Source organism: Haemaphysalis longicornis, unplaced genomic scaffold (genome assembly GCF_048455015.1).
Source record: "Haemaphysalis longicornis isolate Haplotype H1 unplaced genomic scaffold, Haemaphysalis longicornis Haplotype H1 scaffold_16, whole genome shotgun sequence".
NCBI lineage: Eukaryota > Metazoa > Arthropoda > Arachnida > Ixodida > Ixodidae > Haemaphysalis > Haemaphysalis longicornis.
This window is the reverse complement of record NW_027526266.1, coordinates 12,000,881-12,072,969: the sequence shown is the minus strand read 5'-3', so window position 1 is coordinate 12,072,969 and position 72,089 is coordinate 12,000,881. Positions and strand designations below refer to the sequence as shown.

The window sequence follows — 72,089 nt, the reverse complement described above, 5'->3', positions numbered from 1 at the left end:
CTTAGAACACCATCCCGAGTAGAATAGGATTTGTTCTTTGCGCCTGGAATGGTTGGAAAACAATAAAGACCTGCCTAGAAATATTCATCGGTTTCTATACTTGTGTTATTTGCAGGTATACTATTTATTGCGTTAGTTAGCGAGTATATAATGCCTTCAACGCCGTAATCATGTAATCATTGTTCGGGTTGAGAATCAGTTCGTTATGATCACAATGGTTACGATAGAAATTCGGGGCACAAAAGCCGCCTTCGAGTAATGTGGACAACGTTGTTTGGGGCGCGATCACGGTGGCACAGCACAAACCTCCTCATTGTATTTCCATGTGAATAAACAAAGCACGCTGCGGATATGCACATTCTTGCACGCAGCCGTAGTGAAAGCCAATTTGTAAAAAAGGGAATGTATGCCATACAACCTAAGGAAAATATCCACAGTATCTTTGTGAGACTCCCAAACACCCCCAAACCTCCTAATAAGACGTTTGGGATGGTGCAGAAAAACTAATGCGTCGGGCACAAAAAAAGAACGAGATACATTCATGTGATACAAGAAGACAACAACAAAAGAAATAGAAGACAGCCTTTTTATTTCCTGCTGTACGTGCGATGCGCGTGTAGGGGTCCGCGCTGCTTGGTACGCAGCATTAGACTGTTGGGTCTTCATAAGAGCACCTCAAAAATTCTGCAGGGAAGCCTTCACATTTTGAATACTTATCGAGGAGCTCTCAGCGTTGATCCTCGCGAATAAGCTAGAAAGGACGAGTTACACGCGATCTTCTGACCGATGCTCTGAAGAAAGTTGTTCTCTATCTCCTCGTGTGTTGCAAACTTGTGGGGGATACAGCTTCGAATTATTCAGATGCGTCAGAAGCTGGCAAAATAACCGAAGCACTATAAATGCGCTTTTTAATGCACTACAGCAACAAAGCGGGAGATTTCTAGCACAGACACTGCTGCCCCTCACAAGCGGAGTGTAGCAGACGACAGCGGCGCGAGTTCCTAAGCTGACGTCAGAGCCAGGGGGCGCCACTCAAACATCTCACCGCCAATAGAGAAAACGCTACTGAAAAACCTGTGCAGCCTTTTATTCGTTCCACGCTCGAAAAAACCCCTTGCTAGGCAGCTAGGCGATGTTGTATTCTACTTCATTGCTGCGTTTAAATCCTACGTATAAACACGGCGGACGTTTCAGAGACACTAATTCGGGTGGTTACCATTACATATGTAACTATAGCGGCAGGATCTGACCACTCGCAGTTTGGGAATATATCTAAGCGGTCACACAATTTAAGAAACGCGCAAACAAAATGTAATTTGAGAGAAATCCAGATTCACCGTTTAGCTCTTGTTTAAGACATACTTGAATTTGAACTTGAGATGAATTTGCATGCCTGAATTACTTGAACTTGAGATGAATTTGTAGGCATTACAGTGGTATGGATTGGGGGAAATCAACACTCTCGTTCCCCCACGTGAATTGAAGCGTCGCGCCGCGCATGCGGAAAACCTAAGGCATCTGTGGTGTTTAGGGTTGGCGTTGGATGAGCAGGCTAAGGGGGTAAATTTTGTACGGCCAAGAACTGGGCGAAGGAGAAGCTTCCGTCGATTACACAACCTCTTCGACTCCGCGCAAAGATGACCGAAATAAAACCAGCTGGATTCTTCTTGATTAACCCCGCGGGCAACGATGAGAACTTAGCTGAATCCGAAGATGCGACGTGTGGTGCAGAGAAATGAAGAATGCTGAAAACCACCAAGTGTTTTCTGAATGCACAAACGTACTGCGCGTGCTCATGCTGTGCGTCCACACGGCGCCCTCCGACTGTACCATGTCCTGATGGCTCGCAGCACAGTTCTCGCTATTATCTTTTTTATTCCGCTGTGGTGGGCGTTTGATTTCTCGGATAAGTCTATCAAAACCACCGCCAGACACGTCCACATCACGTTAACCATGCACGGTTGCTTGAGCAAAGCAAGCCGGGTTCTCGGTGATCAAGCTGGTGTAACATGGGCTACATCAAAAGCCATTTCAGCTCTTTGCAAAACCTCCCAAAAATTTCAAAATTTGCATAACCCTGATTCTCTTGATATGGCAAAGATGGCCACAAAAATCTGGTCTGTGTGAAGCATGCAAACATAAAAGGTTTCTATACTTCTACCAAGTGAAACAGAAATATATACTTAAACTTTTTTGGTGAAGTCACAGCGGTGCATAAATGCATCAACATGCACAACGTTTGCATACCCTGAAATATTTATTTGAAATAATAAAACAAAGCAAAGGCAAAATAATGTACAATTATGCAAAAGCCAAGCTTAGTTAGGGGAAGATTTAACAGCTGAACTAGCTCTTAGAAATTCTACAAGTTCACAATCCCACAACACAAAAATGAATCGTTAGCCTCATGCTACCACTTTCAGCAATCATTCCTATACTGGCGTTAAATTGTGCAACAATGCACACAAAATTCCTGCCACTTTTGCTCTAATACGTATTTTGTTTTCTTCAGGTCCTTAAGGCCAACATAAATTGGGCCTCTTGTGAATATTTGCCCCTTAACCCAGCCTAAAGTCTTGATTTTATAAATTGAGGCCGACCGTTATGCTATAAACTTTGACATTGGAAAGCGTGCGAATTGACATTAGGCGTTTAGGCTTTCTATTATGCTATAAACAATTTCTTTGGAAAACGTGTAATTTGACATCAGCCCTGGGGCCACATATTGGAAGCGTAGATAACATTTGAGCTCTGCACTAGAACATAGTTGGCTGTTAGGAGGTACTGAGATTGTTTTAGAACAACGTCCGCATTTTCCCATCTGTCTGAATCTCAGCCGCACTCGACACAACCACTCTTGGACGAACGAGCCACTTTAGCATAAGCTCTGCTTGGAGAGGCGGTTTGGCTGACAATTTCTTCTAGCCTTTGGGTCGAACATTTCCACGTGGCATGAATTTGGCTCCAACTGGGATGTTCAAAGCGTTACGTGACAGCGGCTGTCCGCCTCGGTCACTGCACGCATCAAGAGCGACTACAGATCATCGATGCATCCACTCTTCCTACCCCAAGCACTTGTACATATCAAAATTTGTGAAAAATAAAAACCTTATTGCTCTTCTTCTGCTTCTTTTTTTTCTTCTCTCCTCTCGTTGTTTCTTTTGCGCTCCTTCTGCATGACACCCTGTTCTACATACCTGGCTTAGCGCTTCCTTTAAACAGGCATAGTGGAATTTTCTTTTAACTTACATGATACGAAAGACACGCGAGCCTGAATTAGCGTGAAAATGTTTCGTACTAACCTACGTGAGCCATAGAACTCACCAACCGGGGCAAAAAAGAGAGTGAAGGACACAACGACAGTATATAAATAAGGCTTGGGAAAACCTCTAGTAGACGCAGAAAGAAACAACCTAAAACTGATGACCAGATGGGAAAGAAAATACACGTATTGAGGATACAATAGGTGACCAAGATGGTTAGCGTTTAGAGATTTCGCTAAACAATCGCTGAGCTTCATTTTTCTTATCTTGTGCTTCTTCAGCAAAGTTTTCTGGGGATGCAAAAATATGAGCTCCAATGTTATATTCAAATATTAGATTTCGCAAAAAAGATGCCGCACTTTTAAAGCCTAGCTCTTAAGCGCCCGCTACTATGGTTTCGCGTAGTCCCTCGACGTCAGCCTTTCGTAACCGAGAGACTGAACGGGACACCCAAGATAGAGCAAGCAGAAAAGCAGAAAAGAAAAGTATCACAAAAGTGTGAGGGGCAGGGTGGTATTTTGACACTTCGTGAGACACGAAGCTCCGTGGCCGAGCTACTAAAGGACGTCAGAGTAGCACGCGCCGCCGTACACTCACTGGTGATGCGATCACTTCTTCAGACAAAGGAAATGCCGCCCTAGCACCGGCTCAACGCTTCAGACGCCAAAACTTCAAGGTGCAATCTGCCGACGCAGCAGCTATGCGCCGTCACCGAGGAGACTGTACTGTTTGCGCTACAGTAAAATTTCGCATTTGGCAGTGTCTTAATCGTCGAACTTTTTTTTTGTTCTCTTTGTTTCACGCCTTTTACCACAATCAAGATCTGCGAGGACCTCTGGCCAGCACTGCAGTTTGTGGGTGTTAAACTGTCGATCTTTTATGGCTTCTCACGTCAGTGTTAAATATTTGGCGAGAAACTCGATTCGCGGAAAAGGCCCACAGCGCTAGTGCTGACATTTCGTGCCGTTGCTTCGCACTGGGTTCATATAAGCACCCAGAGAAGTCACCGCGACGTCTCAAAGCAATTTTTTCCGAATCGAAATGGCGGCTGTGAAACGTTTTTATGTTGATTGCATTTAATTTGCATTTTGCAAGTGTTTTGAGTACCTTATTTGCAACTTTTAGTATAATAGGTGTACTGTGAATTCTAGCTGTACTCGAGCTTTGGACGAGCAACGCAACAGGTTGTACGAGATTGCATTCCAATGCTGGCTCACGTAAACCTCAGGCCTCCTGCGTATCTCACTTACAAGGTAAGGCAATACCAAACTCAGTTTTTTTTAATCATCACCGTAATATTTATAAAAATAGCCGGAGTAGCCGTGCCAATGATGTCCAGGAAAAATGCTGGAGAGGCTAGATATGCGCGACGCCACCCATACTGTATGGGGCTAGCACAATGCTTGCATACTTTAAAAAAGCGCAAGTGTGCGTGGTAAGTACGTAAGGACAGTGGCATGAAGGCGCCAGATACGCCAATTCTGCACTTTGGTTGAGAGCAAAATACGTGTGCCCCTGGGGTATTGAAAGCGAATACGGGCATGCTGTTCATGCATTCATGCTCAGGACATGCTGCTAGAGTTCGCACAGATTTAAGATTTGTTTACGTTGCGCAAGAGACGTAGCTCAGACTATTTGCTCTATGAGGACACAATCACGAAAGGTTTGAAGAATACAGTGGACGTTTTGGCAGTCCTAGTAGTACACGTCACTACCGAGGTCTTGCACCAGATTAGTGAATAAAAAAATTAGGCCGATAACGCAAAACAAAAGCATCCCGAAGTCCGCGCACTGTAAGGCATTCCTATTGATAGAGTTGAATACTGAGCCGTGTACCAAGAGAAATTGCTTGTCAAAGGCATGCTAGAAAAGCATTACAAACTCACTAGCATTTCGCCGAACATTCTCTATTCTTTGCAACAAAAAAGGCAGGGAAAACGAACCCCGGTAGAGGCAAGATATTTCAGTTGAAAAGCCATAAATAACCTAATAAAGAGAGGTGGAAGCCCAAAAGTATTTCTGGGCTTCCGCTGTTCTTTACTCATTTATCCGATATTTTTCCGGAGTTTCCCTGAAACAACTGAAACTCAGTTGACGAAATCACAAAGACCCATGTGGGCGTTCAGCCTACCTTAGGCTAGCAAGGGAAACCCGAACTACCTTGCACGCTAGTACTCGCTGTCAGAAAACAGCCGTCAACAATCGCGCAAAAAGCACGTCATCAGATCTTGCTTTGCAATATTTAGGTCGCGTGGCACATTTTAGGTGTGATCATGTTGAAACCATTACGTACTCGCCAGGCCAAAAGCCTGGCATCGCCATGATCAATAAATGTTCCTGAAAATTAGCGTTGAGATCAAAGAACAAAAGGAGATCAAAGAATAAAAAGCTGAAAAACGGCTTCGGGGGTACACAAAATTTTTCTGCAAAAACTTTCATGAAGAGGTCACCCGTCGAGCCTAAAATAAAACTGGTAAGTGTTTTCCTCGTAATTATTTCCGCGCATTTGAACGTGGAGACAATCGTGCGTCCCCAACACCTCAATGGAGCATTGGCTGAAGATAAATAAGTGTGTGCCTATTGAATGCGTTCCCGATTTAGTGAAATGCTCTAACATGAAACAGGTGACATTCAGCAACCCCTCCATGAGTAATATAAGCATACTATTTAAAGTACCGTTCAGGTGAGTCGGAAAAAACGTTTTCGTTCCAAACGCATGCATGTGGCTAAAAATGCCGATTACGCATTTCCGTAATTGATCGCAAGCGAGAAAACCTAAGGAGAGGGGATGAAAATAAGAATAAGATAAATTGGAGGAAAGATTCCGAACAGTGGCCACGCGTTGCTAAGCAGTACACAGTAAGTCTTGCCTGTAAAGATAGGATGATATCTGTGTACATTAAGCGAGTGCGATTCCTTCCATGCAGCAATGGTTGTGGAGCATTTTCGTTGTTGTATCTCAGGTGACACTACGAGCTGTCGGCCCCAATAGGTGTGAAATGTAATCGCCAAGTATTCGAAGATATTCCATGTTTTCCAAGATATTTGTAAGTGTTGAAAGATTCTAACAGAGCATTATTCAGATAATAAGAGGGAAATAAACGGTTAGTTCTAGATACGCGAAGAAACTAGAATTTGCTGGTGTTAAAGTTCCATTGCTCACGTTATGCACCACACAATAGTAGCGTTAAGCTCTCATTGTAAGGTTGTAAGGTCATTGTCAATATATATCTCACGAAAGAGGACGCAATCATCGGCAAACAAGTGAATATGAGAAGTAACGGATAAAGGTTGGTCATTAATGTAGATAAGAAAAGCAGGGCAGCCAGAACAGATCCTTGGGGGACGCCAGAAGAGATGTTCGTTCGTAGTGAGACGTTATCATTAGCTGAAACAAACTGAGAACGGTTAAAAGGAAAACATTCAAGCCGAAATAAAAGTTTTGAGTCAAGATTAAGATCATGTAGTTTGTGAAGTAACCGCTTGTGACATACTTTATTGAACGCTTTTGAAAAGTCTAAGAAAATGCAATAAGCAATAGATGAACGATCAAGAATGGAGTTTATTCTGTGTGTGAATGATACAAGTTTAGTTTTGCACGAATGATTTTTTCTAAAGTCATGTTGGCAACTTTAAAAAAGAGTTAGATTAAAAAAACCTGCTAGTTTAAAACATAATACCTGTTCTGATATCTTACAAGGTACGCTGGTTACCGAGATGGGCCGGTAGTAAAAAGGTGAATGTTTATTACCCGTTTTAAACAGTGCAGTTTCCTATTCAATCTTAAAGTCGATGGGGAAACAACCTTCATAAAGCAGCTGTTCGAATGTCTTTGTTAGTATGATAAAAAAATAAGAGCTTGTATCTTTCAGAAATTATGAACTGATGGCATCACACCCAAAGCATGAGGAAGAGTTTGAAGACTTGATTACGCTATCTACACCAACGTAGTCAATATTAATGGGAACGGGGCAGTGAGGTAGTAATAACGATGGGTAGTCGGAACAGGGACATCGGTAGTTACTGAAAAATTTCTGGAGGAAGCATCATTAAGGGCTCCTGCACACAAATGAGGGTATGGCATTGCCAGCATTGTCAACAAGGGTTAACATTTCGAGAGCTTTGGGGTTAATAATGCGCCATAATTTCAAATTGTCAGTTAGTAACATAGTCGGTAGCGCGGTGCTAAAATAGCAATATTTAGCATAACAGGGTGGCAAGTTGGGTGAGTTGGTGCTGATTCATCTCGAAAACAGGCGCGGAAAGACGTAGACTAAGAAGAAAAAGACACAGGACAAAGCGCGTCGTCCTGTGTATTTCTCTTCTTAGTCTAAGTCTTTCCCCTCCTGTTTTCGAGATGAACATTTAGCATTTTTTTATTGCTTCCGTGTAATCCTGCGAGGCCTTTTTGTAGTCGTTCCATCAAGTGTTGGTTGAGGGCTTTGCGGCCCGGTAAGTACGATGCTTTTTGTTTAAAACACTCTGAATCTGCGCATTGAACCAAGGTGCTATACGGTTAGGTATTATAGTGCGAACAGGAGTGTTTTTCTTTGTTAGTTGTTTCACTCAGTGTTTCACACGTTCCTCTGAAACAGGAACGAAAGCTCGTTCCTCGTTCCTCCCAAATTTTGAAACGAGTTCCCATTACAAGTTACTTTATTACGAAAGGAACGCGTTCCAGCTGCACTTCACACACTGGAACGTGTCGTTACATTAACGTTAGATTACATTACAAAACCCACGGATTTGTGCACAACGAATCACGTGATCCACCTTCTTACACTCACTCAAACTGACAGGTACTCATCAAAGAATAAGTATAACACAGGTTGAAATCGACAAACCAAAGCAACTCCGAATGCTGGCTGCCGACCTTCGGGTGGATTCTCTCAGGTATTGTCCATACGGTGCGCAACGACATTATCGCCAACAATGACGAAATTCCTGTCCCTTGTCAACACGGCGTGTGCGATACAAAAGAACCTGGCACTGCGGTCGACCCATTCCCGCCAGATAGGCGACAGACCGCGCCGTGATGAACTGCGCGCGTGCTCAGTAACTCCAGGACAACATCCCGAGACCCTTCGAATGACCTCACAGCCAGCGCAACTCCCCCGACAACAACGCACTCGCTACTAACGCGCGCTAATGCGGTAATTACCCCTGATAATGTATAGATACCGTGGTTTCACAAGGGACCACGCAGCGTTGCTCGGACTTCGACAACCTTTCCCGACAGGGAACAATTTTATCGTAGCCTCAGTAAATAAGCTGCTCTTTATTTAGTCCCTTTTTTTAGTGAGGCTATTCTATCGAACAGACGCGCATCCCCAGACAAACAATAAAGGGTGAAAAGCACCCTTAAAAAGCACACCGACCATAAACTTTTCGATGGAAGAGTCGGATAATAGCCCGTACTATCTCTAGATCTGCCGGAACGTGAGCACACTGGGACGGTAGAGTTTGGGCTGAGTTTGGGCTGACGGTAGGGCTGACCGATCCCAGTTGGTATTATTTCACCGTCATTCCTATTCTTTCTATTTTTGCCCGCCGCACCCGCTGCGGACTGTTTTCTACAATGTGTACAGGTGGTTGCGGGAGCTGGAGTAGGCTGCCTAGCGGCCACTAAATAACAAGTCTCTATTGCAACGTATGTAATGTTTCAAAGACAGCTTTTTCAACACGCTCTCTCCACTCAGTCACTTCGTGCTCTTCTCTCATTCGCTTTGCTGACAGTGCGACGCAAAACTTCTTAAATGGTGTTTATTAAGGGACGGCTAAGTTAATTTGTCAAGCTCCTGTTGTTACTTGCACTGCGTATATTGGCTTAAATAAACACAGTTTTCATCGTTTATCAGATCGATAAGGCGGTATTTATTTTATAAAGCCTTAAAGAAGAAAAACTGCCATGCTTGGTTTGCGGCAGCCGCACCAACAGCAGTGACGTAAATTAAAAGTCCTACGTCATTGGGAGATGTCAAAGATCAGATTTCGAACAAGGCTTCAGTTTCATTTCTGTGAAAAAAACATGCTTGGAATCTGACGTTATGGTTGGATGCGCATTCCCGATATCTCAGAATGCGGCATACCGCACTCCTGTCATCTTGTCGGCTGTAAAATGCGCCACGTAAGCCTACCAGCGCGGCTTGGAATAGTACCAATCACTAGCCGAGGCATACAGAGTAGATGAACGCCCTCCACGTCACTGGAGACGCTCAATTACTATGCGCTTTACCCCATCTTTGGAGATTTCCAGTCTCATGCCTGTATTAAAAAAAAACAATGTTCGCGTATCTGCTTCGCTCGTTAGTCGACTGGCGCCCCTGCCAAGAAAATGCCTCCCTTGTCTTTCCGCCGACCTTTCATGCTGTTCCGCTCCCTCCTAGGTTCTCCCAAGTTAACACGCTAAAGGTTTGCTCAAGCCAATTTAAATTAATCGCATTCCACTGATCCAAGTCGGGTGCTTCGGTGCTAGCGCTGTCATGCGGCGTAGGCGCGCGTGAATCGACGCACCCTACTACAACGTTTACAGAACCACGTTGCCCAACTCTACGAGCGTTTCAAGCAGAGCGTGGAACCTCTGTAGTGTAACGTTTCGTTGCTGTTGCCGTTTGATTTCTTAAATGCCACGAGGAGCCATAGTAGAGCGGGCAACAGCAGACAGTTCTGCAGTTGATGTAGTATTTCATTTCATATCGCTAAAGCCGGGCATATAATTTTTTAAATAAAAGAACACTGCAAATATCCCTTATGTATTGATTTTTTGCCTTATATTTGCATGATATCTTGTTCTTCTTCAACAATGTTGACAAGAATGAACATTGACACCGAACTCAACCCTTAGATGTGGCTGTGGGTATATAAGACAATTGCACAGCTTCGGTTTCACTTTGACCGGGTGGGGTGGCTGAATAAAGTCACAGACATACAGACGGACATACAGACAGACCAAAATTTATGCATTTAAATAGACCAAGAAAAATTATCGTTTTTTTAAGCATGTTCGCTGCTGAGCACTAGGTCGCAGGTTCCATTGCCGGCCGTGGCGGCCGCTATTCTAATAGGGGCCACAAGCAAAAACGCCTGTGTGTGCGAGACTTCGGCGCACGTTAAAGATCCACAGGTTGTAAAAACTGATCCTGAGCCCTAGACTACGGCGCGCCTCACCGTCTGCATTGCGTGGGGGCGTTAAACCCTATAATCGATCGAATCAAAAAGCATGTTCGCACCACGCCAAAGGTCGGATGATTCGTGACTGCGCCCATTCCCCGCAAACAGTCGGTGCTTATGGCAACAGCATGCCAACGAAAACTGGGTAGCGCGTCAGCGTCAGACCGCACGCTTTCCGCGAACTAACTAGTAGATCAATGAAAGTTACGAACCAAAAAATGGTGAATTGAGTATAGAGAACACTGGCCAAAAACACGCACTCTCGGGGATTCAAATTTGCTACTTGCAAAAGACCATACCTAGTGCTCCAGACCATCTGGCCAAGACCAGCGGTGGCCGGAGCTGGCAAATATATCCCTATAAAATGAAGTGCCCGACTCACTGACTGAGTGACTGAATGACTGACTGACTCATCAATGCCCACCGAAAACTGCTACATCTAGAGACTTGAAATTTCGGGAGAACATTTCGACATTGAGTAGAGGCTCACTAAGGCAACGCCGCCTGCATAATCCTTGCCTCAGGCGTGAGCGACAAATAGCCAAACAGCCACTCTGCTGTTGCTCTCTCCTGCCCTTTTCCGCTCCGTAGCCTTCTTACGTGCCTTCGTGTTCGCCAGCCAGCGCCGCTTCTAAGAAACTATGTAAAATAGTGTACCGTTTGTCTAGCGTTACCTAGGCGGCGCTCCAATGCCTTCGAGGAAAGCTGCCAAACACACCGGAGACACGGCAAGACACGCTGTAGCAGTGGGTGCAGTACCCGCCGCGGTGGCTCAGTGGCTAAGGCGTTGCGCAGCTGAGCACGAGGTCGCGGGTTCACTTCCCAGCCACGGCGGCAGCTTTTCTGATTGAGGCGAAAAGCAAAAACGCCCGTGTGCACGTCATTGCTGCGCACGTTAAAGATCTCCAGGTGGTCAAAATTATTCCGGAGCCCTATATAACGGCTCGCCTCATTGCCTCCGTTGCGTCGGCGCGTTAAATCCTACAATCAGAAATGGGTGCAGGGTTCACGACTCGGGAGCAATAACGTAAGCCTCCGGCTCGCGCCAAATACCGGATGAGTGCCTGAACTAAGCGTCCCTACTGCTCGAAATGGAAAGCAAGCGAAGCGTTAAGCAATTTTAACAGCCGTCGTTGACTAAGGGGGTACTTTTGGAAATTGTTCTCCTAACCGAGGTAAAGAGATAAGTTCTGTTTTCTTAAGTTCGTGGTTACCTCCCTCACCCGTTCTTCTTTTCAAGTGCTTTTTGCTGATATATGTAGCCCTTAAAAATATCAAAAAAATGCTTTTGGATTTCATCCTAACCAACACTGTCGCGGGGATTCCGTATTCCGGAACGAAATTGGTAGTCCTAAAGATTCTGAAATAAATCTTTCACCGATTCATTTATCCCGCTGAGTTTTGCTAGCATATGTTACTCATACAAATGCAGAAAACCATTTTCAAGGATTTCGCCCTGCGACACCGCTAAAGAGGCCAAATTGCTTTTTTACAATTGACACGGCTGATAAGCCAAAAAAGCCGACAGGTGATGTCCACGCCTAGCCAAAGTGCTCTTTCAAACAGCTTCAGATTTCATGAGCACATCGTGATTACGGTGGAGGTCAATATCTCTGAAACGTTTAAACATTCTACCATGCGGAGAGTGAAAAGGGGTGAAATGGTTTTCCATATATTAGTTTTTTTATCGCACGCCATTTGAGATATTGAAATGGTTGTTGTTGCAATAGGTAATTTACTCAGGTATCTAAACACTGTTTTACAGCATTTTTTTGACACCCACCCCATAGAGGCAAGCAGAATTTCGGGAAAACACTGTGTTTTTACACATTCGTCAATACCCAAACAGCCAGTTGATATATCCCATTTGTTTTTGCTTGCAAATGCTGCCTATCTAATTGCCCAAAAATCAACTTCAGGATTTTGTCCCAACATGGCGAAAAAATGGCAAGCGAGGTTTTTAACTTACACCCCTCTGGACGTGGAATTCAGATTAACTTTCCGGCGTTCGCGTGGCGCTGTCCTGTGTAGGTACTTTCTGCAATCGCGCGCCTCCCCTAGGAGCCCTGCCATTTATCATAAATCTAAAAGAGAAGACGGACCGGTAAAAAGCGCAAAGGTTAGCGCTCGCCATCTTTTGGGACTTCCTGCAACCCCGCGCCTCCCGTAGGGAGCCCATGTTACTTAAGGTAAAACTGTAGCGGTGAGCATCGTTCATATCTGCTGAGATAGCACTTCCCATGCGAAAGAATACCCCTCACCCAGTCGGCCTCCATCGTGTGTTCGCAGCACAATCTCTTGCCGAAATCCAGTTGTGGTTGTGTTTACGACCTGGCACCCTTCCTCATATCATATTAAGAGTGCAAGCAAAGCACCTTCCCCCTTGTTCTATCCGCTGTTTCTACCCATGAGCTGTGGGAGAACCTGGTGACTAACAGCGATCTGCATGTGCAGACAATTTTTCCTCCAGAGCAAAGGCTGTCGGCTAATCACATGGCTTTCTGAAATTCGGAACCTCTCCCACTTCACCGGATCTATAACGGGTTATCACTCTCTGACTCACTCGCTCGAACGCACCATCTTGGTGCAATTTGTTTAGCGAAGGTTGCAGTTAAACACAAGTGCCAGTCGGTTTACAATACCCCGATGTGCCTGTGGTTAAAGCCCATGTATTGACAGCAGTCAGGAGCTCCTGAGTGTGTACCACTTCACGAAGAACTAGCCAAATAGGACAACTCACAAATAATGAAACACGTGTCAAACCCATTAGTGTCATTATAATAATGGCCCACCCGGGCATCGCCGGGTTCTACCGCTAGTATATATAGTGTTCCAAGTTACATTTTCACGCAGTTTGGGCGTTTCAAGCAGCTTAAATGACTGTTTCTGGTATAGCGCTTGTTCACTGCGTCCCCCTAATTCCCCGAATATCTGATGTCTACCCACTGCATTTCTTAGACGTAAACGCGTTCGCAGATGTGTGGTCGTGCTGCGGACCTCTGTGATTGTTCACCCAGCCCCAAAAAACCTGCTTACTTAACCTCGGTTTGACGCCTTAAGATAAGAGTTACGGTGGATATTAATTGTTTAGCACCTACAATAAATTCGCTGAGTCTTCTCCCGCTTTCAATAGGAATTAGATTTTACTACTAGCGTACCAGTCAGCGAAGCGTCGCAAGTCCGCTTGTGCAGCGCTTTTGTGGAGCGACCTGAAATTAGAGATCACACAGTGTACAAACTAGCATAATAAATGCACACATTATCTTCACAAACGTCTAGTTGCATAGTTTCTACTGAGCGAACGGGTCGCGACGATCCGTCGGCAATTGGCGGACTAAACGCTGGATATACTAATTCTGTCGGTGGGTCGGCGAGCCTGCACTAGCGAGGTCAAGCCAAGCGAACTTTTTGGGATGTCGTACGAAACGCCAAAGAAAATGGGGGAGGATGCAGAGAGGAGACAGTATTTTGAAACTAATTTTTCTAGCGAATATAGTCGCGTAAACGGAGAGAGACCTGTGGTCGAAACGTTGCCTACAGGCTCCAGACTACGATTTACGCTCGTAATCCCGCAATGTTTAGAAATCACTTCAGTGTCCTTTAACACAAAGCATTGCCAACGCAAAATATTTAGCCTCGACTCCGCAGACATTCATTCGGCAAAGAATGCTGTCTTTCGGAAACTCTAACGGGATATCGGTGGGACTAGTGTAACTAGATAAGGCTTCAGATTACAGGCACTCTTTTCCCCTATTCTTCAATGCTGCCGCTTTCACCTTTGGTGTGCACGAATCACGTAACATTTGTTTATACTGTGACAGTTCATGGGCGCTGCCATTTTCTTGTTTATGCGTTTTGGTCATTGGACTCTGGCAGGCTTCGCTTGTCATATCTGCTCTATGGCTGCACGCGACTGAAGTCCTTCTGGACAAGAATCAAAGAAAACGTGTGTAGCAGCATTTCAGCAGCAGAAGTGTGCTTTAAGATACCGTTTTGCTGCATTTTCGGCACTTTTCTTAACAAACGACCCGGACGACGTCAGCGGCGAGCCCGTAGAAGCAGCAATCTTGCAGCACTAATAAACACCACACTGGCAGGGTTTGCTGACTTCCGTGCCTAAGTGGCGGAACTCTGACACCTTATTTAGTGATATTATGTGGCGCGTTGTTTTCACCGCCGAGATTGCAAGAAATGAGAAAAGCGCAGCGTATGCTATCCTCTGTGAATGTAAGCGCCGCTTTAGATGACAAAATTACAGGCAATGGTGTGCGACTAGGGCAGCAACGAAAAAAGGATTGAGCAGTGGTACCAAAACCGCGTGGTACGGTGATACCAATTGAGGACGGCTCAGCGAGAAATTGAATGAAAGGTAGGTTCAACATTACAGGACATGAAGAGAGCGGGGTAGATCAGGGAATAAACACTTGTTAAGGACATATTAGTAGAAATTAAGGAGAAGAAATGGACGTGGGCAGGGCATGTATTGTGAAGGAAAGATAACAACGTTGGTCATTAGGGGAACAGAGTGGATCCCTAGAGAAGGCAAGCGTGGCAGGAGGCGGCAGAAAATTAAATGGGCCGATGAGATCAAGAATTTTGTGGCGATAAATTGGTCGCAGTTAGCACAGCACCGGGATAATTGAAGATCTATGAGAGAGGCTTTTGCTCCGAAGTGGGCGTAGATGGGTTGTTGTTGATGATGATAATTATGATGATGATGACCACTACCGCGAGTAGGGATCTCCAGCGAAACTGTTGAATATCACTGCAACCGCTCAAGTGTAGAGATGTTTATTGCTCTACAGAAGTGGTTGTGACAATCGCGTTGCTACTATCGCGGTACAGCAGGATGGGTTCTTAGATGACTTAGACATTATACCAAAAAGAAAAATGATTTACGCCGTGCGGTTGATTGATTAGAGTAGTTGTAGGTTACAGTTGCCCTTTATAAAAGCCGAGAACCATGTTTTCTTGTCGAATTTAGCCATCTATACTGTGTAACTATCCTCAAAAAGCGCGGGCGTGACATCTCGCGTTACCAATTTGGACTGATCATGTTGCAAGTGCGCATTAGAAGTTTTATATGACTTTGTTGGCCAGGACATGTGAGTTTTGCGATACGCCCGCAGCGAGAAAGCTGTGGTTAGGCGTTAGCCAATGTACCCTCAAGGGCAAAAGCTTGTGGGCCACAAAAGTAGCAATTTTAGGTTATTTCTGTGCCGCAAAGCACTCCGGTGTATTAGTTCGGCATTTTCGCAACACTTTAATAATTATGCGACTTTTAACATCCAGTTTGGGGATGCTACTGAAAGAGAAATAAACTAAAATCGTCATTTTTGGGGTCCGTGAACTTTTGCTCACGACTGTAAATCTTCAATCTTCCTATATGTGTTGCTCAGAGGCTACCTCTCACTTGGTGAGTCTTTATATAACATAGAATCTAAAATGGCCGGGTCTGGTTCGCCACCCCATGGTGCTATAATTACTGCACAAAAGTGACGTGCACCAGCGTTTGGTAAAGAAATTGTGTGTTTGAATCTCGTTCTTTCGTTCTAACATAACGTAACTTAACCAAGCCTAACCTAACCTAAGGAACGTAAATAAATCATTTAAACACCAAACACGTACCTAAGCTACGACATTTGTAGGATAAAATAAGGAAGGAAGGAACGAACATTTGTTAAAAAACGGTCATTGCTGTCCTTGTCCGCTTCCTCAGTCTAAGAAGCCGTAGTCTGCAGCTGCTCGCGCCGCCCGGGTTGTTAGCCAGGTTTAGACAGCAGGGCCTGCCAGGGAGGTTGACGTATTGTTAGTGGCCACGGCGCTGGTCTGGACGTGTTGGGACAGTCCAACACCATGTGTTGCAGCGCATTAGGTTCGTCTTCGCAGTACCGGCATTGACGCTGGTTGAGTCCCGGGTGTATCGCTTGAAGTAAAGTTCTGTGTTGGTAGGTGCTGGTTTGTAAGCGGCGCCAGGTGGTAGATTGTTCGCGGTCGAGCTTTTGATGTGAAGCTGGGTATTTCTCTTGTTCTTTCCGGTAGTGTTCGAGGAGGTATCGATATGTCCTAGGTATTGTCTGTGTGCCTTGAGTTGCTGGGACTGGAAAGGCGGTGGCAGAAGTTCCCGGTGTCTGTGTCCGCGGGCTGCGGCGCGGGCCGCTTGATTCCCCTGTACCGCCGCATGTCCTGGCGTCCACGCGATGTGGGTATCTTGCAGCGGCCGGTGATGTGAAATGAGGACATGCAGTGCTGCGCTGCTGATGATCTGTTTTTATAATTGAGGCACGCATGTTGCGAGTCTGTTACTATTGTCAGTGGTTTAGCAGCAGTCGTCATGGCTGTTGCTGTAGCCAGCTCCTCCGCCGCCGTGGAGTTATGATCACGGGTAGATGCTGCTGTGACCTCTTCACAACGGGAATTAATCACACTGATGGCGTAGCTGTTGTGCTGTGGATATTTCACAGCGTCCCTGTAAAGTGCGCCTCTGGAGTGTGGTATTGTTAGTTGTTGCTGATGGTCGTTGCGGCGTCGTTCTTTGTTGTATTCTGGGTGCATGTTGCGTGGGATGCTGAATACGTCGATATGTTTTTTTCTGATGTGGGGTGAGAGGCGCCTCGGTTGCTGTGAAGCATCTTCTAGGGGGTAGCCACGTCGGATGAGAAGCGCTCTTCCGGTGGGTGTTAGTTGTAGACAGTTCATCGGGCTGGCTTGCTGCGCCACAACTAGCTCTTCCTAGGTGTTGCGATTTCCAAGTTTGAGACGTTTGTAATTTGATGCGGTTATGGGAAGCCCTAGCATCAATTTATATGCCTTGCGGGTGAGAATATGTAATTTTTGCTTTTCTGAATTTTTGATGCCTAAGTAGGGCTAAACATACGTTAGATGACTGTATATCAGTGATTGTATGTTTTTACGCTGTCCTCTTCTTTGAGCCCTCGCCGACGGTTTATAATTTTTGAATTAGAGGAATAACTTGAAGAATATACGTTTGTAAACAACGCAGTTAAGGTGCTCCTGCTCCATCTTTGGGAATTTGCAAGCCAAGAATTGGTAGTTTGGATACCGCTGGTACCGGTGTGCCGCAGTCTGTCACCTCGGGGTCAGAGTCCCCTTGCCGACGGCGCCCATGGGCCTGTCTTCGGAGAAATTATAACTAATTTTTCCAAGGCGCATGTTAAGCCAAGACGTTGAAGTTATGCCTCGATTGCATCGACAGTGGCTTGAAGTAAGTCTTTCTGCTCTCCAAGGGAACCGCCGGTGGTCAGTATTGTAATTGATTGATTGTGGGGTTTAACGCGCCGACGCAACGCAGGCGATGAGGCTCGCCGTAGTGGAGGGCTCCGGATTAATTTTGACCACCTGGGGATCTTTATCGTGCGCCGAAATCTCGTACACACGGGCGTTTTTGCTTTTCGCCTCCATCAGAAAAGCGGCCGCCGCGGCCGGGAATCGAACCCGCGACCTCGTGCTCAGCATGGTCAGTATTGTAATATCATCGGCATGCAGCGTATAATGTATGCCATCTATTTGAGCTGGCTTGCCTGGCAGAAAACTCATGGCTAGGTTAAATAGTTAAGAGATAAAAAACAATGAAGGCTACCCGACTGTAATATTTTACAACGAATTTTCTAACTTCACTTCTCCAAAGACTTAACTGTATTACTATTTTTAATTACGTGTTTTTGCCATGCGGCATATTACAAAAGTGTAAAACTCCCATCTGCTGCTAGCCATTCTGCTACTTTGACGATCCACTAGTTGTCATTTTGTAGCACTGCGTCATCAACCCAAGTCTAGTTCTTTTTCTTAGTCGGTGCTATATTATTTCTTAGCCAGTTGGTTCCCTGGAACGGAACGATCGCTTTTGTCACAGCATTTTGAACTTGTTTTCTGTGTGCCACGAACACTCCGTTGAGTTTTCAATTTATGCACCTTGTTCTTCGCTGACCAGCGCTGTATCGGTTTAATGGCTTCCGTCTTGTATGTCAAGGTTTCATTTTTATTTCACTGTCCTAGAAATCAACTCATAAAGCGCAGGAAAACATTTTATGGGGCTATGAATGACACGTGTAATGAATTTATTTTTCTAGTTTGCAGGTCACGTCGCCTTAGGTGCAATATTAAACGGCATGCCCTTCACCGGGCTGAGTGGACGTGCATGTACAGAGTTCGGGCTTTTACAAATTCTGTCAACCTCTGCTCCACTGTAAAATATACACGGACTGTTTACGGTGAATCATGAAGTTTGACAAATGAATGTGTGCCCATTTATGGGGCATACTCAGAGCAAAATATTCGCCCTTACAGCTTCTACATTGCTTTTTGAGCGGCTAGGAATTCGCTCCAAAATCTGCCTTAATCCGGCTTTTGCGAATACCTTATGTGAGCGTACTGCCTAGGTACTGAGTATGTCGCACTTCATTCGATACCAGATGCTATTCGCCAACACCAGTTTATTCGAACAACGTTAATAAGTTACTTAAAAGCCAGGACCAAGTAGCCCAGATACATTCGTGTCGGTCGTAAAAGGCTAGCGCGTACATTTGTGCCCTCTCCACTGAATAAATCAAGGGCATTTCGTGTGACCTGCTTTTGAGCATTGATTATTACCATTTGAATTCTTTCCAAAGGAACACCTCTTGTTTTTGTCCTTGGGGCGAGGGAGAACTGCTTTTAAATATCCCAGCTGCGGCAAAAGCAAACGTTCTAATACGAGAGAACAGGAGGGATGTTGAACGAGGTCGTTCTCTCGTGTCTGGGAAACCGGGGGGAATAAATCAAAACTGCAAGCACCAACACTGAAACATTAGAATATTAAAAACAAAATGAAAGTAATGTACACGCTGTTCCTTCACCTGCCTTTTTTAGCTTCACTTCTCTTCACGGTAGGAATTTATACAGTCCATATGTCAACCCGCGTGTTGGCTGGACACTGTCGAGGTAAAGAACGTAAATGTGTCGGATTTTTCGGTGATAATGTAGTCACTGGACTTTGGTGGAGCGAGCTGGTTGAGTTTGTAAAAAATGTTTCTACGGGTAGTTGTTATCGCTATCAGCATTACATCTCACAGTTTATCCTGCAAAGTGGACAAGCGCAAAGGTAATGTGTCTCGTACTTCACCAGCGGGCGTAGCCAGGAACACAGCACACAAGAGTGACCGTAACACCTTGTTTTAGACTGTAGGTACTCCATCAGTAAAGAATATTTATGCACTTTGCGTGTATTACAGTAGGTAATTCAACTTGAGGTGTTTAGGGGTACCTCATTAGCTAAACTGAATAGTTATTGTGACAATCGCGAATTCAGCTTTGTTCACCAATGAATATCCTTTAGAACTCCCCAAATGCAATCTAGCACGACATTACGTTGGGTGCGGGAATATTGTGTGCAGAATTGATGGGGACAAAACTCACAAACTTCCTTCCGTACTCATGCGGTAAGGGTCTTGTGTTAGGGTTTAGGCTGACGCTGTTTTACAACGTCAGCATTGATTCGGAGTGCCCCAGAACGTCAACTGCGTAACGCCCTGTAAAAAATAATTAAAATGTGGTGAAGAAAGTGTTGTATCAATAATACCTATTTGGGAAGTTAAAACGTAAGCAGGTGAAAAGGGTAAAAAAATGTCAAATAAAAAATTCTAAAATTCTCAAAAAGCATTTGTGTTTAGCGCTGCCCTCACACCACGAAAAAAGAATGGTTTTTGAGCAAAATCCGAAACACAGAAAAGATCGCGTAAAACCAACAACTGTACAGGGGCCAATATTTTCACAAAAAGGACAATTGAAGAAACGAATACACGGTGCAGCAGAAAAGAAATCAGCCGAAGTATTTCGTGCCAAAAAGGAACGAACGAAATTGAAGAGATGCAAGTACAATGTTGCAATAAATGAGTTTCGATAACTATAGCCATGCTTTGGCCTTCATAGTACGCATTAAGACTAAAATGCCATTCGGATCTTTTTTCCTACCACAACACTGATCTGCACGCATGTTCTCAAGTGTGGGACAAACACTGTTACTTTGTTCGTGTGTTTTTGGCACGTACTTTCTCTAGAGATTGCCTGGAATCAGCAGCTGTGAAGGACAAATGTGCCCCACACACAAGACTTCGAACTGTTAACGTATAATGTAGACGATAGTGCGTGCTGCGTGACTCGTGAAAGTAACGGCACGTGAGTAGAGCAGGTGGATGCAATCCCCCAGAACTGTGACTTTAGGGGAGATAAGGCATCAGGTGTGACCAGTATGATTGTTCAGATAACTCGCCCAGGCAGCACAGGACTGTTCGGCCTAAAACAGGCCGGTGTACTTTGGCCGGTGATTTTCTGTCCGGCCGTTTTCCGGCAGCCATGTTCGGCCCATGTCCAAATGTGGGCCTTTTGGCCGTATACGGCCGTACTTTGATGGCTGTCCAACGGCCAGTGTCCGTCGGCCAGTCGACCGGCTTACGGACATACGGCCAGATTCCAGCCGTAGGGCTCCGGCCATTCGAAAGCCACCGGTGTACGGCCGAAGTACGGCCGTCGGAGGACAGCCGAGATGCGGCCGTCGGACTCCAGCCGGACTAAAGCTACCGAAAATGCGGCCGTGCTATGGGCATTGGAGTTCAGCCACAGTACGTTAACTGTACTGAGGCCGGTCACTGCATGTTGCGCAAGCAGATGACTAATTCGCGCAGTGCAGAATCAGCACGAACGCAGCATTTTGGGTCCAATGCAGCCACATCAAAAGGAGCTCGCGCGCAACCACCAGCCGTCAAGCTTTCAGCGCAGCCTTGCTTAATTACCAGCCTCAGTTGACAGCAAAATTCATTTATTAAACAGTGCTCACAAATTGTCGTTCCTTTAATTGCTGTGCCTCTTTTACTGCCGAACACAGAAAATATTCAGTTCTTTGTAGAGCTTGAATAGATGTATTGTCCAGGTCCTGATATCCTCTGTGGGGCGGCTTACCTGTAATAAACGGGGAAAGGTGAGGGGGGGGGGGGGCGTCGGAGGGCGCATACTTTAGTGGGTTGAATTTCAGAGAGATAAATTTCGCCGCTTTTAGCCAATTTCTTTTACGGCAATATTCCGGAACACTTTTATGCTATGACTACAGAAACTATTTTTATAATAGTTGCTTGACCGATTTTGATGTATATAAAACCGGCGTGAATGCCTTTACGAAGCGTTTTGGTTCTCAAAAAACACTCAGGAGCATTTAATATAACTCCTTCACAAAAAAGTATGTCAAGTTTTTGCCCATTTTTCTTCCAAAGACATTTTCTACTCGATCAACTTTTCTGATGATCTTGCGCAAAGCTGATCCTAAGAACGAGCGAACAGGTACTTGTTTTCATGAGTATACGTCCACACCACTTAATAGTCCAAAAGAACTTAATTTTCTTTTAATGTCATACTACGTTCAAAAAATTCTAGACGCGTTGCGAATGACGCCCTGCTTCAGGTGGCTGCAGTTGTATCCCTCTGTGTTCACGCAAGGAAAGGCGTAAAATTAGAGTTACATAATTTGTTTCAAACAAATAACATAGCAATGGTAGCATGCATAAAGGAAACCTTGCATACTGCAACGAATAGGGCAATAAATATTTTATTGGTCAAGGTTGAATGCGTTGGGTTCTCAACCCGTCGGAGGCAAACTTGCGCCTCTGGAAGTTTTTTATTTATTTATTTATTTGTTTATTTATTTATTTTTATTCATTTATTTATTCATTGTTTTATTTATTTATTTCTTTGATGCCTGCATGCCTTTGCATGCATTACAGAAAGGAGATACATAACACTAAGCAATAAATGTGAGACAAAATAACAAAATAATTCTACAAAGCGCGCTGAAAATCGTCAATATAAACAGTTATTGCAATCATACGTGGAAGATAATTACACTGCAGTATTGATGTAAAATAAAATGAATCGCGCAAGGCGTCACCTTTAAAGGAAAGTTAATAATTTGCTTTAAGCTAGCGGTCCCACTTTGCGATATGTAGAATGGCGCTTGGACATACTTCTCCCCTTCTACAACAGTTTTCGAATGATAGATATTACGAAAAAAGTTAAACCTGTGGTTTCGTCTGTGATCTTTCACGTCCTGCCATTTCAGTTTACTTTTACTTTCTCGCATGCTAAGTTGAGCGTGCCAATTACCTAATACGAATCGCACTGACATATTCTGTATGTTTTCGAGCGTATCAACCACCTCTTTGGTGTAGGGATCCACGAAAACACATGCGTACTCTAAGATTGAGCGCACATGAGTGAAATACGGTTGTTCTTTTCAGTTAGATGGAGGTTCACGGAGGTTCCCAAGAGTAGCTAAGCTCACCTTCAAACATCGGAACTAAATTAACAGCTAGGCTTCGTCAGTGACAAGGCTCAGTTGTTATCGCAAATTTAAAATAATTTTTTTTCTAAATAGGCAGTCGTAAAATATCATGAAGTAACATAGTGCAGGGCATGAAGTTGATCCTACCAATGCACGAGCGAGTCTCTTCTACGTATATCACCAACAACATAGTGCAACATTGCTTGTCGCAGTTTAATTGTAAGCAGAATAACTTGCGCTTTTGCTCGCACTTGCCTTTCTTTGGTGGGGAGTCCTTGACATGGTGGCGGTTTAGCTCCTGCGTGGTGACCGCTTGTTCGACGCCCTTGAAGGCCAGTTATTTTGGTGAACCATCTCCATCTCGGATCGGACATCTCTGCCGGGTCTATGTCTCCCATGCTCTCCATTTCTTGAGGGGGCGAATAGCCTCGAGCTGATGCGTCGACGAAGCCGGCGGCAGAGGCGTGGTAGCGGCGATGACTGGCGAGGCTTAGCTCACCCGTCGGTGTGGCACAGTCTTCTTGTGGCAATAAACGACATTTCGATGGCCTAAAAGGTTCCCTGCTAATGTCCAGTGTGTCCTTGCACCTTGCCCGTTCACCGAGAACACTCATTACTGTTTGACAAACGATGTTCGTTCATTTAAAACGTAGAAACACGGAGGGGATGAAAAACGCGTCCCCGTCGTTCGGCTCCCTAACGGCTTTTTCTACCCCCAGAAAAAACCGGTCGGTCTCCTTCCAAACACGTCTGTGCATGAATTCTCGGCGCCCAGGCGCGTGCCGTTGTTCGGCTGTATGCCGTTTGCCGAAAAAATGGCGTATAACCAGATACCTTACGTAGGCCGGTCTCCTCTTGAGCACCGGTTGCCAAATATTCTCTGGCCATTCGCTTGCCGTAATTCGGCCGAGGACAGCTAACCGAATGAAAAACGTATATTCTGGGGCCGTACGTCGGCCGGTATCCTTCATAACACTGGTTGCCCGAAGAAAACGAATATTGTACCGGCGGACGCGCGGTTCACCGGTGAAACAACGAATGCACGGCAACCGCGCTCCGGCCGGCCTCCTTTCGAACACCAACTGCCGCACGAATACGCATATTCTGTGGCCGGTCGCTTGCCATGCTTCGGCCGATTACCGCTTCCTGAAGAAAAAAAGGATGCCCTAAGGCCGTACTTCGGCCGTCCTCTTTCTCAACATCGGCAGCCGTAAGAGAACTGAATATCTGGCAGCCGGTTAGCTGCCGTTGTGCGTCCGGACACGGGCGGACGGAAAAATACCGAAGCGCTGGTTGCCGAATGTTGGCCGTTCAACGCATGATCAGTGGCTGCCAGAACCTGGATGCTGGCCGGACATGCCAGAAAGCGGCCATAGACGGGCCGGTCTTGGGGCACACTTTCTGTGCCGCCTGGGTCGCGCCCAAAATCAAAGAATAAGAAGCAAAAAATCAAACCAAAAATCAAACGCAAACAACAAGTTGCAGTGAAGGACCCTGTTCAATTAAATCACGCCAAAGGACGGAGAAAGCAAAACTACAAAAATTCGCATAAACAATGCAGCATCATCAATTCATTGAAACGTAGGACCCGGACTTTGTCTCAAACAGGTTTTTATGCACCCACGAAGCCCTCATAACCACATCCAATTCATTGCACCATATTTATTTTACGTGACCTTCCTGTATGTTTTACCTATCGCCTTCAAAATGGTGCTCTTAGCCCTGTGTTGTCCTTGGGCTCCAAATACATTGCGCACACAAAAAGCCCCTGAGAAGGCTTAAGCATCCTGAGAATATTTTGTAGGTACTATGTAATTTTATTTATTGAGGTGAAGTTGTCCATGTCTTCAAAAAATATTAGCGATCCCAAACATAGGAATGAACGCAGCGCGAAAGTTTCATTGTCACATACATCGGTTCAAATGAACTTGCGTGTGCCTTTCTTGCCACTGTTAAAGTTTTTGGTGTTAGTGGGGATTCTTCAGAACAGTGAGTAGTAGTAAAAACGTCGATAAACACGACACGTAACAAGAAATGTTCTGTAGCTCAATCTTATTGGCGAAGACTACCAGCTTCATTGGCACCGAACGTCACACAGGCATTTTTATGAATACGAATCAAACACGCATAACTATGATCTTTCCCGGCCGGCCCCCTCGCCAGCCGCTCCCCCGCTCACCTCCTCTGCTGCCCAAAGGAAGCGGGATAAAAGCAAACACACACAGATCACAGATGGTGCTGTCCTCTAAACAAAAAAAAATACGTCCGAGAACACAGAAGCCCATCTTAAGGGTTGTGATTGCGACAGCATGAGTGTCCAGCATGACGCTTGTGACCCTTTCTGTTACTCGTACGCTGCTGCTGGTTTATGTTGATAAGTGGGGAGTTGACGACAAAGATGAACTTACCTGCTTCTTTCTTCCCTCCTTCATCGACGTTCTTCAGCTGTTTCTATATATTTGGCGTACTGGAGTGGATTGTGACTTCTCGCAATTGGCGAGCTCAGCCTCACGCTGTGGAACGCCTCGTGCATGTAGAACACTTCGCGGTGGGAAAGGCTTCCGAAGGAGCCGTTCTTGTGACTGAATCTCGGCGCGTGCTATATTGCCCGAGAGGCCTTTAGGGCATTTGCCTTAAAAGATCAAGGAAATGACACGCAGTGTCGTGACAGGCGGTGCACGAGCCGCGCGGGCACTTCAAAATGTAATTGAATTGACCAACACTTTATTGCCCTCATCAGGGGAAGAGGAGCAAAAACGGAGAAAGAGCGAGGGGTGGGAAGCGGAGAGATGATGGGATGGTACGTGTGCCAGGGAGGCGGAAGACTCACCTTTCTCTCATATTTGTAGCCAAGCAAACAGATATACGCCGACATTTTTATTGGTTGATTGTGAGGTTTAAAGTGTCGACGCTACACAGGCGATGATTCGCGCCGTAGCAGACGGCTCCGGAATTATTTTTACAACCTGGGGATATTTAACGTGCCGCCGAAATCTCGATCACACGGGCGTTTTCACTTTCTGCCTCCATCAGAACAGCGGAAGCCGCGGCCGGGAATTGAATCCGCGTCCTTGAGCTCAGCAGCACAACGCCGTAGCCACTCAGGCACTGCGGCGGGTGCCAAATTATTCATCTGCGTAAAACAAAGAATGGTAGACGGAGAGCAATATGGAAATCGCTTTTCTGTACCGAAAAAAGAAACGCCTCAACAATTCATAAACTGCGGCAATGGCAGGGTACACAAATGTAATAAAAACTGGGGTTCGAGGTGACACATAACAATATGCTGCAAGAATACCGGTTTGATCGCTACACAGTTCTGTACACTGGGTACATTAGAATCAATCTTTTTGTGGTTTAGGATCAGCGACTTCGCCGGTTCTGTTCTTAGGTCACTAAACGTGCGCGTGTGCACCAGTATTGGGGCCCACTCATGTAGCACTGCTACTATTTCAAGCGGCCTACAGAAAATCCCGAAAAGCCCAACAGCACTTGAAGGCGTTTCCCACCAGGCCACAGTTCAAGGATGCCCAATACTCATCGAGATGGCCCGCCGTCCGGCACTGTGCCTGCGGTGCTACAACACCGGGTACTACCACAAGAGCTTCAGAACGGCCTACTGCCGCGGGTACCACTGCGTCAGTCATGACCAGGCCGAGTGCACGATGTCATACGTGTCCAGGGCGAAGCAGCGAGCGCCCGCGCGGCCCCAGCTGGTGGAATTTATGGACGCGGACGACATGGCAGCCATGATGAACCCTACGGAATCGGAGGAAATCGCCTCAGCTGCAGGGTCATCTAACCCCCCCAGCCCGCCCGGACCACCTCCTCCTTCTCCACCACCTCCCGCAGTGGAGGACACCAGCGAAGCCCTGGAGGGAGAGGACAGCAGTGGGCAGGAGGAACAGCCAGCCCGGGAAAAACAGAAACAACCTTCCCCTCCCACAGTAGAGAAAACCAGCAAATCCCGGGAAGGAAAGGACAGCGGTGGCAAGGAGGACCAGCCAGCCAGGGAACAACAGAAACAACCTCCGGAAGACCCCTCTTCGAGCGTGGACCCGTCGGCACAGCTAAAATCCTCTCCCCACGGGGGCCCCGTAGCAAAGGACCCCCAGCCAGCCCCCCAGGAGCCTGAAAAGACCATGGAGACGCGCCGGCAGGCCCGGGGCAGAGTAGGGATTAACGCCGGACAAGGAGAAAAGAACCCCGATGGGCCCAGCCAAACGCAGCCAAGCTGAGCACCTTCCCCACAATGAGCCTCCCCCAACCCAGACTAACCAAAACAAGAAAGAGTACAACTCTTATTTACCAATAAAACTGCAGAGGAATCAAAAACAAACTCGGAGAGCTTCAACTCCACATCGGCAAGCTTGGCCCAAAACCTTCCGTCATTGCCCTTGAGGAAACTAACAGCAGACCTAAGTTGTCCGGGTACATTACGTACACAAACCCCACTGAAAAGAATACAGCACTCTTAGTCGGCAGCAATACTGCTGCGACACAACACGTCACTCCCCAACATGGTTGTGAACACGTTCTCGTCGAAATCCACAACCGCAGCATAGGCAGCGAGCAAAACATTTTTGTCTTCAACACCTACTGCCGCCCATCGAAAAAGGATCCCGATTTCGAGAACACATTCAATGACTGCCTACAAGCGGCGACGACGAGACCATTAATAATCTTAGGAGATTTTAATGCCCCTCACACACAATGGGCATACCGCTATCAATCCAAGAGAGGCAAACAACTCACTCAAGAAATAGAACAACACGGCATTACAATCCTCAACGAAACGGGCACCCCCACGCGCATGGGCACGAGTACGTCCAGGGACAGCCCCCCGGACCTCTCCCTGCTAAAAGGGCACCTGGACGTGGCATGGCAGAACATAGCCACAAACCTCGGGTCTGATCACGACATCATTAGTCTAACAAGAAGGGGGCCAAACGTCACAGAACAGGTGGGCCCGGCCCGAATAACAGACTAGGACCGGCTCCGCAATCACTACGGACAACGAGACTCCCGAGCCAACAACCGAAATGGCGCCAAGGACATATCAAGCCTGGGCCAAGGAGCACCTCGAGTTGGTCGACAAATATACCCAAAAGATAGCCACCACTGTCATAACCCCGTACGTTGACACTAAACTCGCACACATATGGGAGGCTCGACACGCGCTGAACAAACGATTGAAAAGACAAAGGCACAATAAGAAGCTCCGCAGGCGCATCCACAACCACAACAGACAGGCAAGGGAATATGCCTACCAACTCTGCAGGGACAAGTGGATGAAGCTCTGTGACGGCTTACAAGAAACCCTATCAACCAGAAAAACATGGAACCTCCTCCGGCATATGATCTATCCACTAAATGGCAAAAGTGCAAGCAACCGCAACTTCACGCGCACGCTCAACAACTGCATGGGGGTTAGTGACCAACTGATCCGTGACCTAAAAAACAAGTACCTACAAAGAGAAAAAAGCAACACGCCTCTCCCCGACTACGAGGAAACGTCGAACCAAGACCTTGACCGGCCGTTTTCAGACCAAGAGCTCATTGCAGCGATTGACGAATCGAACCGAGGCAGCGCACCCGGCAGCGACACCATGACCTACCGAATACTCAACAACCTCAGCCAAAAGAGCCGCTCAGAGCTCCTAGACCCCATCAACAACGCCTGGAAACAAGGGGTACTACTCAAAGAGTGGAAAGAAGACCAGGTCCGGTTCATACCCAAACCGGGAAAAACACCACACATCGACAACCTACGACCTATCTCACTCACCTCCTGCGTGGGAAAGGTCGTAGAACGAATGGTTCTCAGACACCTCCAACGACACTTCGACTCCACTGGACAGATGCCGATAACCATGTATGGTTTCCGCGAGCATCTAGCACCCACGACGTCCTCCTGCAACTTCACGATCTTGTCATCAAGAGAGCGAAAAACCAAACGCCAAGAGCCTTCCTGGCCCTCGATCTTAAAGGGGCTTTGACAACGTCACTCACGCCAGCATACTCCGCAACCTCAACAAGACGGGATACGGCGAGAAAATATTCAAATACACCAAAGACTTCCTTAAAAACCGCAAAGCAGTCATCAAGATCAGAGAGGAAACGTCGCAGCTGATCCAGCTGGGCGGCAGCGGCATGCCACAATGGTCCGTCCTTTCGCCCATGCTCTTTAAACTGGCCCTCCTCTCCCTTCCGGTCATCCTCGACACTTTAGAAGGAATAGACCACGCTCTCAACGCAGATGACGTCACAATATGAACCTCCAAGGCGGGACGGACGGATGGATGGAAGAGGCCCTTCAACAAGCAGCCAACATGGTCCAAGAATACACCCAATCATGTGGTCTCACCTGCTCTACCCAAAAACCTTAACTCCTCGTTATAATGCCAAGCAGAAAAAAGAGCGAAAGACCTTCTGTAACCCTCACCGTCGACGGCACCAACATCAAACCTACAAATCAAGTGCGGTACCTAGGTTTACTCATTCAAGAAAACGGCAAAGCCGGGGCGGCGATCGCCAAACTCAAAACGACATCGGATCAGACCATCCATATGATTGAGCGAGTAACCAATCGTCAAAGGGGACTCAAGGAGGAAGGCGTTCTTCGGCTGGTTCAAGCCTTTGTAATATCACCAATAGTATACTCCGCCCCATAACTCCAACTCCTCAAAAAAGGTATCGACCAACTAGATGCAATAATAAGAAAAGCTACCAAACTGGCCCTGGGCATCCCCGTCCACTCCTCCAGCGAAAACCTCCTGGGCATGGCCAAGCACAACACCGTCCGCAAACTAACAGAGGCCCATCTCTCCAACCAACAAATCCGACTCGGCCAGACCCCAGCGGGACGAGCCGTACTAGCCAAACTCGCATGGCAGGTAGCCTACAACCAAGACAAAGGACGCATACCCACTATCTGGACCACCATCACAGAAAGTAAACCAATCCCCAACAACATGAACTCCGATCGACACAAAGGTCGCCGAAAGGCCAGAGTGAAAGCCCTGGCCAAACTCCTGGAGAAAAACGACGGAATCCTCTACACAGAGCCTCACTTCCCATCGGCAATACATCGGCAACGATAGCCGTCACGACAATTGACAAGCCCATCTGCTGCGCTTCCCTCGTCACGCCCTCCCCCGAAGAGGCCGATGAAGTGGCCATAGCGGTAGCCATTACTCAACCCGGCTACAAGACCATCATCACGGACTCCAGACAGCATACAGGAACTACAGAAAAGGGTGGGTGTCTATCACAGCGACCCGCATTCTCCGAAAGACTGACCCTCCAAATACGAAAACTGAGCTTATATGTGTCCGAGCGCACTCCGAAGTCGAGGGCAATGAGTTCGCCCATCAGCAGGCCCGCGAAGCTACCATCCGGGCCGAGGAAACTGCACAACAACCCATCACTTGCTACCGCGAAATACTATGCCACTACAGGGAGGGTAGCGCGCGTTTCCCGCCCCCCCTCTCCCCACTCCCTTGCTCGACAAGAACAATGCATCTATCGGCAAATTCAAGCCGGGTCCTTTCACACCCTGTACTTCAAAACAAAATTTACCCCGTGCGGTACAAGGAATGCCCTTTCTGCCAACGACTCGGCACGCTCCGCCACGTAATTGGAGAGTGCGACATTTCCCACACCGCCAACATCGACTAGATACCAGGCCGTATGTCACGTGTTCACAACGGCACCTACGTCACGGGGTAGAGGCCCTCTTCATAGAAGGCCAGACTGAGAGGGAAGGGGAAGGGGTCAGAGGGGCTGAAGTCGGTGTTGACTGCAGTGATCTTAAGCGGCCGCGCAGCGCATTCCTGACGCGGGGTTGCCGCGGCCGGCGGGGCGACCTTTTGGGGGAAGCTTCTAAGAGCATTTTTCGCGCAGTAACTTGTGTCAGGAACTACTTTTTAAATTAAAAAAAAAAACAACGTGTTATGGTTGAGTTGTGCAACGTGTTGACTTATGTAAAGAAACTGCCACAAAGTTTACAAGTGGTGCACAACCTCAATCGTGCAAGGAATTTTTTTAACTATTTAGCGGGCTACTTCTATACGCGGAGACGTCATCCGGTGCTGGTCCGTTCGTGCAAGAGTTGCCAGTTCGTCCGGCGCCGGGCTGTGGTTGCTGCTACGATAGTTGTACGTTCCGATCCACACAGTCCGTTCCCTCGTTGCTTTGGCCACTGTTTAGTTACGAAGTCAGCATGCTGAGCGTGGATATGTGCATCAGCGCGTGTGCGACACTATGACTTTGTTGCGCATTTGTGCATAGAGCCTTTCTTCCTCGACTATGTGTGTGTGTGTGTGAACACGTGAGTGAGTCATGCCGAACAAGTGTTGTGTGCCTCGTTGTCGCGGGAACTACAAGAACGGTTCCAAAGTACGGATATTCCGATTCCCGATGGATGAAGAGTTGCGTCAAAAATGGATTCGCGCTATACTGCGGGAAAGCTTCCTACCAAAAGAGAACACGAGAATGAGTAGTTCTTCAGTTTTTTTTTGCATATTCCATTGAGGGCAAGAAGCGCTGCAGTTATTAGAGAGGCATTAACAATTTTTGAATAGGTATTTGCTAGGCACAAGCTCAGCAGTACTGCTAACGATTAAAATTTAAAGCAGAGTTGTAAAGGACTAGCCACAAAATGAGTTTAGTTACTCACGCAAAGACTATGTTTTTCCTCAGGTCTGTGAGCTTCACTTCCACCCGGAAGACATCACAACCGAAACATCGTATACAGACGACTCGACTGGGCAAACAGTCACTGCCCCCTTGCCGCATGCGCGCCTACTCCCAGGGGCAATTCCATCACGCTTACCCGACTGCCCCAAGTATCTGACCACACAGCGCAGCACGCGAGAAGCTCCCGAGGCAAAGCGATTGCGCCTGGAGTCAAGCGCACTGCGAAAAGCTCTTCAGCGATCGGCCGACACTTTCCAACATGAAGTTGAAGAGGACAGCATTCAGTCGCTCAAAGACCTGGCGGACTACGTGAGATGCAATTCGTCGGCTTTCTGGCACGCAATAGAAGCGAACGAAAGCCTCATCCTGCTGCACATTGTTGACGAGGATGCCCCGAACATTAAATATTCCTTCACGATCAAGCCGGATTAGAGCATAGTCTTTCATTATTTGAAGGCTCCCACTCAGAAGCTCGGATGTAACAACTGGATTCCCGATGTAGCGTCAGGGAAGAGAGAAGTTATTCCTTGAGGCTATTGAGAAATGGGACCGCGGCCTGATTTCGACAGCTACAACCTCGGAGAGAGATACTGTAGAAATTGTGCGTGCGCTGCATGCCAAGCTGTGTGAAAAGGAAGAACAGGACATTGTCCACACAGTCGAGTTTTTGATCGAGCTGCTCAACCTTCTGTCCGAGAAAAAGGTGCGAAGACGCTACTCGCCCGACGTCATGGTGTTCGCCTGCCTACTTTTTACCATTTCGCCTCACGCTTACCCGTACATCCGCAGCTCTGGACACATCATTCTTCCGCATCCTGTAACTATCCGATCAGTATGCTTGTCATACAAAATGAACCCTCAGCTTGAGCACCAGCGGTCTACCTTTCTGAGATACATGGCGAAGAGGATTTCGGACCTGGACGATCGCCAACGTGTTGTTACGCTAATGGTGGACGAAATCCACATGAAGCCTTTTTTTGAGTACAAAGGTGGAAACATCACTGGCATCGCTCACAACTCACCACAGGCGGCAAAAAGCGCTCTTGTTTTTATGATTCAGAGCCTCACGTCTAAATTCAAAGAGGTAGCCCAAATAGTGCATGTCCGCTCTGCAGACGGAAAGTTTCTGCACGAGGTGCTGAAAGAAGTCATTTTTAGTTTGGAGAAGATTGGCTACAAAGTTGTATGCGTTATAACATACAACAACAAAATCAACAGGAAAGCTATGGAGCATTTTGATCTGTCTCCTCCAACTTGCTCGTCTTTGGAGACTCGCTTTGTCTATGAGCATCCGTGTGATCCTACAAGGCCATTTTTTTTTGTGATAGACCCAGTTCATATTTTTAGGTGCATCCGAAACAACTGGCTGAAGCAAAGTAATGACCAGCGGTGCTTTTTTTTTCCCGAGATGAATTAAGAACACACAACCGAGCGGCGCATGTTGACGGCATCATTTCAAACCATCAGAAATGTGTACAACGCTGAGGTTGGTCAGCTACTCAGGCATGCTCACACGCTGACTCGGAAAGGGCTCTTTCCGACGGGCATTGAAAACAAAATGTAAAACTTGCGCTGCAGATATTCCACAACTCACTCCCTCCCGCCCTGCGAGCCCTTCAATCGAAGCACAACCTTCAGTTTGTTGAGGGAACCGCGGCTTTCATTGATATTGTGCTGACGCGGTGGAGGATTGTGAATGTCGAGACACCATGCAAGGGGAAAAGGCTGAGGTATGCGCTCCAAAGCCCGGTGTCTTCTCTAGATGACCCGCAAGTGGACTTCCTATAGAACCTTTTGGACTGGCTGGACGAGTGGAAGAATCGAACTGCGCAGTACGACAGCGGCGAGTTGACCAAGGAAACTCACGCTGCTCTCCACCAAACAACTCATAGACTCGTGGAAATTGCTAGGTACTGCCTCACCGAGCTCGACATGCTCTACGTCCTGTTTGGCCAGATCCAAACCGACAGTCTGGAAGACCGCTTTGGGAAATACAGGCAACTCGCAGCCTCGCAGTACCACGTGTACATACGACAAATCTACGCGGGCGAAAACAAGATGCGTTTGCAAAGCACGCTGCCGACTGTCAGTAAACCTTCCCAGCACGAGAGTCACAGGGACGAACAGTGGGAAGACCTTGACCGAGATGAGGGTGCAGCACGCGCTAACTACAATATGGTTGTCACGCGAGACACCTTGTCTAAGATGACTGACATCATTCCGGTATTGGTGTACGTGGCAGGATACTCCGTTTACTCCACCTTGAGAAAGCTGAAATGCGAGAAGTGCAGGGACATCTTAACCATTGACAAGGTAGTCACTGTCTCCGTGGAGGATCCCAACTATGACCTTGTGAAGGAGCTTGACCGAGGAGGACTCGTACATTCCTCAATATTTGCTGTCAACGCCGTTGCACACAGCTACGCAGTCGTTGAGGAATTGTCAAGACGAGACGACTTCTTAACCATTCCCAATCAGCATGAAATGGCGACAGATCTCACTGTGGATCTACTCACTGTGGATATACTTCGATGGATGTGATGGTGTACACACGAAGGAGATTGTCCTTAAGTACATTTTGTGGTGCAGTTCGAACATTTTGTTGAAAAACTTCTGCTCTAGAATGAATGATGACATTCTTGACGCCAGTGAAAAATCAAAGAAAAGGAAGCTTCAAACACTGAGTAAAAAGTAGAATGGGTGTGGTTTTCTCCCCCAGAATAAATCGTACTTGATAATCAAGATGTTGAAATCCTTCGTCTGATTCTCTCGATCGCCGTAGCGGTAAAGCTAGAACATCAAAACTTTCACAATCCGGATGCAGTACTTTGTTACTCCGTGGAGCAATGCTAGGATGCTCAGTAAGATTTTTTCCCAAAATCCTTTATTCGGTATAATTTAACCGCAGCAACTGCGAACGCGGGACCGTTGGTTCTGCTAAAACGTGCACGAAACACTGGCTTTCCGGCGCATTCGCCGGCTTAAGTGGGCCCCCACCCTCTGGCGTCACCGCGGCAGCCCTACGGCCTTGAAATCTAGTCGGTGTTGACACCGCAACCGCTTATCTCCCCCGACTAACAACACCTCACTTGAACGATGGGAGACTTTGCTGCTCAGCCCCGGCCTGGAGGAGCAGATCCCACTTATCGCCAGGGGCCTGGAGGCCCGTAAAGCATATGGAGCCCGTGAAGAGGGCCCCACTCCCTCTGGTGCCTAACGGCGACAGCATTGTTATCTAACTAAAGTCTTCTCTCTCTCTCTCTCTCTCTCTCTCTCTCGTAACAACTTTGACACTTTCAATTTTTCCTCTATTTTAGCGGTACTCTATGCAACAAGTCTTGGACGAGCAACGCAGTACGTTGTTCGGGAGTGCGTTCCCATGCTAGATGCTGTAAAACCAGCTCCTCCATCGGACCTCGCTTACAAGGTGAGACGCAATCATAAGCTGTGGTTTTCTCACGTGGGGCGCGCCATCTGCTTCGCATAAAACTGCGCTCTCGCTTGTAGGAACCTTTAAAGAATGCTGCTTATTTACGAGTGAATAAGGAGGCAGGTCGCAAAACGGAAGTAGTTTTTTTTCACAGTAACAAAATTTGCTCCAAGAGCGAGTACCACGGTAACATGCGACTGTATATAGTATCGTACTATACAGGGTGATCAAAAGTAGGTCGAGAAGTTTTTTAAACTAAGGCGCATATATTTACGTGAATGCCACCTCTAAAGAGAGATTATCCGCCCAGGGGAACACAGAATTAGTTGGTTATAATTGAGGTCAGTGGCTTAATTTACTAAAAATGGTTAATAACTTTTCAGGGGCTGCAGTAAGCAGGCATGTTTGTATTGAAAAGTTTGACGCCATCGTGTTTCTAGACAGTTTCATTTTACAGAATTCTTCTGTCGGACCTCTACTCTGCAATATAGGAATAAAAAATTTAATTGCTGTTCGCATAATTACGTATGCTAGACAGTAAAGATCGGGGCTCAAAGCTCCTCCCTTTTGTTGTGTTTCGATTGCTGTTCCGAGTATTTCAGATTGCGTTAACGTCAGCCACACTGAAAGAGGGCCAGTTTTCACATTAGGCTATGGCTCCAACCCGTTGTCAAACTAGACACCGTACACAGAAGTCACGCCAGTCAATAGAGGAGCTTTGCGCTGGTCGTCATGGTCTTGAATACGTAATCATGCGAACTGCAATTAAACTTGTCAGTTCGATATCTCAGAGTACTTCTGCACGCCTGAATCTGGAGTCCTTGATTATTCAGACAACTCCGCACACAATCAACAGGACGGACGGCTGCATGAATCCTGACTACGCCAAATCTCTTAAAAGATTACCGGGGGCTATATAATTCGGCGTCTTCCAGTGGCCGTTTTCGTTGTGAACAAGGGAGCCGTAGCGCTCCCGAAACGTCAATTTGTTGTTTTTGACTTGGTCAGTGACCTGTGTTTCTTGTTTTGAAGTATGCTACCTGACCAGACGGTATGCCGTCCAACCATTGACTTTATCTCAGAGTACGGATGCGCTAGAAGAATTCTGCCAAATGAAACTGCTTGAGAACACACTTGCGTCTAACTTTTCAATACAAACAGGCCTGCTTACTGCAGCCACTGAAAGATAATTATTACATTTTAGTTAAATATTTCACCGACATCAGTAGTTACTACCTCATTTCGGGTCCCCCTAGACACATAACCGTCTGTAGAGATGGTCTTTACGTACATCTAAGCGTGCAGGTGAAATAAAACCTGTCGACTTGACTTTGACCACCCTGTATATGAATTGCACAAGTGTAGACTGCTTTGTGTTTCGATTGTTCGAGATCGCAAGCACTGTTTAACAGAGCCTTCATAAGAACCGGTTATTTGTGCGGTATCATGTGCAAAACATTATCTTGACATTGCTTTTATCGGGGCTATCTGTGACGATTTTAGGGGATCAGGAGATGGCACACGCATTTCCAGGAGCTTCTACGTTGTTCCTACGCACCATTGACCTACAGGCGATGTCATTGGAAGAGGGGCGGGGTTAGCTTACTTTCTGCGGTGGAAAAATATTTTTGTGCAATGGCCATGACAGCGGCATAGGTTTGATTTTATTACACCTGAGCAGACTAATCTTGCTGTCCTCTTGTTTCGAGAAACATTGAAAGATTATACTCACTGCAACTTCATATGTTTGCATTATGTTGCAGAAAAAACAAAAGCTTCAGTTTACTAAGAAAATAATTAGAACGCGAAGCCAAACAGATGCACACAAGCCTAACTGTAAACTGTGTGCCATAGGAACTCAAGATTATTGTGCCATGACGAGCGGAAAAAAATGTACTCTGAAGCAACGTCCATGAGCGAATGCGCTTTTTTAGAAAAATGCCAAAGAACTGTGTCGTTCATAATGGGACCGCAAGGGGGAGTTCACAGCCCGGTATTTTTTCTCTGGATAATTTTTGTTTTGTGAGTGCATACTGCTCTACGCTGCGTTGCATCCTTTTGCCACGTTGTATATAAACCAAGTTTCAAAGGAAAGCTTTTTTTAACTGCGAGTTCAAGCGCTTCTCCGGTGCGGGAGCAAAACCATAGTGGTAAAGCCAACATTATGGCAAATACTAAGCACAAACCGGATGAAGGCTTTGTTTCTTTTTCAAAATGTTCCCGAAAGTGGTTTTAGAACATTGACCGCAAAAGTGGCGTTATTATTACATCGGGAATCATTTCCCCGTAAAATGTAACTACTCCACTACACACTAAAGTTGTAAATGTTACACGCTTCCAATTTGCTGCCATTAAGTGATGTTGTACATCAACGAAACGAATAACTGCATGTTTGTTGTCTAGGTAAAAACCTCTAGTCCTTCGAAGGTTTAATTACTGTTCGCTACGCCATAGTCCCTGCCGTTGATGAATCGTAAAATAAAGAAATACGCTCAAATACTCAACATATGCGCGGGGTGTATTAATACAATTTCACTGGTCATGTACCTCTGCAATGTGAAATGGACCCTACTTATAGTTTTAGTTGAGCAGGTTCAGTGTGTGCGTAGCATGTAGAAAGCCAGGGAGAAATGAGTGTTGTGTAAGCCAATAGTATAACCCACCATCTGCGACTTTGTTGTTTTCCTGTATAGCGTCCTTACCTTGATTGGTTTGTACAATACGAACTTTATATTGCTAGAAAGTGCAAAGGCTCAAGTTATACGCATCTTCCCGGGGATTTGAATGTGCCCACACTTCGAGCACCAGCACTTCTTCGTACCAGCTTCCGTCACGTAGGCCGATATGTCGACCATATTCATACCAACGTGTCTGCCGCTCACGTGCAGAACATCCGACTGAGCAGCGTGAAACACCCAATAAGCCTTCCTTTCCGCCATGGAAGTTTGCAATGTGGCAGAAGCTTCCCCAGTAATCAAATCCAGGAGGGGTGTCTTAATGGCTGAAGGGGCCGGGCAGGGTAGCCGGGAGGCTAGATAAACTATACAAACTGCTTCCGCTTTAATGCACTAATTAAGTAATATAGGTCTATTCCCCAAATGCTCATCCCCCGTGACATATTCTTCCCTTTTTCTTTATATAAACCTCGGATTGAAGAAGGCGCTTTCAATTTAATCTGGAAAAACGCCTATTTTTTCAGAAAAAGAACTTTACTGAAAAGACCTGTATTTATTTTTTGAGTGCCTGACGATTTTGCAGCGTGCAAGGGCATTTTCAAGCTTGTTGCCAGGGCCCATGCTGATATTTCAGTTATTAAAACATTTTTTAGGGTGTACACAAATTATGCTGAAGTCATACAGCAGAAACTGATTATCCCTTGACGCTCACCATTTACTAAAACGCGGAATTATCTTCCATAGCCCTTCACCTCACTAAATTGCCAATTTAGCGAGGTTTACCTAACTATAACATGAATGGAAAAACAATTTTACGCCTGCATCAGCCCTGCGGTACTCCACACTAGAGGACATCAGCTGACGTTATCTTGGCCACTAAGATAGACACATACGGCTCCATGAACTAGGATTTGTCGCCTATCGGTGTGGCAGAACTTACTTAAAATAAAAAAACGCACCTCCATTCGTCTGTCACCGTCAAGCTGCTATTCGGGCGGCGCTGCTTTCGCTCGGGTGTTTTAATAGTTGTGGACTCACGGCCTGCCCTACAAGCACTTGTAGGGCCATCTCACTACGTGTACAAAACTTAAGTGTCAGTTAAATGCAGACAACCCATTTGAATTACGAGACAAGCGTAGAATCTCGCTTCAGTTGCTCTACGATGGTTTCGACATCAATGAGAAGGTCATGTCTGGGTCATCACGTCGCAACTCTGTTGTATGTTGTGCTGAGGCATACCTGAAATCCCCATTTACCGGACCACGCTGCGTGGCAGGACATTTTAGGTGCCATGGCTAAGAAATGAGTGTTTATTTTACGAGACATCTACACCTCTATTTAGCTGTATGCAACACAATGTATCACGGTATTTCCAACAGCCTTTAAAGGTTTGGTTGCATGCACTTCAGGCGTCTCTACGTGACTTGGGTGTGGTGCAAGTCTTCCGCTACGTGGACCATTTCCTTGTCCTTTTTGAGGCTGCGCCAGATACTACGTCCGAGCGCGTGGATGATCTTTTCAGTGTGTTTGTGTCCTCCCTCAAACCCCTGGAGCTCACCAAGGAGGTTCCCGAAGAAGCCCTTATGCGTTTTTTTGACCTGATACTGTCGTGCCAATTTCGTCACATGTGCTGGAGGTACGCCCCTAGAAGCAAAAAAGGGGTGCTGCCATATTCCTCGGCCCATTCCAAGCTTACGAAGCGTGGAATCGCCCACTCCGCACTGTTGAACGCTTTGGTTCGGTCGTGTCCTCACGGAATGGAGTGCAGCCTGGACACGCAAGTGGAGCGGTTGCGGTCGGCAGGCTACCCACAGGCGTTGGTCCTCGGAATTGCGGAAGCGCTCCTGAAGGAAGTCCGGTCGACCCACGAGACCCGAGAAGACAAGCGGAAAAAGCCCCTAAGCGTCACACCGTACATCCACAAGGTATCCCACCGGATGAAAAAGGTCGCTGAAAAAGCAGGTGTGCGGACAGTGTTCTCGGCCCGAGAAAACTTGGAAGTTTGTGTGCTAAGGTGAACTCGCCAGGGCGCAAAAATGTGCGATGCATGACAAAGCACGCGAAGCGCTTCGTGGCTTGCCACGACAGCGTCGTGTACGAGGTGCCCCTAGCATGTGGTCGTGTGTATGTGGGGCAGACCGGGCGTTGCCTGAACGAGCGCCTAAGGGAGCATGCGTACTCCCTTAAAACCGGCACAGGAAGCAACTTGGCAACGCACTGCAAGGCCTGCAAGGGCTGTAAGTGCTCCCCGCGTTTGGAAGAAACTAAGATACTCAAGAGGTTGCGCGACACACGCGCACGCAAAATCTACGAGGCGTGGCAGATCGCCCAGCGTGGCGAAGAATGCGTGAGCACCCCTTCCGTAGCTCTGTATCAGAAAGAACTTGTGTACTTGAACGTGTAATTTCGAGTTATCTTGGCATAGAAGATGCGCCTGTAGTTTGTTTGTGTTTTTCTTTTTCTTTTTCACGCATGTGACGTCATTGCATTCTTCCTTTATATTTCCGCAAGCAATAAAATATTGCTGAGTGGATAGTCAGCGCTAGTGTCTGTGTCTTCTTCTTCGCTGTCCTCGTTTAAAGCGCTGTTTCCCAGTTTAAGTAACCAAGAAGTTACGCTTTTTCTGCCGTGTTTCAAGGGAAGAGCGCTATTCGCACCTTAGTGATGCGTCGTTACTGGGTCATGTACAGCGCATTGATTGATTGTAGGGTTTAACGCGCCGACGCAACGCAGGCGATGAGGCGCGCCGTAGTGGAGGGCTCCGGTTTAATTTTGACCACCTGGGGATCTTTAACGTGCGCCGAAATCTCGTACACACGGGCGTTTTTGCTTTTCGCGTACAGCGCATTCAAATGGCCACGATGTTTTTCCACTGTTGAGCATAACCCCCAACCATAATCTCCTACTGCGTTTACCTTCCGCCGTATGACGGATTCATTCAAGCAGCGCTGCTCTGCTTGCAAAATCTTTCATCAAGATTGAGGTATTTTAGTGCCTCTAGCCAGTTTTAAATTTTGAAGATTTTAGAACGATCTTTAGTATAACAAAGAACCATTAGAGGGACATTGTCACACCAGTTCCGGAGCCCCTTCCTCATCCTCTATTTTCTGTTCGGTTTTAAAAGACTACATTTTATTGTGTTGTGTGTTTTGTGCGAATAAATAATCTTTTTGCGATAGTGCAGGGCATGGAAAAAGGTAACGGCGATGACAAAAAAACAAGCAGAAAGTCACTGCAAAATCTAGCAGTAGAACACGTTGAATTTCTGGTAAAATATTTAGAAATGATGAGTTCTGGTTCGGCAGTATTTTGGCAATCATAGAACCCTTTACTCAATATTACCAGTGCTAGGCTGCTATAAAGGAGGCATTGCGAATGCCTTTAAAATTATTCTTTACAAAGTGGCACATCGTCTAAACATAAGGCGCGCTTGCGCGTTAGTCAAATGTAAAATCATAGTTGTCTTGTCGTACAGTGTGAGGAAATTTTATTTTTATAGTTATTTGTTAGTAATACCCTGACGGCCAATGACATTATAGAGGGGAGTGGTTATATTCATGAGTATAACCACAAAAATGCTGCGAACGGAAGACATAGCAATTATACATATTTACACAAATATATGCAAAACTATTTCAAAACAATTGACCAGTCGATGTTGATATAACAGATCAGAAGTAAACATAAATGAGGATTAGTTGGGCCGGGTTGTGAAAGAACATTAAAATTTCTTAAATCATTATCAGCCAACTGCCGAAGCTAAAATTGTCAATTATAGATGGATTTCAGGGCCTTTGGTCACGTTCTGATTCTTAGTTTTATTAGGGACAGCCAGAAGTGGCTCTATACAAGAAAAAAAGAGAAAAAAAGCCTTCGGGTTTAGTCCTCTTTCAGTGCACAGAGCAGAACGGGGAGAAATGTAAGAATATGTGGAAGTGCCAGAAGTTGTTTCCCAAATTGCACGCGTGGAAACTCAGGTTTTTCGCTTTTATTCAGTTTCTTTCCAGCCTTTGCGATATTGGCCAAGAATGTGCAGAAAAGCTCCAGTCGGTGGACGTACAGGTAAAGGTTTGCAAAAAAATGGTACACCTCATATCTAAAAGCACACATACGGGTATAAAACCTTGCTATAAAACCAATAGAAATGTTCCAACCGCTTGAAAGTGCACTTCAGCTGCGCTAGCTTGCTGAAACTTATGCTCTTGTGATTTTTAGGCAACGGTAATACCACTTATTAATTAAAGATATAGGGAAGCAAAAAAAATTAAAGTTGTAATAAATCCACGTGGAAGTGTGCTAAGAAGTGTTGAATATAGGTTTATTTGCTTGATTAATTTTCCATTTTTTCGTGCATAAAGCCGAACACTTTCTGCTGTTAAAAAACAAAGCGAAGTATAACAATGAATCTAAATGGAAAGAATAATTGGCTGAGTTCTGCCCAGAAAACGTTTTTTTTTTCTCTGTCATCCGTCCGGGCACCCTGGCATTACTTCTTTACTGCTTTAATGTTGTAAATGCTAGCGCTGCCTCTTGAATGCCAGCAGGCCATCGAACCCTATTCGTGGGTTTGTATAAACCTACAGGGGGTATTCGAGAAAGTTTGGTTTTCCTCAGGTAACGCGGCTCCTATTTCACTCGTCACTATATTTCCCTTGTTATGAAGGCCTCGCCACGTCACAAACAAGTGAATTCCACATTTCAAAACAGCCTATAGAAGCTTATATAAACTAGAAATGAAACATACACCTTTTAGAAATGTACAAATTGGCAAAATATTTCTATTCATAACATGTGTGGTTTTCTCTTTGGCACCTAAAATATCACTACAACATCTATGTATTCAAATGGTTTTTTTTACGTTGGTTCCGCTTTCCTGCTACAAAGGAAGCCCATGATCACGTGTAAACGCCAAAAAGGAGGCGAATGTACCAAACTATGTCACGTCACTTGCTTACCTAATCGCGATAACTCTGGTATTGACCATCAGTTGGACCAATTTTGTTTTATAAATCGGATCATGAGCTCCAAAAATAAATATCTTCATTCGTTTTTGTACGCTTTCTAAACTGCCTTAAGTTTAAGAACATGATAACAGAAAAATATTTGTTTGTAAAACAACGTCTTTATTGCCCAACCAAAGCACTGTTTCCCTTGAAACCGTATGATGCTGCCCTTCTTAAATGCACGAATTATTCTAAGCGAAGTTTACATGTGGCGATGGTCATTTGGCTAACAAATGCGTATTTCACAAGAAGTAACCCAGATAGCAAAAAACGGTTGACCTTCCAGCTTCGTAAAACCGTAGTGCTACGGTAGTGTACGTGGTATTCCCAATTGAGCAATTTTACGAAAATATATTGTTTCTCCGGATGTCGATTTTACGCAGCAAAGACAGTACTATGATAGAAAATCGCAGGGCGAGGCTTAGAATACTGATTAGGCCAAAAATACGCATGCAAATCCCTATCACTGACATGCATATATCGTTTTTGAGCAAAGACATTTACTGTTTTCTGCACACACCCACTATGTAATTTATATGACTGTGCCTTAACACAGCAACAGAGTGAGCGAATAACAGAGTGTGCTCCAGCTATGTGAAAGTAACAATTCTTTATTTAAATTATTCGTTACATGTTATGATTCTTCATTCTTTTACGTTGTTATAGAAATTGGAGCCGCCGCTTCTAAGGCATTTAGCAGTGGCACAAATACGGTGACAACATAGTTGTGGTTGCAAATTTTTAAAGTAGGTATACCACAACTATACAAAATCGCCCAGTACAAATACCAGCCTGCTGTTTCTTCGAACCAATTGGGCTGGGGCAGTGTTTTACCATTATATCATGCAATTCTTGTGTTCACAGACCAAGTTGATAATATTGCTTGTGGAAAAATTTTAAACCCGATTGTCCTCGGAGTACCTGTACGCGAAAGAGCACCACCGTTCTTCCACTTCGGAATACATGATGCCTAGGTTTTACAGTTACAAGAAACAAACTCGGCGCCAAAAAAATAGCCTTGAAGAGATATCGGCTAGCCCATCGGAAGACACGCGATTTATGCTAAGGCTGAAAAATTGAAATGAATTGAACAAACGTAATTGTAATAGCCATATAAGTTGTCAAAGGGGAGGGAAAAAAACATGAGTAGTGAGTGTAGAAAAGCGAGGTATCTATAGTTACTTGCCATAGGCAGCTCAACGATGTCTTCTCTGGAAGACATTCGCCGTCAAGCAAGCAGATATGCGCATACTTTTCTAACTCATGTATGGTTTAGAAAAATTGAAAGCCATAGAACTTCACATGCCATAATAGCAATGTACCCACAAAAATGCAAGTCTGTGGGTTCATCACTTTTAACTACGCGTATCACCTCCGCGTTACGTGTTTTCACTTTGTGGGGATACTTCGAGTATCTCGTTCTTCCTGCTGAACTTTTCTGAGGGCAAATTTCTGAAGAGCAAAATTCTGAACCTAGCTGTTTCTGAAAATTTGTGTTGGTAACACTTGCGAGCACAATTCAAATATTACCGGATTATATATATTAACGGCTCACCTTTCAAGAAGACGTAAATATGTACTTTACCCCAATTCTTAATCCCAAAATTAGAAGTTGTTTTGGGGGAAAAATTGTCGATCAGCGTTTAAACATTCGCAACATTCGCATGGGCTAGCTACATCAACGAAATCCAAGCCGCCTTGTGAACGCGCTGTGAATCGATGAGGAATTCTTTAAAAAATGACTTCCCAGCTTTGACAGCTTAGCTGTTTATTCATTTTATTCCGTCGTCAAGCGTTACGGGAAAACTTTGCCCTATCTCATGCGAGCGTGCGGCTCTTAAGGAGCACCCAACGTCGTCCAGGCTTGCGCGTGGGCTTACGCCACGTAAAAAGCTCACTAAAACAAAATATCCAGATAAAGTACCATGCGCACGTGAGCGCATGCCTTGTGAGGAGCGCCTGACTCCGGGCAGCTGGACCATCCCGAACACTGTCGGCCCAGCATTCTTGGTGTCATCTCTCACGTCCTGTTCTGCTCCCCAGTTCAAGTGCGTTTGCGACTGAAGTGGGAAACACAGACTCCGAGTCCGCGATGCCGGTTGCCGCGGGTTCTAGCACGTGCTAATGTGGTCCACTTTGAGAAAGGTGTGAAAGCTTGCGGACAAAACTATCCGGCCCTTACAGTCATGCGAAACTTTCCGCAAAAGGTTCAAAAATACATGGGAATTGCAATATCCGGGTCTGCGACGAAGGAAGGAGGACAGCCAGCTCTGCTGTTTTGACAGTCTTGCTCCAGTAGTGCAGCTACGCTTTTTATTATCTGAAAGGTTTATTTCTGTCATAATTCAGCAAAGTTCTCCTCCTAAAGCCTAAAAAGTGTATATTTCCTAAATTCCAAGCCTGAAGCGGTGCCCAGGCATTGATATCACCTTTTGGGCCTTTGCCGTTTGTGAAGGATATAATTTCGAAAACTTCTTGTCACCGCCTGCGCGTTGGCTTAAGGCAAATCCTAAAAATACTCGCTGTGTACTGTGAGGAATATTTGTCGGCATAACGCATTCCAACATAACATCGCTTACATGTTGAAAATCTCTAAAAGCGCACAATTTACTTCGCAGTAAAAGTTCGCAACATGAAATTCCTAAAAGTAAAACCGCGATAGGTTTATGCATTCAAAGAACAAGTTATTGTTATTCGAAAAAAACTCCCCCCACCTCCCCGAAGGGGATCGTGCGGAAATGCGAATGCATTGGGTGTACCGATGAGTGCGCTGCGGAAAAGCAGTCACGGAGAGAGGCGCGTGCTCCACTGCATTTATATATATTTTTCCGAGCACAGCGGGCGGAGAGAGGGTACGCGGAGAGGAGAGAGAGACCCGCGCAACACGCCCGCCCCGCGCGCGAGCTCTCTCCACCGAGCTCCGCGATGCGAGCGCCCTCACACGCCCGAGCGCGCTCCTCCTCTCCACTCACTCTCCGCTACTCCGCCTGAGCTCCGCGATGCGAGCGCCCTCACACGCCCGCGCGCGCTCCTCCTCTCCCCTTGCCCTCCGCTACTCCCACCCGAGCTACCACCTGCTCCGCTTGCTAGGCGCGCCACAGCTGTTGCTAGGGGCGCGCAGAGATAACACCTGCGTGCGGACGCCGGCACACACCGCACGACAACCCCCGACTAAGAAATACATTCGCATTTAAAATTTGGCCTTTCATAGGCCCCCCCCCCTTCCCCGCAGAGCATGTCCGTCAGCATATATTCACTGAGATTTCCATCAATTTAAGTTAAACTTTGCATGCCCCGCCAACTCGTGTGTTTCGTGGCATCTTCGATCATTACTTAACCGCGGCAGCTCTTCAATAATCGTTGCCTATTATCAAGGAGTACATACAGAAGCTTAGGAATGTTAGTACGCGAACGTTAGTACGCTTTTGGTATGCAGAGGAATCGGAACATCTTGTTTACCGTCTGTCCTCCTAGATGGCGCCACCATACTGCGTAGCACCGCTTACCGCCCTCGCTTTGTTTCTGGCCTTATCTCCACCTGGCTTGTTTTTTTTATGATCGGAAGTAATCGGTTCTGAAACATGCGGTACGCTCGATAATCAGGGTCACGTAAGACAATTTAGAGTACGCCAATTAGACAATATCGTGTGAGACAACCGCAGAGCGCCGGACCTTCGTGCACCTGTAACAAAAGAATTGTGCGCGCAGCCAGCAACAGCTCTATGCACTGGTGCTTCCGTGTTTACGTCTACTTTCGTAATTTTCATTGTTTAGTCCATTCTCCCTGCTACAAAATATTGAGCATTACATTTTATGCAAAAATGTCTCTTTGTGCAAGCTTTTAAACCTTGTTTCACTTGCGTTTGCTTTTGTAGGCCTCTGTGAATCGCACAGCTGCCCACAATCCGTCATAGGTCCTAATACGGGCCGCATCACGATTCTCTTTTTCCTTAATTATAAAACATACTCGGGTGAACTTTGCACTGAAGTGATGTCAGTGTTATTCTAACACGGAAATATTTTACTCGCATGAAATGCAAGTAAACTTGGCAGCATAGAATGTGGTTATCTCTTTAAAGAGCAACAAGAATATATTTTGTTTCAGATTTTACTTCCCTGCGGGCGAGCAAGGTTGTGGGAAGTCTGGGTACGTAAAACACTACATTGCAGTCCCATCCGTGCATTTAGTTCGGATACCTGCATGTAAAACCTTCACTGATGAACTTTCTATTTCGAAGCACGCCGTGAGGACGACCCCACCCCCATCCTACAGGACATTCACAAACAGCTTCTGAAAAGAAAGCCAACTTGTTGGGTTAGTTAATTTGGTTGTTGTGCAAAAACAGGTGGTTAAGAAGCTTCGCCAATTTTCGCTTTGTTTTTTGCAGTCGACGAAAGAGAAGTTTGTTTTCCAGAACGTGTACACTGTTCTATTTCTACAGAACTTCATTACTTACGCTCACACGGGTTTTATTCTTTGCGGCTTTCTATAATATTTTTACATTTCCCTGTACGGTAGTCACCAAACGTTCTTGACCAAGGTCCAGATGCAATTCCACCGGACTATTTCAAAACTCTTTAAAAAGGATAATTCATGGTGTTTAGGGAGAAATTTACAATTTTTTTTGCTACTCCTCTTTTACGGTGTCCCTATTGAGATACGTATGCACTTTTCAAACACAATGCTAACCTTTTAAAAATGCCAGCCTTGGCTGAGTCCTTCGCCTGTGCAGCTGGTGTCGGTTGTTATAAAATGTGGGACCAGTCTTCTATGTTCTCTCAAGCATGACGCAAATTTCGCATTTTACGCATGGAGAACAACTGATTTTTTGTGCCTAATTACCAGCAACAGCTTATAACTTTAACTAAATAACCTGGAGGGGTTTACCAAGCTCATACAAGTAATACTAAATCCTCCCGCAGAATAAAAAAAAGAGCAATGACTATTTCCTAGCTTCTTAACCGTCCTTTATTCTCTTGTCTTCAAGTCAAAAATTTGCAACTTCATGCGGGGAGTTAAAGAATTCTATGCCATGCACCCCTAACTCTACTTATGATTGTATAAGCGAAACCTAGCCCTACATTTCTCTACTGTTATTTATATCCTCTCCTTATATTGGTATTAGTGTGTCTCTGGATACTCACGAAAGGGAAGTTGAGCCAATTTAACTTCTCTGGTAGGAGGCACGCGCAAGGATAGCTACAAAAATGATGAGGAGGTAACGAAACGTTTGGTGCACTGAGAAATTCCACCTTTGTCGCTAAATTTTTTGTCCACAGTTATGAAAATTAGACTAAAACTTGAAGGGGTTAGGGGAGGAGCGTCATGATGGTGTTTGTTGAGGGCGCCGTGTTTTCAGGTAGAAGAGACCTTTTATAAGGGAGTGCAAATTGCTGCAGAATTGGGGAAACGCCGGAGGGAAACTCAAGAATTTTTCTATTCGGCATTGCCCCTCCTTGATTCCACCTTTGAAAATTTTGATCAGGTATCAATAGCTACAGGTTGGGTGAAAAAGAAACAAGTCTGCGATAGTTTGTCAGTGGGTGGCCAGGATTGGATCTTCAGGGACAGTACTTCTTTCTTTCAACACTTTCTTCTTCTGTAATCATATTGAAGTTCAAAAATGCGTTTTAGGGCCTTCCTAGTTTGATGTCAGAATGCTTACATGGCACCTGGAGAAATGTGTTCCAAGCAATGCGTGTGTGCGAGTAGTGAAGCAGACCTCTTATCGTGAGATTACACTGTCCATACAAAGCGCAGCATGCGTCAGTTGGCATCCATATACCTCGATAAGTCCCAATGTCTTTATATAAAGCGCTAAACACCGAATTCCTTTAAAGTGGGCTTGACTGCTTTACGCAGGTGCATTTTTGAGAAGACATACACGGAACTTCACTGAGCTCAAGTTAAAATTAGCCTTCCTGCTCCTCTTTGTGAAACAGAAAAAAATTGACATTCTTATTCTCATCCGCGCCATACGGCGTAACCTTTTTACTTGATGCCTCGCATGGATGACTTCTCGATTTATCCATGACCTTTCTCAGATAGGTGTTTTTTTGTTTTTCACAGGTACACAATTATTTATACAGTGCAACACAATGACCTTAAACTGGAACGATAACAACTTTACGTTTGTAGACTTAGGCCATTTCAATAAAATAGCTGAAAGTCACGCGCGAGATATGTTTCAATACTTTCGTTGTTGACTTTCTGAAAATTTATAGTGGTTACTGTGATAGGTTCAACTATCATTTTACAATCAAGTAGCAACCTACATACAGGTATTTTATGATTATATATCCCTTCAACTTGCTTATCTCGATTTTGTGGCTTTGAAAATGGTCAATACGAAGAACGAGGTCAAGAATATTACCAGTACTTCCTGGAATGCGCGTTGCATCGGATACTACCAGATGAAGGTTGAAATTAAACTTAAAATTAAGTAGTGCTTTCGATGACGGAGACGCGTGATGCATAATAGCCCAGTTAAAATAAGCGAGGTTGATTAGTTAGTACCCATAATATTCACAAGAGATCTACATGCGTCCTTAATTTGGCCATTGTTATCGATACATGCAGCACAGGGCAAAGGTAAGTCTTAGTTTCTGTTTATTCAAGAAAAAAAAAACGCACGGTTGGGACGTGCATACTGGATTGAATATGCGTACCTGTTAAATCTCTTGGAAAGAATCGCGCACTTGAAAGAGGAGCCTGACCTTCACGATTACATGACTGTTTCCTAACCTTATTTTATCCCTATTTGTGCTGGATTGCTGTCGGTCGTATGTATTGCACAAACAATAATGCGATTCCCAAAAACGAACGCAGGTACTCTATATGGGGCGCTAAATTATTCCTCAGCATATCAAAGAATAAATAACCCCGTTAGGTCAATTAGTTAACGACACCGCCTGTAATAAAGGTGCAGAGATTTTTAAGTTCCATTTCACCATAAAACTGCTGATTTGACCACAGGCGTCTGTAGCTATAGCAGCTGCTAGAGCAGAAATACAAGCCGATAACATAGCTACAATTTTGTAAAAGCTTTTGCATGAACGATTTGTTTATTTTGAGCAGATTTACTAGCAAGAGGTTGTTTTCTTGATGCAATAGTGGTTTCTAAGTAGGATAACATTTTATTTCAATTTTTGTGCGATACCCCCTTCTTATTTTGAACAGGGAGACCACCCAATGTATTCTTTAGAGATGAAAAAATACATCGAGAAAATAATGGTAAGTGGCTACGCAGTGATTAAATCTCCGTTTTAACCTTTTAAGCATGCGAAATGCTGAAGCAGTTGACGTCGTAAGAACATAATATTGTACTTTTGCGCTAAACAAATGACAGCGTTATTTAATCTCGCATACCGGTTACTATGAAGTACCGCCTCATCACCAGTAAGTTCGGTGCACACATGAGTGTCTGCTGCAGCTGAAAATACTTAACGAGGCCGGTGGTCTGCTTTTTAATAAAAATGCGCAGGGAATTGTAATACGGCCGCAGATATTTATATCTCGCATGTGTCTTCTACTACAGTGGAACCCCGATAATACGACTTTCAAGGGACCACGCAAAGCGTCGTATGAGCGGGGTGTCATACGACAGGGGTGCGGGTAAATGCAGGCATAGTAGACGCTCTCACGCAAAAGATTCGCTAAGAACCTTTTTAAACTACCATACTCAGCGCGTTCTCGCGTGATTGGCAAACCTCTAGCTAAAATCCTAAGTTTCAAAAAAAGAAACGCCTATGTTCTGCCCCCTTTCCCTCCACAGCGTTCGAGCTAGTCCGCCAGCCGAGCGCCGTGCGTACCGTCTGGCGCTATTTATAGGTTTTATTCACTGGAAAGTTTAGCTGTCAATTTCTTCGCATGGCCACCCCAGAAGGGGCCACGGACATGGGGCGGCTTGGGCCACTACGCCAGCACGACGACTAAAAAAAGCACCGGCGTGTGTCCTCTGCTCCGTTTCAACACGCTTCTCAACGGTGATGTTAACAAGCAAGTTATTAATCGCACTCACACTGGAGTGGAGGCATTACTTTGTGTGCTGTGCGTTACTTTGCGTTCGGTGGGATAGAGTTTCGAACGCCCAACACAAATCATGTCCATAGCACGGACAAGTGTCGCCATCCTGCGGAGCCGGACGTAAGCCAGTAACGGTGCACTAGCAGGTAGCCTGCATGTGTACCTGCAGTGAATACAACCTATAGCCCGCCAGCCCCGCACCTTGCGCGCGCGAAATAAGGCCGACGTGTTCCAGCAAATTGAGAGGGGAAAAAGCGACGTTGGACTGTGAGACGATGCAGGTGTGAGACTGCCAAGGCCAAGAAAAACGAACTATAACACAAGGCGGAGATTCCTTACAGGCCGGAGACACTCTTTGAAAGATCCCGTGCCGTCGCTATTGGATCGAAGTGCTCAACGCATGGCGGTTTTCGTTTCCCACAAGAATCAGGAACAAGAAGTAGATAACATGCTTCAACTTGGAGAATAAACCGTTTTGCTGCGAAAAGTACAGTTCGGTCTTGCTGCAGTGAATTACTGCGGCGGCCAGAGAGTGACCCAAAATGGCGGTGCCAACGTATACGTGTCTCTACCCTTGCGGCGGAAGGGCGTGAATTGAGGTTACCTAGCAAAGAAAGAAGCAGAGTGACAACCCGGCTTTGAAAGACACTGATAAGCTGAGAGCAGAGTTATAGGGAGAGAGAGAGCGTCGTGAAAGGAAGAAACTTGGATCGAGCGAACGGAGAAAGCGGGTGTTCGGTTATTACCGTGGGGTTGTGTCGTGTGGGTTTTCGCTTTCGTCGGCAGCTCGACGGGAGCTTCATATTCCCGTTCCGCCTGCCACCTGAACTCCGACGTCTCGCGGTTGGCGCGATGGCGTACTGCTGCCGCGTGGGGCCGTCAAAGGTCAACTCCCCCTCACGAGTACCCGCCTGATTGCTTGCGTCTGTTCAGCAAGTGATCCGGACCGCACGCGGATATTTGCACATCAAGCAGCTGAAACGAGGGTTAAGCAAAATGAAAGGTCGGGACGAGGCGGCGAAGCGGTACAAAATATTGAAAAAACTTCCAGATTATCTATTCTTGGGTCCGTCGTATGAAGCGGACCGCGTGCACCCGAGCGTTTTATAATCGGGGTTTTAATGCATTGTTTTTACGGGGACTTTGCCAGGGATTCCGGTGATGAGTCGTAAGAAGCGGGTCGTCGTAAGTCCCGGGGACGTATCATCCGGGTTCCGCTGTACTATACAAAGTGGTTCCCTTTTGAAACGCTCCGTATATACGGCTTTATGGGAAATCAATATTTTTGCTTTTGCTGACACACAGCCGGAACGAAAACAAAAGAGATGTGTCCGCAACACATGATAATAAAGTATGGTGTTGCGTAAAAAATTTTAACACCGGTTTAACACCGACCGCCAGTAACGCTGTCATAGCATGTATGAATTCCGTATACAAGGAGCATACGGAAAACACGCGGTGCTGTATTTCACGCTTTAATTGAGACTGAAATATGACAACTATGTCAAACGTATGTGTAATGACGAACGATTTGATTCTTTGGCTTTTGAAAATCTTATCTGCATTAATTACGCTTGGGTGCGTAATACATTGTATGACCTGCTATTCGCATAACATAGTATATACGGAACGTTAAGATAGGCTGGGAGCTTTAAAACAGCGTCACACGTCGCTGCGATGGTAGAATGCAATCTGTGTGCCTATCGTTGAGAGAGCAATTCTGTTCAAGAAAATTAACCCGCTTTTCTAACGTAATAAACTACCTGCATTCAAAACAAGAATAATATTCTACTCTTTTGTTGCAAGGAAGCTGAATTCTGGCTTTAAAAAAATGATTACGCAGCTCTCAATATTCAGAACAAAACAGATAACCTGTCCGCCTAGAGAAAATGGTTTGTTTTGAAATGACCCAGAGTTTTGGTTTGGTAGAATGCACAACTCACATGGACATCTGCTAAACATACAACATGTTTGCCCTTTCAGATCTGTGCAGTAAGCGCTGCACCAGACGCGAACGTTGGTTGGCTTATGTTCGACGTGGCCCTGCGAATCGCGGGATAAACATTGGAAGCAAGGAATGCATTGGATATTTTACGGGGATTTTTCGGGTATATTATCAAAATGAATAAAATATATTCCCTGAAAAGGAGGGATTTAAAAGCACCGGTTACCTCCCTTGAAATGCAAAATGCAATATATTCATGCTATATCCTCTTTAATGGAGCCATGAAGAGAAAACGCAAGTTTGGTTCATTCAAAAGATTGCCTCGATAGAATCTTACTGATACCACTTTTAAGGTAAACTTGGCTCAAATACGTTATATACTTACAAAAAAAGGTAATGGCCATGTGACCCACTAGCTAATTTCCCGCAACAGAACCGACACTTCTTTTCAGTTGCTAGAACAACTTCACTTCACTTCAGTTTAATAAAAATAGCCACAAAAGCAAACCAGAAACGGGAACGCGTGCCTGTTGCGGCGAATGAATAACGTACTACCGCTCCGTGCTGACAATTAGAGCTTCCGCTGTACTTCGAGGAACAATTAAATGACGGAAATCGTTGATCCAGAGCGTTCCAGGCCCTTGAAGAGACGAAAAAAAAAATTGGTTGAGTGCAATCAGTGATCTCAAACCTGATTTTACATGTTACTGAAAAGCGTAACCGATTACAATTACGATTACTTCAGGGTAATAAATAACTGATTACAACTGCAAGTGCATGCTGAGATTTTCAGTGTAAGGGATTAATTCCTACCTTACTTTCACTACAACTTCTACCATGATAGCACATCCGTGCACATAGAGGGTGGCAAAATAAAGAGGCCGCAGATAAATCGATTACAACAAACCGGTACCAACGCACGCGTGCCCAAATATTTGTATTAGCTTCTTTTACATCAGTCAACGCTACGATGTCAAATTACGAAACACAACACCATTCCCCTGAGGTGTAAAAACAACATTTCTAAAATGCTCTGTGGTGGGCACGGCGCAGAAGGAATCAGAGCGGCGAGAACTGTGCTGGCGCCTGCTAAAGGCAAAAACAAAGCACAGTAAAGAGCCGTACTCATCTCCAAGATTGTGGGGACCAAAACCCTTCACTCATGGCGAGAAGGCGCTGTTGACGCCCTCCATCTTAGTGAGTGAGGGTGATCCTCGCGCAGCATTCCTTTCCCTATGGGGCGACTCGGGGCGCAGAGGGAGACCACTGAGAGATTGCCTTCCGGACACGAAGCGCACGGGTCCGTGAATGCCTTTCGGCCACTGTTGGCCGTTCTTGCACTGGCCGTTGCTTCCCAGCAGCGTGTGTCATGTCACCCACCGCGTCAATTAGCGCATGCCTTGATTGTGGCAGTGCATTTATCTAGGCTTTCAGGTGAGTCTCCAGGGTAACCCTGGTCACCCCGTAGCGTTGGCGGGGTTCCTCGCGTCTGCACTCTGACAGCTCGCGCCGTGTAAGGTCAGCCGACGAGCGCCGATGTCGCCCGGTCGAGCCCAGTGCCTTGAAATGTATTCGCCCCAAAATCGCACAGAGTCAGCCCCTGCCGGCGGCGGGAGGAACCGCTCATAGTGTGGATGGCGCTCTCGCGTCGTCTGCTCGTTCACGTTGCACGCGGTGCAAGGCGCGAGCTGCACGCGATAAAACAACCAATTTGTGTACTTGTTTGGCAGTAATAAATGACATGGTTACCTGTGCTTGCGCATTTCCTCTAGAGATGCAATAATCAGCGCCCGTTGCGGGTTAAGGCGCGGGTTTAATTCCACGAACCTTCTTCGCCGTGGTCACCGTTTGAGTCTGAAACGTGTTATAACCATTGCTTTGACACATGGCACTTTTCTTATTGATGAGTGCAGTCATCTGGCGTTTCGGGAACGTCAAAGGGTGCTTTTTGAAGGCGGCGTGGTGCTTATCTAAAGAATAAAAGAATAAAAACACACGAAACGGGCAGAAGCGAGAAGACCTGTGCATACCCGCGCATTCGCCACACCCTTGTAAAATTGCGCTGTGTCTCTATATATGGAAGAAACAAACAAAAACAATCACACTGCACACGACCCCTGCGCTGTCGCCCATACATTACCTGGGGCGTATTTTACACCCGCAAGCGCCTGTGTGATGGAATTCTTCCCGTACCTTGTCGAAAATATCATTTTCGGACAGTCGAGCTCTGTTGCTAATTTTACGTATTATTTAAAATACATTTCCGTGGATTCGCAAGAGTATTTCGGGAAATTTCTCGGTAAAATTAAGCAGTTGTGAGTTTGCGCCTGTCCTGTGGCATTTCGTGTCATTTTCATATATCGAATTTTCAAATCCGACATAAATCTCCTTCTCCATAAATATGTTTCACTCAGCATGACCAAATGCCTAATATGGTCACGTCTTAACCTCTTAAGGTGGACCTAACTTTAAAGAAGAAAATAAATTGCGTAATATAATGCACGCTGTTGCCCACATGTGTGGAGGGTGTGTGCCGTGACTCGCTGGATTTTTTTATTTTTTCCACAATGCTCGTTTTCAATACAATGTTGACAAAGGCAGGCCACAATTTCTGGACAATCTGGGACCAAAAAAGGGGTTAATAAGTTTTGAAAATAGTGGCGTCTACTCGTTGAAGTACTGCCTTTCACCGCTACCTAACACGATGCCTAGCGTACTTTCAATTGCAAGTAATACCGATAAGCAAATTTTGGCTTTTCGCGTTACATGCGTTTCTCGCTGCGCTTGGAACTTTGGCTGAGCCCTCCCCCTCCAGAAAAAAAAAACGAAATGCACAGAAAACTTTTATCCGTGCCTTTTTTAGCCAAGCCTCAAGAATTAAATGACAAGACAAAAGCGAGGTTAAGTTTACAACACAAAGTAGTTACCGGGAACACGTGGCGCTGTCGTAACTAGAAATAAAAAGGGAACGTTTTACTACATCTGCAACAGGCCAACTTCACTTGCCACCTGTATGGGTCGTAAGGGACATTGTGCAAGAATGCAAACACATCTCGCGGTTCTAGGCACCTGCTAGATTTAAAAAACAACGCAAATGGTAAACACTGCACCCGTTACAGAAAATCTGTGCTCACTGTGAGGTCCCACAAGCTTGGTTTACGCACTGTAAACCTGCTTGTTACTTTGCAAGTCAAGCTAAACATGAGATGTTGGTTGGACTGCGCGCGTTAATAATTTAATTCGCAAGTTCACTCGGGACGAAAGCCTTAAATAAGTGATCCAACACCATTATTCATCAAATCTGCCTTCAGAGTCACTAAAATTTTATTTAACTATAGAGAAGTGCGCAAAAGACCTGTTAGAACAACTGCATTTATATCTCAGGGGTAGTTCAAATTCAGTAATTTTATGTTGCCCTTTCGAACACAAAGAGTATTGTAAGCTCTTAGAAAAATGTCGAGAACGTTTAGTGGTGTTACCATTTTAGGGCATCCCACAAATGTAAAAACGCGTTATGCTACCAATGAAACCAATTGAATGTGCTGTTGTAAATAGAATTCCGGAGATCGAGGCTTCCTGATTTTTTTATATTTATGGTTTTACTGAAGGCTCAACGTCATAGTCTTGAAAGATCGAGCTTGCTGCGAGCCACGGCGTACAAGTTAATTATTGTGGCCGTTCTGAGATTCCCGATGGGTCGCCCATTTTTTGGCGTAATAATGGAAACCTATTGCCGCTTACATGCTATACATTGAACGTTCAGGAACCGAACTATAGTATACCACTCTTGTCTGCGCCTTTGGTGTTCACGTACGGCGCGAAAAAGGCACGAAGCGCGCCCACAGTCTGCATTCTCCCGGGCCGCTTAGCGGAGCATCCAAACTAGCAGCGCGACGCTGTCGCCACCTACATGTCGATCTCGCGGCGAATAGCGACCACAGAGAGCCCCCTACTCCTATCTCAGCGAACGTCGCGGCCGGCCAACGCCGGCGGACGCTAACTGCAGCACGAAAACGGAATGGGCACACGCTGACGGGTGTATGGCCCAGTGGCTAGATGCGTAGTGCAGTGTAGTGTTTCTATTGCGATAGTACACGTAATGAGCCCCTGTACTATGAAAATACCGCTTCCTTGTGAAGTGGATGATGACGTACACGCACGGCAAAAGTCGTAGCTTGCTCTCGAACCCGTTGTGGGCTGATTCTCTCGGCAGTTCGGCGCTGCGCGAGAGCATTGAGAATAACGACGGCGTGTTATTCTGTTACTCCTGAATGTTAAGGATTAAGGATGCTCATATTTCTTGCGGCCAACGTAGGGGGCTGATGATAATTCATTCGCTGCCGCCCTTTAGCGAGCTCTGCTAGTCTAATCGGGTGGCCGCGACAGGCGCGCTAGTTGAGTGCAGTGTACGTTCTCATGAGAGCCCGCATTCGGGCCGCCGGCGTGGCCGGCTCCTGGTTTTGTAGCGTAAGTTACACTGGCCGATGTTCGCGGCTTCGCGTTTACCTTGAAGGGCCGTGCTGCGCAAGCGATAGGAGCATTGGATTGGATTGGATTGCATTGAATTGGATTTGTATTGGATTGGATTAAATTGGATTGTATTAGATTGAATTGGAAATCCAATGCAATTGGAGTACGGGTCTTTAAAGAATTGGATATGCACATTCGCCGGTCTCGCATTCCGGAGGAGTGAAGTCAAGCCATGGCAGAAGCACTGGCGCCGGCGCGTGCCCAGCTGTGCGCCTCGGTTGCGCAGGAGCCAAGTCTGACGCTGCACCGGAGCCGCTTGATAGCCGTTTCGCGTGGCTTCTGGAGGTGGTGGTGAAAAACATTTATTAGTTCTATGTACAAGTCAAAGATAGGGGCGGCCTTAAGGGCTGACCCTGAACAAACTCTAGGAGGAGTCCTAAGTCGGAGCCCCTGTAGCGTCCGCGAGATGACCGGGTTAGGTTCTGGATTGTCAGGCGCATCCAGTGATGGCTGGACGACGACTGGAGTGGACTGGGCTGGACCGGACAGGATTGAATTGCACTGGACTGGACTGGACTGGACTGGATTGGATTGGATTGGAAATTGTTTTGGCAGCAGTAATCATGATAATCAGCTAATCCTAGGCAACCAGGAAACCTAAGAATAACCAGTTGAACCTTAGCTCACGCTACCTATATCCTGGCATAGCCGAGCTAAGCCACTGCTAATTTTTGTGGATGCGGGCGGAGCTCGAGGGCGCGAGGTCTTCCTCGCTGTGAGCATGAGAACATCGGATTTTGCGCTGTTTTCGATTTTAAGGTTCTCTCGTAAGACGCCACCGACGCTCGGGTGCTAAAGGAGATGCTTGAATTCAACCTGTTGGCGCGCTTGCAAACGGGGACAAGTGTGCTTCCGGTGGTTGATTCCACCCGCGCGCGCTTTTTTTCACGTACGGCACTGCAGACGTTCGTGTATGAGTGCATGAGCGCTGGGGAGGGGGGGCGGAGGGAGGGAGGGAAGCTCCATTTGACCGAACACACCCCGCTGTGATGACCGGGCAGCCTCAACACAGCAGGACAAAAGTATGTCGACATCCAGATCGCTGCTTGTCATCAGGTACTCCCACAGCTCTGGGGTAGGAAGAGGGGTTGAACGAGAAAGGAGGTTGGGTATTTTCTTGCACTTTAATATGATATGAGGAAGAGTGCAGGGTTTGGAACAGAACTTGCATACTGCAGGAGATTGCCTAGAGAACCTACAATGGAGGCGGATTGGGTGAGGGAATGTATTGCTCTGCAGTCGCATAAGTAGTTATTCTTCCTCTTCGGGGGTTTAGGATTTGCAGGAGAAAAGTGCTGTCATTCGGACAGGTAATATTGAGTAAACTTTTCAAAAGTAACTAGAGGGAGGAACAGTGCGGTATCCTCAGTAGCCTGGAGGGAGAGGGCGCAGGCTGGCGGATGAACTAAGTAATTGCCCGTCATTGAGGGATGGCCAGGTGTCTAGATGAGGGTGACTTTCCGGCAGGGTTGGTACTGCGACAGTAGTTTCAAAGCTAAGCGGGCCACCCTCCCGTCTAGGAAGCTTCTGCAGGCTGCTTGAGTACCTGTGCGGATGAAGGGTTTCCTCGTATGACTGAGGGCTAATGCGATGGCGAACTCTTTGGCAACCCATGTTTACGACGTCTCGATTGTTGCAGAAGTTAAGAGTGTGGTCTTCGAGGTGACAAAGGCTACTTGAGGCTTTCCGTAGGGGTAGGTGCTAGTGTCCGTATAGGAGATGGCTGCACCTGTTTGGTAGATGGCCTCATTCGACTGACTTCACTGATTTCGGCGGCCGGGATGTAGGGGGGGGGGGGTGCCTATTTTTTGGCAATTGGCCCACCCGGATAGCACTTCTCTAGTAATCAGTGAGGGGCTGAGAGGCAATGGACTAACATCTTGACGTGAATATTTTTCGGGAGGGCTGGGCCCGTGGGTGTTTTGGTCCAACGAAGACGCTGTCTAGATAAATGGCCTACAATAAGTTCTGACACCGTGTTATGGAAGCCCAGTTACAAAAGATGGGGTGGGGTGTTCATAGGAAGATTCAGTACTTCTTTAAATGTTTTGCATATAAACCCGCCAATGTTGTCCGTGTCACTTTTGGTGAGGATGAGGTAGAGTATGACAGACGTGACACGGGAGAGAAGGACAGCTTGGACCAGCCAGACCATGTCTTTTTCCTTCGTTTCACGGCGGAGCTTAGAAACGCCTAGAAGCATGTGCGAGACTGGATTAAAGCCTTAGAAATTTTAGATAAAGTTTCATTGTTGCACGCATTCCTCTGGATGTTGAGGCCTAAATCTTAAGTGGTGAGCTTGGCAGAATAGTATGACAATACAGGTGGATACAGAGTGGTTCTTTCTGTGAGCACGCATATGTTTACAAATGATGCCGAGTTCAGGCTTTTGAGGGAGCATTGAAGTCCCACAGAGAAGGAGTAGTTTTTTTTCGGCTAATCAGAGAGTCGGGGTTATGGGATTTTCAAGGTAAAGCACTTTTATAACTTAACATTGTTTCCATTGAACAATAGCGAATGGTTAGTGGCACCTCATGCTTCAGTTCAATCGTAAATTCACATTTTTACGCAACATGCGGAGTATTCATTGTTTAAAATGGAACAACGCACCAATACACCTCCGCATTATGGTTTCGGTGAGAAATCCTTGTCAAGAACGTTAGAGCACAACGCAGGCAGAACACCAGCAGCCTGGGCATGGTGCCCTTGGCGAAAATACTTGCCGATTGGACGATTGAATAGAAATTCTACTGTGAAAATGGTAGAGGTAATAGAGCGAAAATAATTTGGTTGGTGGGATTCAAAAGCGTCTGAAATCTCCACTTCATCTTCTACCGAGAAAAAAAGCTGCGGTTTTGCTCTCACGTTAGACATTGCACAGCGAGGGAGACCTGCAGAAGGCTTTGTACAGAACTTTCTTGAAATGATTTATTTTTATGTGCGTTAAGCATACATCTTTGTGCCGTGATCTCGCAGCACTTTGGCGGCCTCTAGGAGACTCATAGCATCAAAATGGATCTTTTCAACTGTATCGCTTTCCTTACTCACTTTATGAACTGATCTGTGCCTGCGCTGGTGGTTTCTCTTCATTGTCAAAAGCCACATTCCAAAATTCAAGGTAAGGTCATTTTTTTTTTACTTTTAAATGACTACGCTTCTTTTTTGTGAAATCGTCGGAATATTTGTGCGTTCTCCGGCGCACCCAGAGTAGAAAGCTCTAAAATTGCTCTAACTGCGGGTGGACACGTGGTTTCCCCACAACCTCATAATTATGATGGTGTCGGATGTTATTCATAATTGGGTTGGATGCAGCCTAAATTTAATTTTTTTTTCATTTCTGGAAGTGTGATTACTACCTGCTACCGTTTTTGGAAGGTTCTCACTAAACGCTACTCGAGACAGCTTTTAAGCTTGCAGTCATAATGGTATCATCACGATACTGCATCATTGAAGTTTGGAGACTTCCAGTGTAAAGCCCAATACAACAGGAGTGATATCAAGCGGGATTGAGTGAGGTGGCAAGGAATAATTTTGACGGCTTGTGAATATTTAAGTGGAAAAAAAGTTCTAGATGCTGGAGTTTGCGGGGCAATGTAAAATGCACTAGATAACTCGAAAAGAGAGACGCGAAATTTATGGCAACGAAAGGGCTCTGCATGTGCAGCCAAAATTTATTTGGCTTCGTGACCTGCATGAGCCATCCGACTCGTTTTTTAGGCCGTGGTGTGAGAAATCACATCTAATGCATATCCTAGAAATAAAAAAAACAGGCTTAAAAAAGGGTCGTGTGAGCTTGTAACGGCTGCACTGCGTTGCAAGGAAAAGTGCGGGATGAGGATAGATTCGCAGCAGCATTACCTAGTAAATTGTTGGAAGACATACAGTTCAAGTTACAGTGCCACTGGGCAGGAGTACAGAAAAAGTAGCACAGAAAACGTTTCTGAGCGTGTCTAAAAGCTGGGGGCACAAACATGGCTACGGCTTAACTCAGCTAACCCTGGATATGCAAATGTAAAAATTAGGACTTGGTTAGGACTTGGTCCATTTAGGTTAGGACTTGGTTAGTAGCTTTCCGTGCGATATCCGTGGGGTGGGCAGACGCCTCTTGCTGACGATGGCTCAAAGGGTCAAAGCGTCCCGCTCCCGTGTAACGCTCACAGAAGATCGCCCGTCTCACTCCCATCCATGGCCAAGCTCGGACTGAGTAGGCGAGTGTGTCGCCCCTCTGAGAAAAGCGCGCCGCGAGTCACGTAGTCAGGCGGCGACCCAGCTGTGGATTGCGCATGCGCCAAGCCAGCGGCAGTGGTGGAGCTCAGCGCTCCAAGCCACGTGATTCGTTGACAAAACCATGGCGCAGCTTGGGTGAAATTAGGCTCTAATTACTTGCGACGGCAGAACTCCGCTCTACTACGTTACTTAATCTATGCTTTAAAAAGAGAATAATGAGCATGGGCTCCCTTTTTAACCCTTTCTGCCCCGGCGGTGTCAATTGACGCCACAACATAGAAGTTTCTATGGCTCTTAGAGAATGAAGGCAAAACTAATAGTTTTCGGGGGAATTATTCTGCACGAATGCCTATCGCTATATACATCACTACTGGTCTGTTTTAGCCCGAGTTAGACGCTACAAAGAACAAGGAGCGCCGGCGAAGACCAAATTGTCCCATTGAGGCTAAAAAGTTATGTTTTTTTCTAAGGTTTTAAATCGATAAATACGTGCACTATCAAGCTTTATTTCTGTTCATAGGCTCAAGTGGTCATAAAATTGAGGACAACATGCTAAAAAGACTTTTCTATTCAACCTAAAGCTTTTATTGGCCAGATATCCAAATTAATTGCCTAATTAATAAATGGTATTACTTGCACGAACACTGCTATATTTTTGTTTCTGAGCTAGTAGAAATTTGGCGACCTTAAGAAAACGCGCGAAACTAATTGTTTTGCTTCAAAGAAATAAATCAGGGCTGAAAGGGTTAAGCAAATTTTGACGAATCAAGTATTGGAAGGTTATAAATTACAGAGAAGGTTATAGAGAATATAAATTCTTGTTCAGTGTGTTGTCGTTTACGAAGCAGTTGAAAACTAACGTTCCTATGTTGGGACTCGATATAGACAGAGAATAGAACACGGAATATAGGTTAGGAAGTAGGTATCGCCATCCATAGTGTTGACTGCCATTTACCAGTCACCGCCATTTACCGTTTACCTTTTACCTCTGAGGTCAGTTTAAGACCAATCCCGCACACCGTCAAGACAGTGAAGCGCGTCATTATTATTATTACATTTCTGTTTATTGGTGCAAAGGTATTTGTGACCAAAGGGCGCCAACACTCAGTTAGGTGGTCCTTAAATGCCAGCTTTGTTATTAAAATGGGTGTGAGGTGAGCATGGGTATGTTACTTCCTGAAAAAGCTAAATATATGGGTGTAGAGGGCCATAGACTACTACAAAAAAATGCTTATAATGGTGGATGAAGTGAACTATGGTTGAGACAAGGCGGCTCCTTCAGCCTTAGAGCGTGCTCCGCATGCGGGCTGCCTGTCTGCACGAACGAATCATTAGAACCTCCCTGAAAGATGAGAGGAACTGAGGTCACGCCCGGTACGGTATGAGTTTTAAGAAATACATATCAGCAAAATAAGCTAAAAGACATTTGTAAGTGAAAATTGGTTTATCTACGAAGAATACTGAAGGGTGTAGTGGGACGTTGTATATTGGGATTTTACAGAAGTGTCGTTTTTTGGCATCATTCCAGGATATACACTCAATTAATGCGTGGGGAACAAAGAGCCATTTGCGTTTCTTGTCACAAGCTTGTAGGAGTTTGCCATACAAAAGACACGCGTGTGTAGCCCGAGTGTGGCCTGTCGGCAGTCTACAAATGATATTTGTCTGAATACATTATTTTTTTAGTCGGTTATTTACCTATGTATGGTTTATTGCGTGGAGTTTGTTGTTGGATTGATTGTTCCATTTCTGCTGCCACTTTTTACGCAGTCTTGGTCGAATAGATGGATTTATGTCAAGATACGGAAACAGAGGTTTATCCACGTGATTGCGAAGAGCAGCTGCCGCAGCATACCTGTCGGCGATTTCATTCCCCGCATGCTGCTGTGCCCGGGCACCTACACTATTTCGTCATATTTAAAGCATAAGCTGGCATTATCTTCGTAATGAGCTGGTTTAATGTAGGGTTTGTACTTAGTTTTCCCCACGTGCAATGCCATGGCAACACCGAAAGAGTCCGTAGGAGTAACAGACGGTTGTATGTTCGGTTCTCTGACGTGCGCTGCTGTAAAAAAATTATTAATAATATAAACGCCTCTGCCGCTGAAACTATGGTTTTTGACCAGCTGCCATCAGTGCGTTCTTCTTCACTGTATCTTCGTTTCCGTCCGCTGTTCCTTCTCATAAACTACCCTCGGCTATGAACGCGAGGCAGTCAAAGATTGGGCGCCAGAGGCAGAAAAAAACTGCTTATTCCGGTGGCCACTGGAATTCGCGCCGAGCCACGCCGCTACAAGAGTGAACTACTCATTGGAAAGTGTTTCATCTAGCAGTCCAGGGACTGTAGTGATTTGTACCTAGTGCCATCATCTGTTGAGATTACTTCGGTTGTGCTTACTTGAGCTGATGTCCACCAGGAGCGTTTAACCTAGTTGTAGGTTTCCCGCGCTTCACCAGCTCCCTGTAGTCAGTGGCAGCTGTTCTTGTGAATTTATCAGTTCATCTAGTGCAAAGGGATCCCGAAAAGACACTTTTATTAACACGGTGCAAACGATGATTCATTTCTTACGTTTTTAGGCATCGTTTGAATAAAATATAATGTTCTGCATTCACAAAGCGGCGGTCGTGTCGCCCACTTTTACATACATAATTTATGGGTGTATTTTAGTGGTGATATTTTTCAACATTTGTATTGTTTTTAGGAAAATACTCTTGTAGGTCATGCATGGAGAGTACATCTAACCTGCGGTGGAAGAACTAAAAAACCTAACCGCACGGGATTAAGAATGCACACGCTCGGCTACTCTCTGCTGACATATTTTTCATGGTTAATTCTCAGCATGCTATTTCAGTTAAGGTCAACGAGTGGTACCCTGCTTATAGCCATGGAAAATTGTGCATGAAGGCGATTGGATTTGCTTTCTACAAATCAAGCCAGGAGAAAGCAAAATAAAGAGTTGATATAGAAAAGTGGGCGTCTTCTCTAAAAGGATATGCGTAAGCGGGTCCATTAAAGAAAATGCTTCATGTTCATTAAACAAGGTAATGTAGCAGGTCATTTCTGACCTTTCAAGACCACTAGAGCTGAAGGTCTTATCGCGGCGCCGAATCAGCAATGAAGAGGGCAACAGAGTTCACGGTTGTGGTGGGAGACTAACGCAAAGATAGGTAAGAATCAAACGAGAGAAAGGTCAGTAGGAAGCTTTGGAATAGACATTTGCAACAGTCCAGGAGATACACTGGTGGGATTTGCAGAGAGAAATAACCTGAGGTTAATTAATACATTCTTCGCCAAATGAAAAATAGTAAATGGAGAAGGAAAAGCCCGACGGTACCACCAAAAACAAAATTCACTTCATTTTAAATGACAACCCGGGTATCGTGCAATACGTAGAGGTGCTAATATTCAGAGAAGCTGTTACAGGATGGTTAGATGCAAGCTAATGCGGACTCTGAAAAGAAAAAGAACGAAAATCGTGAAAATTAAGATACCCCACATGAAATCAGTTAGACCCACATTGCCGGAGCTTAACCTAACTCGTCAGTAGAAATTCTCACTTTGTAACGAGCAGAACCAGGTCAGTGTAAACAGGCTGATAATGATTGCGGTTTAAAGAGGTCCCTTTCCGGCATCGGCTGCTAGTTCCTTCCTATCTCCTTCCTAAATATCTGGCTTCCCTCTTTTAGGGGCGAAGATTCTCTTGCTTGGGTCCTGTCCCGGCCGTACAGGGCACATTGTACACGGCAGATTGATGATGATTGTGGCAGGATCCCCCTAGGGATTGGCCAACCAAAGATTGGCCGAAGAGGTCATAACGTTTGTTGCTACCCAAAAAGGAGGAGAGGAAGAAAAGACGTTGTCGTTCGTCGCCTGCGAGCTCAAGACACGTACCGGGGGTACGCCACACAAGACGCTCTGCATAAGGCGACGGCCAAGTTGGCTAAAATTTCGCACACCGAATTCGCCAACTTACTCATGGAGATTCTCATCGTCCAAAACAAGCCCTACATAATCACCACAAACATTGACGTCGTCGACGGGCTTGTCAACGGAGCGTTGGTAAGCTTGACGTGTATAGTCTTTTTATGATGTGTGGGCTAATGTTTCACGGTTTTACCGAAAAGCAGTTTAGCTTCGCCCCTCTCATCATCATTCACTTCGTGGAGATGGTGGGAGTTTTGGTTCAGTGTCTCTTTAAGTACAAACAATTACCTTCAATAAATGATCAGGCTACGTTTACGATTCCGCCAATTATAAAACGGCATGGGTGGAACGAACGGTTATTAAATTTTCGGAGAAATGTTCGCATTGTTAAAAATACGCTGGCTTTCAATCGTCTTTGTAACTATGAGCTATGATTGGTCCGCGAATATTTGGCCATATCAGCTGTTTAAGAAAAATATTCTTTTTTTGCCACAAACGCCGATTCTTTTTTTGGACTGCGACTTGTCTCAAATGTTCTCAGGTCTACACCTTACGTTATCGTTGGGGAAGGTGGTGTCAGTAAACGTAGTATACAGTTCCGTGTTTCTTCATCGATGTAAAGCTTGGAGGAAATTCATAGGTTTCAAAAGTAATAACATTGCTTAATACAATCGTAACAACTTTCCCTCCCTCACCTATTTTCTTATTGGTGCATTACAATCACGCTGAGATTCGCTAGGCTTCTACCGTCCCAACTGTGTCCGAGGCATCTAGTAACAGCGAGGCATTGCTCGATATGTGTTTTGATTCTACCTTACACAAACATTTACGCAGACGACTCGAACTATTTTAACCATTCCTAACACCCTCGGATTAGTTTCTACTACCCATAGCGATTTTGTTAATTCTTAAAGTACTTTTTAGGTGTTAGTGATCATTGTTTTATTCATTTACGGCTAAATAAAACTCTAAAATTCTTCACTGTAAACAAAGATACAATTGAGACTAAAGCAAAGCGTACTGTGCGTCAATGATAACGCAATTTGAAGCTTTTGTATAAAAACATATGTAGGAGCTTTACATTCAAAGACTTAAAGAGAACTGGTCGCTTTCAAAAAGAAAGCAGCGAATAAGCACAACAGTATATAAGTGTCCTATTCTCTCGGGTTAATTATTGCAAAACGTGATTTATTATGTCCCTGAATCGTATCTTGACCGCGAAGCAGAGGCTCTTCCAGTGAGCTAAGAAATGCAACACCTGATAGCTGGCGTGCGTGTCAGCAGGTTGCTTTACTGCTTAATAACGCAATCAAAGAATCTAAGCGGCCTTTCTTTTACAATACACGCCTACATTTCGCGACGACAATACTTCAACATTTTGCGAAATTTTTCAGCGTTCCTAAAAAAACACCGTATTGTTAACTCACGTAGATGACGCTTGTGTTCCACGCGAAAAATGGTGTTCTGTACTGAATGAAGTGTTTCATAGATAATTTTCTGTTACTTTGCACTTTCCTTAATGTTCTTACTACCGACTTCTCTGAAATGGAGCCTTTGGTAATAAAATCACGATGGCGTCTGAACTATATTTTTGATTTAAAATGTTCGTCTTCTTCACAAATACATGGCCCTAATCGAAATTTTTTGAAAAACGCTGGAGTGTATTCCTCTATAACACGTGAAACATCTTTTCGCATTATCCTTTTCTGTGTTTTTTTACGAAAGGTGTTTAAATTCGGCATGGTGGTTCCACATTTAGGTGTGGCGATGGGCATTCACCTCTAAATTACTGCCGTATTTCTATAACAAGTGGGCTATGCAAAACTTTAGACGATATTATAAAGTTTAATTTCGTCAACTTCTAGAAACAAATTCATTTTTTATCCTGCCTGCATGCCTTGCGTAAAAGGGTTTTCTTCAATACCCGCCTTCGTTTATTTACACATAACAATTGTGACGCCTTACAAAATGAATTTCTTTTTACAACATTTCTTTGGAGTCCTCTATACCGTTTTATCTCTTATCTCATAAATTATTTTATTAAAAGTCGAGTACACTAAACAATCACCGTAAGACTTTCTAGACGACTGAAAACATTTCATCATCGGACACAGTTCTCTTCTAACAATTAACCGTTGACTTTACCTGCCACATCCGTGGTTCCTCAAAGTTCCATTCTTCGAACTTTATTTTTGTCTCCTATAATAACAAATTTTCTAGCTATGTAATGTTCTCCATAGGTCATTTTCAGACTATTGTGTCGTACACCGTGTTATATTATAGAATTCTGACACTAGTATTGCAGTATCATCTAGACGACATCTTTACGTGGTGCGATACTTGACGAATGCATCCTAACATCGCAGTGTTGAAACTAGTGAGCATTCCTCGCAGTACAGCTTCGCCCAATTTTGAAAAAGCCACTTTATGAGTTGTGTGCTCGAAGAAATAATATCGTATAGATAATTAGGCACCTAAATAGCACCTAACCTTTCCGGGCAAGCACACATTAGCTATGTAAGTAACAACGACAATGGTAGGCTCGGTTACCTCCGTCGCAGGTTCTGTATGACCGTGCTAAATTAGAGCTTCTTGTTTACAAAACACTAATATTCTCAAACCTTTACTGGGCCCCGCCTGTCTGTGACCCTCGTGCGGGCTATTTACAAATGCAATATAATCTATAAAAATTTGTAACGCACGTTTCACTCTTATTTACTACTCTCGTCCATCAAGCATAACATCTATGAAGGCTATTTTAAACCTCCATTTTCTCTGACGCCGTTGTAAATTAGCAGGATTAACACTACTGCCACAATTATTACATCAACCTATTCTGACCCTTCGGATATAGCAAGTCGCACTCATTATCACTGCAAATTTAGCGTTCCACTCCGCCGCATGAACTCATGTTTTTAGGTGCAGAGCACCTGACGACCGCACAATGCCCGTCCTCGTCCGTGCGCATAGCATTTGCAACCGCAAAAAATCTCACAGGCACCGGCAGGATTCGAGCCTTTGTCTCGTACAGCAGACAGAGTTAGTGTCAGTCGTCTTACCCATTGTGCTACGACTGTGAGTTAGTACCCGTGAGTCAAACGGCTTACTTCCTCGCCTGTAACAGTGCGGAGTACATTAAGACCTCTCAATATCCGTCCGCGTCCATCAGTGCGCACACCACCATCAAGCGAAAATCAAGCGAAATTCCATTTGAGCAGTGAGTGGCCGTTTCATATAGGGAATAATGAAGGTGCAATTCAGGTCTCCAATGGAATGACGGTCGGGGCGAAAATCGGATTGCACTTGGGGCGCAACTTGGATGTCATTTCGAGTTGCCGTACCCCGCATCCTCGCCATCATCCACGGAGCAGAGATGCTGCCACTTTGTTCTTCATTTTTCCCTTAAACTCGATATCATTGAAGCCACCTGCCGGCCTCAATTCCTAGCATAACCAATTTGTCTGCGTTTAAAACTGCTAATAAAAGTTTTTTAAATCGCATGTTTCGTTTTTGTTTTCCTAGTTTTATAACCTTTGTGTGTACATGTTGTGAATTTATTCCACTCTCTGCTGTAACGCCTTTGGTTCCTGAAAATACGATAAATAAAAATAAATTAACATCTAAGAATCAAGAAACGTCCTGGCCCAATATCTTCAATGTGTGCTTTCTGTTCAGAGCTATCTTTGTATTATTCCTCTTTTTAAATGGCCTCGAACGCTCATCTTTTTTCCGCCATCGGGAAGAATGAGCACTCCTTTGTTTGATGCATTTTCGTAGCTGCAGCAAAGTAAACTTTCTAACACAAAGTACCTGAAGCGATGTTCACAAACAGAGGAATAACACTAAATGAAAACGGAAACTGCAAGATCGAAGCAGCTCAGAAATACAAGAGAGACGTGCGAGTAGTGCATGAGACACTGATTGACTTCGGTGTCTTATTTGGCCTTAATACAGGACATCTATTCCACAAACCTGCTAACTAAGCCAGTGTTTTTCAACAAGGAGGCTCAACTTGGACATTTTAGTTCTAGAAATTGGGACTGCGAACCCTAAGAAAAAGTGTTCGTTCGGATAGGTTGTAAAAGATGTTTCTCGGAGCAGTTATTGTTTTGGCCGTTATGTCATCGACTTTCGCCTGCAAGGTAGACCGGCGCAAAGGTAATACATGACGTTTTCTCAGTGTTTCTAGCCCCTGCCGGAGTAATCTCAACTTCCTCGAAAGGTCCGATGCTATAAGCCAACACATTATTGAGAATCAGTGACAATTCTCTTCTTCATACATTGTATTCAAAATGCATTGATTTTTATTTTAAATTCGCCCCGTTTTAATTATTTGGCACTCGGCGAAGATATGCTATCAAACATCAATGCTATTGTTTTCATCAAGCACAGATATCTCTCTCTTCGTCTCAAGAAACGACATTTATGCTATGTAAAAGGTGCAACAGAATTATTGGTAGCATCTACGTTTTGCACATTTAACACATTTTTGGGTAATAAGGTTTTATGCAAATGTATTGACCCATTTTTACTCCAAGAAACTGATTTGGTAGCGTTGTAGTGTATCTTATCCGTGTATCCTCTGCATATGGTACGAAATTTTTGGATAAATGTATCCATTCTTCTGTGGTTGTCTATGCATGACAACTGTGACTATGTGTATCCTTTGTGGACTATAATTTCTAATTTTTACTGAGCGATATCAGTCATAATTTATTAATGGCTGAAACGCCCTACGCCAGCAAACAGTTAAATCTGCCAGGCAGGAACGAATATATTTATTACAGATAGGATTGCACACTTTTGGCGGAAAGAGACTCTGTTACAAACACAAAATTCCAACGTCCGCTTCTCAACGGATAACGAAGGCGCCATTCGAAAATATTGGTTGATTGATTGTAGGGTTTAACGCGCCGACGCAATGCAGGCGATGAGGCGCGCCGTATGGGAGGGCTCCGGATTAATTTTGACCACCTGGGGATCTTTAACGTGCGCCGAAATCTCATACACACGGGCATTTTTGCTTTTCGCCTCCATCAGAAAAGCGGCCGCCGCGGCCGGGAATCGAACCCGCGACCTCGTGCTCAGCAGCGCAACGCCTTAGCCACTGAGCCACCGCGGCGGGTCTTTTTGGTATAAGGACTACTTCGAAATGGTTTCATTCTGGAGGAGCTACGCTTTTTATTTCAGAATTTCTTCACGCAATCGGAGAGCCGCTGACATGGCGGTCGCCCACATTTTAAATCACTGCGATTGATATAGTATCGGAGCTTACGGGCGTGCTTTTCATCGCTGCCACGGTGGCACTGTAGCATATTCATTGTCTTCATTGTGTATTCGTTTGCTTGCCAGGAGCTAAAGCACACCGCAGCGAATTGCACTGCTTTTTACGCGTAGAGTTCTGGGCAAAGAATAGGCATGTCCGGACCACCTCCTCAAGAAAACAGCTAGCAAAAAACAGCCACGTCGTATACAAGGACGCCGTTCTGTAGAACACAAAATAGTTCTCTAGTAGTCTTTGATCAAGCAGGAGACATTACAACTGTCTCAAACTAACGCAAACCAGCATAGTAGAACCTCCACCCTGTGCCGTCTTCCTGGCTTGGGTGAGAACAAAAAAAAAAGCCTCTAGATAACCACGTCTCGAAGAACGTCATAAAAACCGCAGTGACAGCCGAATCTACAAGCCGCTCGAAGTAGTCGAGCAGCCACATCTCAAACACCCCAGCTGCATCAGCAAAACTCCGACACATGCAAATACGAAGGGGAAAGAGAGAGCGGACGAAGATGGCCGAGGTCACAAAACTGCCTAGCAAAAAGTCGAAACTACTTGCAGCCCGTCCCCAAAAACTTCGGCGAAATGCTCAAGATTCTAATAGGAGCGAGAGCCTCTCTCCCCAGTGCATAAAAGCAGAGACATTGTGAGAGATTCGAAAGAATGACTTCCCATTTAAACAATGCAGTGAGATTATCTCCCCATTATTACGACAATGAATGCAATAGGTGTGAAAAACCATACAGCATTTTTCATGCAGTTTTTGGCTCCCCATCATACGGCCCTCAGCACTCAATACCATCGACACTTTTGAGCTACAGGAGGCAGCTCGTGCTCCGACTCAGGGGTGCTAAGGGTCTTAATACTTTCAATTCGGAGACTCGCAGAAGAGATCGGTGACTTGAACGGAGGGGACCACACGTAGCCTAATCTTACTGCCATCCCTTTCTGAAATGTTTTTCTGTTTCTCTCCCATGCCTACTCGCTAATGTATGGCAAACCCATGGATGGGAACAGTTTCCTATAGGGCCTTCAGATTACGCTGCATGCATTAAAGCGTGTCTGAGCGCTGGTTTCGCTTTTTGTAACCGACTGCACTTATAAAATTGCCATACTAACGCTAAAAATTTGCACATAATTCTTAGAACGTTCTGGCAATGAGATAGTGAACGCTACGTTGAACTGTGTCTTTATTTGTTGAACATTTTGTTGAACCTTGCGGCCAACCGCGAAATTACTGCAGGAGCACACTGGACAGCACCCTCTGAAGCATCTTTTCTGTTCGCATGGTATCGACCCTAGTAGTCTCATCGCCTACATTGGAACTGTAAGCTGTCGCCAAGGCTCGTATTGCACGTTCGACAGCCGCATCCCCTCCTCCTGTGCTTTTGTTCCTCTTCCTAACGCACGTTTCGGTGACCATTTTCTGAAGACTTCTCGCTCTTCTCGGAACACTTGTATGGCGCGTTGTTTCCTTTCCCGCTTATCGGGTGGGGGCGGCTGCTTTTCGTACTTAACAAAATTTTCATGAAGCATAACAATATAAACCTTTCTCATTAAAGATACAGTGAAGTCAATTGTAAACACTGTGAGAT

At 45.5% G+C, this 72,089-nt stretch overlaps 1 protein-coding gene and 1 pseudogene across 1 annotated transcript; both read left to right on the top strand.

Moving 5' to 3' along the window:
• The first annotated feature begins 19,396 nt into the window (after window positions 1-19,396).
• LOC144166102 (uncharacterized) lies at window positions 19,397-52,733 on the top strand. The gene is made up of 6 exons (XM_077695734.1): window positions 19,397-19,533; window positions 34,776-34,885; window positions 41,560-41,625; window positions 46,672-46,713; window positions 49,747-49,800; window positions 52,576-52,733. Exons 1-6 carry the CDS (start codon window positions 19,458-19,460, stop codon window positions 52,651-52,653), a joined length of 426 nt encoding a protein of 141 aa, XP_077551860.1. The 5' UTR covers window positions 19,397-19,457; the 3' UTR covers window positions 52,654-52,733.
• Window positions 32,510-34,153, top strand: LOC144166182 (uncharacterized; annotated as a pseudogene).
• Window positions 52,734-72,089: the final 19,356 nt, after the last annotated feature.

What these genes read in the sequence shown, in the direction of transcription:
- LOC144166102 (XM_077695734.1), top strand. Translation starts at nt 19,458, where the DNA reads ATGTTTCTACGGGTAGTTGTTATCGCTATCAGCATTACATCTCACAGT. An exon ending in TCCAGTCGGTGGACGTACAG is followed by an intron (nt 41,626 to 46,671) that starts GTAAAGGTTTGC and finishes ATTTTGTTTCAG; the next exon opens with ATTTTACTTCCCTGCGGGCG. An exon ending in AATACATCGAGAAAATAATG is followed by an intron (nt 49,801 to 52,575) that starts GTAAGTGGCTAC and finishes TTGCCCTTTCAG; the next exon opens with ATCTGTGCAGTAAGCGCTGC.